This window comes from Chiloscyllium punctatum, chromosome 8 (assembly GCF_047496795.1).
Source record: "Chiloscyllium punctatum isolate Juve2018m chromosome 8, sChiPun1.3, whole genome shotgun sequence".
Taxonomy (NCBI): Eukaryota; Metazoa; Chordata; class Chondrichthyes; order Orectolobiformes; family Hemiscylliidae; genus Chiloscyllium; species Chiloscyllium punctatum.
In genome coordinates this window covers 84,421,466-84,493,554 of record NC_092746.1, presented here as the reverse complement: position 1 = coordinate 84,493,554, position 72,089 = coordinate 84,421,466, and the positions used below count along the sequence as shown (strand labels likewise).

Genomic DNA, 72,089 nt, shown 5'->3' with positions numbered 1-72,089 from the left:
CAGACTGGGATGCCAGTGTGATGCACAGAGCTGGAATATGAACTGCAAATGCTCACACATAATACAGGACATTGTTTCTGACTGCAGATGGCCCATTGTTTGGATGTAGTGGGGGTTCTTAACAAGCAGCCTGAGGGTTCACTCTGATACAGCTAGTATGCTGGCGCACATGACTTCAGCATAAGCAGAAAGGCAAAAACAAGGCAATAACTGTTTCCTTGAAGTGAAAGCAACATACTGAGAAATTGCATTTTGCATGTACACAATTTTAAAGAAATCAGAAAGTAAGATGTTAGAAGGAGTTAATATAACAATATTCATTTGGTAGCATCAGTCTGATTCAAGCTTTAGTGATCTGCTTAATTTGTGGTAACCATGTGTTATTAGTATTTATTAGTAATCACCTGGCTACCAATATATATTCCAGTTCCTTAGTAAATGTCCCCAGTTTTTATGGGTGTCTCTCACACCAGTCTCAATTTTGCCTTGGTGCCCATACTCTCTTTTTGACATACTGCAGGTCTGCGTTTGCACACAAAATGCCAGATCCATCAGCCCTGCTATGGGAGTCCATGCTTGTTATTATTTAGCAGGGCACAGGGGGGAATGTCTGAGACCACATGGAACTAGAGTATATTTAATAGATATGTGTTAATTAAAGGATAATTGGGTGAGAGCTTATGGATTCATAGAGCCATACAGCATGGAAACAAACCCTTCGCTCCAATCAGTCCACGCCAATCATGTTCCAGAACTAAACTAGTCCCATCTGCCTGCATTTGGCCCATATCCCATCAAATCTTTCCTAATCATGAACTTATCCACATGTCTTTTAAAATGTTGTAACTGCATCCACCACTTGCTCTGGCAGTTCATTCCACAAAAAACCACTGTGTAAAAAGGTTGCCCCTCATGTTCTTTTTAAATTTTTCTCCTCTCACCTTAAATATATTTTTGACTCTCCAACCTTAGAGAAAAAGCCCTTGTCATTCACCTTAGCTTTGCCCCTCACAATTTTACAAACCTCAATAATGTCATCCCTTAACCTCTTACACTCCAGTGAAAAACATTCCAGCCTTTTTAGTCTATTTTTATACGTCAAACCCTCCATTCCTGGCAACATTCTGGTAAATCTTTTCTGTATTCTCTTCAGTTTAATAATATCCGCCTTATAATAGGGCGACCAGAACTACACACAGTATTCCAGGAGAGGCCTCACTAATGTCCTGTACGACCTCAACATAATGTCCCAACTCCTATATTCAAAGGTCTGAGCAATGAAGCCTTTTTAACCACCCTGTCTATCTGATGTGCAAATTTCAAAGAATTATGTACTGGAATCCCTCGGTCTTTCTGTCCGCAACACTACCCTGAGCCCTACCATTAATTGTATAAGTCCTGTCCTTGTCTGCATTGCCAAAATGCAATACCTCACATTCATCTAAATTATGTATTTGGAAAGGCAAGGACTGATTAGGAATGATTAGGAATAGTCAACACGGCTTTGTGCATGGGAAATCATGTCTCACAAACTTGATTGAGTTTTTTGAGGAAGTAACAAAGGGGATTGATGAGGTAGATGTGACCTATATGGAGTTCAGTAAGGTATTCGACAAGGTTCCCCATTGGAGACTGATTAGCAAGTTTAGATCTCATGGAATACAGGGAGAACTAGTCATTTGGACACAGAACTGGCTCAAAGTTAGAAGACGAAGGGTGGTGGTGGAGGGTTGTTTTTCAGACTGGAGGCCTGTGACCAGTGGAGTGCCACAAGGATCGGTGCTGGATCTGCTACTTCTTGTCATTTACAGAAATGATTTGGATGCGAGCATAAGAGGTACAGTTAGTAAGTTTGCAGATGACACCAAAATTGGAGGTGTTGTGGACAGTGAAAAGGATTACCTCAGATTACAACAGGATCTGGACCAGATGGGCCAATGGGCTGAGAAGTGGCAGATGGAGTTTAATTCAGATAATTGCGAGGTGCTGCATTTTGGGAAAGCAAATCTTAGCAGGACTTATACACTTAATGGTAATGTCCAAGGGAGTGTTGCTGAACAAAGAGACCTTGGAGTGCAGGTTCATAGCTCCTTGAAAGTGGAGTCAAAGGTAGATAGGATAGTGAAGAGGGCTTTTGGTATGCTTTCTTTTATTGGTCAGAGTATTGAGTACAGGAGTTGGGAGGTCATGTTATGGCTGTATAGGACATTGGTTAGGCCACTGTTGGAATATGAGGGGCATGGATAGGGTAAATAGGCAAAGTCTTTTCCCTGTGATTGGGGAGTCCAGAACTAGAGGGCATAGGTTTAGGGTGAGAGGGGAAAGATATAAAAGAGACTACAGGGCAACCTTTTCACACAAAGGGTGGTATGTGTATGGAATGAGCTGCCAGAGGAAGTGGTGGAAACTGGTACAATTACAACATTTAAGAGGCATTTGGATGGGTATATGAATAGGGAGGGTTTGGAGGGATATGGGCCGGGTGCTGGCAGGTGGGACTAGATTGGGTTGGGATATCTATTCGGCATGGACAGGTTGGACCGTAGAGTCTGTTTCCATGCTGTACATCTCTATGACTCTAAACTCCGTCTGCCACTCCTCAGCCCATTTACCCGATTGCTCCTTGGAGAGCAAATTATCAGGGCATTGGAGTTTTGTCATATGCAGGTTGAATCAAAACTCTGACTAGAACTATACATGTCTCGGCTTGGTCCACCCAACCTTTAACCTGTGTTTAACAATCTTCCCCAACATTCACTCTTCAAAACCAATCACTACCTGTCTGCCAATATTTGAGGCATGCCTCCAACACTCCGTTGCTTCCCAAGAGCAATCTTAAATGCCCAGTTTTCCCCAACCCAAAAATTGCAACAACTGATATGCCAGCTTTGAAATTAAGACAAAGAATACACTTGGAATCCCACACAACATGCAACATTCGGCTGAACTTCAGTGTATCATTGAGACACAGTTTATTTTAGTGATTTTTCTTTTTACTGATCTTGGTCATGCAGCAGAAGAAAGTAAAATAATAACTTTTAATATGTGCAGTTAAATTTTATTCCCTCTACCTGGGTCAAGATGGTAGACATAGAGGAAACAATGAAATTGTGCACTCTATCAAAGTCACTATTCCTGTGGCAATTTTATCAGTGCAGGTGGAGATATTGGGAGACTTACCTGGCTATCACTCAGTTGAAACCCTTAGATCACCAGTTGATGGCCACTTAAGTGTTACCTCTTATCAATGTTGGGATTCAACCATTGACAGGTGAGGCTGGTGCCATTGCCCATCCAGGGAGCTGTAAGTGCTTCACGTTTTCTCTGCTCCCTCATATCTAGCATTGGGTCTAGCCTGATTTTGAATCCCAACCTGATCAGCGGCATCCCACGGAGTCACTTCTACTAAAGAACCATGAAATCCACCCCATCTCCCAGTCACACTATTCATTCTGTCTGTAGGACAAGAAGAGACATACATGGGAGCCCACATTGAAGTGAATTTCTATAAATTAGGTGCAGCAATTGTCCCAATATCAATGCATGAAACGGAACCAGTGTCAAAAAATCGAGTGACAGGCTGAGCACTACGCGGGGTTCTCATGTTGGAAAGAATAGCTGCCGGGGAAGCCTGCTAAAGAGTTAGGATTTCTATCTGACCTTCCAGACATGCTCCCAACGCCATCCTGCTTCTCTGATTTTGGATTTATTCTGACATTAAAGCAGGCTTCCAGTGGGATTTTCATTGCCAAGAAGTTCACAAATATGAGGGCAGAAAGGAACAGAAAAGGAAAGGTTAAGCTTGCACCTCACAGCAGCATTGTGAGGAATGGATAAGTGTCCAAAATTGTCAGTTAAAGTGGTGATTAAAGGCCCAACCAAGACTGAGTCTATTAGCTGGGAACTATATTTGGCCAATTAAAGCAGAGAAGGCTGGTACACAATTTCTTGCTGTGAAAAGGAACTTCAATCTCTTTATTGTCACTCTTACTGTAAAATTTGGGGTTTAATTATAGGCTGATGGTTTCACAAGTTTCATAGAATTTCACAAAGTTTATCAAAGTGAGCATAAAGGAATTGACACTTAATAAGACTGTGGACCTGGTTGATTTGCAATGGCATACTGGCTTTCAAATTCCCGCTGACTAGGTTGCTTTTCTTCTTATTTTCTGTTGATTAAAGTTCTCCTTCTGTCTTCTTTCAACAGTGTCATAATGTAAGACTTGAGAACACAGACAGCACAAAGATCATGAAGCAATGATTCTTATTCTACTGGCCTCAGGCCATTACAAACAGGATGATAAATTAGAATAAACTAGAACTATCTACACGACAGTCATAGCATGAATATCAGGGTTATATTGAGCTGAGGAATTTCTTTTGTCTGTCTCCTCTCACTTCCCATTAACTCCCTCTGTGTTTAGGGCATCTTTTTCTAATGAGAGTCCATTTGTCTTCTCCAGCTGCCCTTCCTCACTGCCATCATGTACTGCCAGAAGTCCCAGAGAATTGCTCAGCTCCTTTCTCAGTGCCCTTCATCACTGTCGCTATGTGCTCCTGGAGGTCCAGTTCCAAATTTCCATGCTTAAAACTTGCCATCTCAGCAACCACAAACAGTACAAGGTGACTGAATGTGAAGTGCTTGTTTGATTAGTATATTCAATTGCACAACAATGACTCGAATGCTCGAGTCCACATTAATGGTAGTGTTCTCTTCTTACACCACTGATCTGGGCAAATGGTAAGTATTGGGTGATGTCCAGGATTTGCTTCAGAATACTTTCTTTGCTTTTTATCTGTACTAGTACCTTTTAGAGCTCCGAGTTCTGTGATGGGTCACCCACTGTCGGATCGAGGTCAGTCAGGGCTCTTGTCATATGATCAATGGCACTTGTTGCTTCAGTTTCTGGTTGCTGCCAGGTCCTGTGCGCCATTTTCCAGGACAGCTGTGGCTTCCCTGCAGTAGATGCACTCCCTAGACACACCAACACACATGTCACTTCAGTATTTCACATTACTGTTCAACTCCATTTCGCTCAAGCCATCACACACCAACCTGTCAAGTTCTGCAATACCACTTAATGAGCTGCTTGCCTCTAGAATCCACCATATTCCTGACTTCAAGCAATTCCCTGCTGAACTGTTTCCTGATATTGCCCTACAGCAACTGATGCAACAACATTGGTATGATGACCCTAGTCCAGCTGCCTGATGACTGGAGGGTTCAGGGTAACACACATCCTGTATATTCCCAACATTAAATTTCTTTATTTGACATTTAAAACAATAAGATGGTAAAAGACAATCTAGTGTAGTAGATCAAGAAATTTTACTTTGGTTATAAATAATACCTATTAAAGGAAGTCAGCTCTTGCACTGTTCCACATGTTCATCTTCCTTCCCACCTATCTGTTCCACCCTCCGCTCTGACCTATCACCATCACCCCCCTGCATCTACCTATCACCTTCCAAGCTATCTACCCCCTCAGCCCCACCCCACCCCACCTTCCCCCTCCTCCCTCCTCCTCCCTCCTCCCTTCTATTTATCCCTCAGCATCTTTGCTCCCCACCCCACCCCCAATTTCTGATGACGGGCTTATGCATGAAACTTTGACTCTCCTGCTCCGCTTTTCTAGCACTGCCCTTTTTGACTCTGATCTCCAGCATCTGCAGTCCTCACTTTCTCCCCGTGACTTTTCTAGTTATACTACTGCTTTTGCTTTCAGATTCAGCTTAGAAAGCAAGTTAACAGTTGGCCTCCGGTCTCTTTCCAATGCTTCAAGGGCCTTCCACTTCCCATTGGATGATTCAACTTTCAAACTTCTCAGGCCATGGTCACTGTAAACTGTCACTTATCTTTGCAGGCCATAGCCCACATCACGATCAATTATATCATTACATTCTAATTGGTTTAGTTTACATGAGACTTTGTGCTAATTATTTTAAGGGACATATGATCAATCTCTAATTGACTTAAGGAATATGGATGCTGACTGATGTCACCTCCCACTGTCTCCTGACTGGATCCTTAAGTTGTAAACTATACATGCATCCCTTCTATTTAATAAGTTTTGTTGTTGTCACTTTATGATTTTTACAATGAAAAAAGTATTGAAACTTTTTTACTTCCTTGCTGAAGAAAAAAGGAGACACATGCCGTTGGAACTCAATGATTGATATTCTTGAGCTCATATTTCAATGTTTGCTTAATTGGTGAAGTTCCCATTTAATCAGACACATATCACTGATCATTTGCTTTTCCTTAGAGTCATCCGAAAGTTTGTTTCTCTTTTGTTTCTGATGTGTTTGAAAGCTTAGAAATAGTTTCTCTTACCCTTTATACTTTAATAACAAAAAAAAAGAAGATCATAAAGTACTAAGAGGACTATAAAATCTATACAGAGCAAACTGAGTGGAATAGTGAAATATTCTTCATTACGCAATCTTGAGTGTAAAGGATCACACAATTATAAACTTTACAAAATTAATTCGAATACATAGCTTTATTTTGTTAAAAGACCTGCCAACAGGCCCTCTATCCGTGTCAGTATACTACCCCCAAACCAGCTGGGATGTAGAGAGAGCCTGCCCTATGGTGGAGACTGTAGCCTTTAGGCTTTTGAGTGGGTGATCTTGGAGCAGTTGTTGACAGAGAGCCCAGGCATGCTGAAATCATCTGGCCAAATGCTGGTTCATCCTTCTCAACCTAAACTCTCACAGGGTTGGGCATTGTAGGCAGGGTGGAAGTGGAGTGTCTGGGCACATTTGGAATGTCCTGAGAAAAGACTTCTGGGGGGCCTGTGTGTGTTTTCTACTCTGACGGGGTACTGATTGGTGCAGTTCAGGTGCACTTCAGGTGAGGTCAAGGTCCCTTGTCCCCCTTTATTGCCTTGCAGTTAGTGCTGAATTAAAAGCTAGAGTATTGATGTGCAGGTCTGTGTACATATCCAGCAGGTACTGAGTATGCTGGACCTGGGTCTCCATGACAATCATCAACTTGTCCATAGAGAAAGCCAACTGTACAGATGCTAGAAACAGCTCTGCACAGATAACATTGGTCGACTACTTCAGAATTTAATCCACTTTACCAAGAGTTTTTGACAAATCTGATTTGCTATTTCTGAGTCTTTCTGATTATATGTTTGAATTAAATTATTAATGGCAAAGACCATGGGATACTCTTCTTCCTGGGGCTGAGCAGTTACCCATGTATTTGGTAGTTTTGTGTGCCAGTGGAGGAAGTGGAACTCTCAGATCTGCAGATGAAGAATTGATAGCTTTTCATCAGATAGTGGTACCTCTAGGATATTGTAAAGAGATATTGTGAATTGAACATGAGATTGCTATGGCAAAATGTATAGGAATATTGAAAAAGCAGGTCTCTACAAACAGGTATTTCACATGGCTAGGACATCATAATGATATGGTGCAGTTCTGTAGACATGGCACACATGTCAAGTGGTAGGAAAACCTCAATATGTAATCAGACCAGCACCTTTGATACTGTTATGAAGTTTTGAAGAACCTCTTAGCCAAATGTTAATAGATTGTGTAGAAACTCTACCAAAAATAAAACATGCCTTCAGTATGTCCTGTCAATATGGACATGATAACTCAATGCCCAGCGGGTATTCCTGTAAGAAGGATCACTTCTAGGATAGTAACAGAAAGGACATGCAGCTATCTAATCATGATGGACTACCAACTGAGATATGGTGTTCTAATCAATGTTCTAACTTCATGTCTAAAATTTTCCAGGAGATCATTAGCAAGTTAGGAATAAAAGTCGACTGGAAACACAGGAAAAGGTAACAATCAGACTCACTAAACCATGCTTAAGGCATACTGTCATAAATATCCACAGGATTGGGATATTGTTTCTTTTATAATTTACTACCAGAGATTCCAAGTGTATTTACTGGATTTAGTCCATTTGAATTGATTTATGGTTATTTGTTTTGAGACGGCTAGAATGCAAGAGTAAGGATGTACTGCTGAGGCTGTATAAGGCTCTGGGCAGACTGCATTTGGAATATTGTGAGCAGTTTCAACCCCATAATAAAGGAAGCATGTGTTGGCCTTGGAGGGAGTACAGAAGATGTTCACAAGAATGATCCCAAGGATGAAAGGCTCATCATGTGAAGAGCTGTTGAGGTCTCTAGATCTGTACTTCACTGAGTTTAGAAGGATGAGGGGGATCTCATTGAAACTTACAGAATATTGAGAGGCCTGCATAGAGAGAATGTGTAGAAGATGTTTCCATTAGTAGGAGCAATTAGGACGTGACAGCACAGCTTTATATTGAAGGAACAATGCTTTAGGACTGAGATGGGAATGTATTTCTTCAGCCAGAGAGTGGTAAATCTGTGTAACTCATTGTGGCAGAATGCTGTGAAAGCCAAGTCATTGAGTGTCTTTAAGTCAGAGATAGATAGGTTCTTAATTAATGAGATCAAGGGTTACGAGGAGAAGGCATGGGAATGGGATTGAGAACCATTTCAGCCATGATCAAATGGCAGAGAGGACCTGATGGGTTGAATGGCCTAATTCTGCTCCTATATCTTATGGCGTTATAGTCATGAGTTTATGGGTCCATTAAAATTGATTAGGGACAAGATTTTGAGTGAGAAAGACGAATCATCCATGTTGGATCATATGTCCATGTTTCTAGAAAGACTTGCAGGAGCATGTAGGATAGCACAGGAACTTTTAAAGTCTCTCAAATGAAATTGAAAGAAGAGGGAGTAGACAGTTCTCAAAGTGAATCACCTGCAATCTGACCAGCTAAAATGGAAATACTGACTGAGTTAGACATTGTATTCTCATATTTAGAGAAAGGACAGTGGAAGATATTGTAAGTCTACTAAGAAAGTCCGAGTTAACCTGTAATGGTACACCTGCATGAGCTAAGCATGATGTAGACATAGGAGAGTCAGGGCCAATAAAAAGGACATCTTTATTGGCTGAGCCCAGAAAATCAAACTCATGAGGAAACAAAGGTTCAGTGTATGCCAAAAAACCAGTTGTTTGAACTTAGACAAAGCAATTTTCACCAATAGTGTAGGTTCCTAAACCAGGTGGATCAACCTGATTTTGTCTTAGTAATAGAAAGGTGAATGTGGCCATTAAAATATATTTGTGCTAATTCCACAAGGAGAAGATTGTGCTGGTTGAATTGGCAGTGCCTCTTTCCTTTCTAAGATTGATCTATTGAAGGGATACTAACAAGCACCATTAACAGCAAAGGTTAAAGAAATTTCTATTTTTGTCATACCAAATGTGTTACACCAATGTTGGATGATGCTGATTAATTAAGGAATGACCCAGCAACATTTCAGAGGCTTATAAATCAGGTCACAGTTAGATTTCAAAATTGAGGTGTGTGAAGAGCATTTAAGACAAGACCTGTTTAAGCAATTATGGTTGACTTGTTTTGGGATAAGTTGAGCAAAAAGTTAATTTTTGAAAGCAAAAGTGACCTACTTAAGACACGTGGTTAGACAAGGACAGGTGTTTGCAAGGTTTTCACAGAATTCCCAGTTCCTAAAACTAAATAAGAAATTGAGAGGTTTTTAGGAATGTGTGGATTTACCAAAAATGTGTGCATAATTTCAGCATGATTGCTGTACAAATCTGTCAAAGAAACAAACAGAAGTAATATGATCAGCAGAATATGAAGCAGCATTTGAGCAGCTGAAGACAAGCTTCGTAAATGAACCAATACTGGCCATCCTTGATTTTTCCAAACCTTACAGAGTGGTAGTTGACTCCAATGATTTGGGGTGGGTATGGTGTTGCCACAGGGATAGAGAGCTAGTGGAGTACTTCTCCAAGAAACTCATCCAATACAAGAAGGAGTACTCTTCCACAGAGAAAAAAAGAATTTGGGATTGTTGTTAGTTCTTCAGCACTTTGACATTTATACCTGACATGGAAACAAAGAAACACAAATTTATATGATCACAATCCACTCATCTTTAAAAATTAGAATGCACAATCATTCATTCAGATGGACACTTTAGTTGCAACCACTAATGTAAAAGTCATTCATATTAATGCAAAGATAATCTAACAGCACATATGAGGGTTCTTGTGGTGCAGTGGGAGAATCCCTACCTCTCAGCTAGGTAGCCTGGGTTCAAGTCCCACCAGATCCAGAGTGTGTAATAATGTCTCTGAATAGGTTGATTAAAAAGTTTCTAGTTGAGAATACGTTATTTCCAAATATGATTTGTTAGAAGAGGCTACAGTTTGAGAAATTCTAGAATTGTATAAAGGGGGAGAAGAATGAATAGATTTAAGTTTACCTTGTTGGAACATTACAGTGCAGAACAGGCCCATTGGCCCACGATATTGCACCACTCTGCAAAACCAATCTGAAGCCCATCTAATCTACACTATTCCATTCTTGTCCATATGCCTATCCAATGACTGTTTAAATGTGTGTAAAGTTGGATAGTCTACAACTGTTGCAGGCAGTGTGTTCCACGCCCCTACTACTCTCTGAGTAAAGAAACTACCTCTGACATCTGTCCTATATCTTTCATCCCTCAATTTAAAGCTATGTCCTCTCGTGCCAGCTATCACTATCCTCGGAAAAAGGCTCTCGCTGTCCACCTGATCTAACTCTCTGATTATCATGTATGCCTCAATTAAGTCACCTCTCAACCATCTTCTAACGAAAACAGCCTCAAGACCCTCAACCTTTTCCTCATAAGACCTTCCCTCCTTACCAGGCTACATCCTAATAAATCTCCTCTGAACCCTTTCCAAAGCTTCCACAGCCTTCCTATAAGTAGAACTGCATGCAGTATTTCAAGTGTGGCTGCACCAGAGTTTTGCCCAGCTGCAGCATGACCTCGTGGTTCCGAAACTCAATCCCTCTACTAATAAAAGCTAACACACCGTATTCCTTCTTAACAACCTTATCAACCTGTGTGGCAACTTTCAAGGATCTATGTACATGAACACAGAGATCTCTCTGCTCATCTACATTGCCAAGAATCTTACCATTCACCCAGTACTCTCCATTCCTTCACCCATTACTCCTTCCAAAGTGAATCACCTCACAGTTTTCTGCATTAAACGCCACTTGCCACCTCTCAGCCCAGCTCTGCAGCTTATCTATTAATGCAAAGATAATCTAACAGCACATATGAGGGTTCTTCTGGTGCAGTGGTAGAATCCCTACCTGTCAGCGAGGTAGCCTGGGTTCAAGTCCTATCAGATACAGAAACTACAACATCCTTCAGCATTATCCACAACTGTACCCACCTTAGTGTCATTGCAAATTTACTAACCCATTCTTCTACGCCCACATCTAGGTCGTTTATAAAAATAACAAATAGCAGTGGACCCAAAACAGATTCTTGTGGTACACCACTAGTAATTGAACTCCAGGATGAACATTTCCCATCAACCATCACCTTTTTTCAGCTAGCCAATTTCTAATCCAAACCACTGAATCACCCTCAATCCCATGTTTCCATATTTTGTTCAGTAGCCTACCATGGGAAACCTTATCAAATGCCTTACTGAAATCCATATATACATCAATGACTTTACCCTCATCCACCTGTTTGGTCACCTTCTCAAAGAACTTAGTAAGGTTTGTGAGGCATGACTATCCTTCATAAAACCATGTTGACTATCCCTAATCAACTTATTCCTTTTGAGATGATTATAAATCCTATCTCTTATAACCTTTTCGAACACATTACCAACAACTGAAGTAAGGCTCTATAATTACCAGGGTTGTCTCTACTCCCCTCCTTGAACAAGGGAACAACATTTGCTGTCCTCCAGTCTTCTGGTACTATTCCTGTAGAAATGATGACATAAAGATCAAAGCCAAAGGCTTGGCAATCTGCACCCTGGCTTCCCAGAGAATCCTAGCATAAATCCCATCCATCCCAGGGGATTTATCTATTTTCACACTTTCCAAATTTCTAGCACCTCCTCCTTGTGAACCTCAATCCCATCTCGTCTAGTAGCCAGTTTCTCAGTATTCTTCTTGACAACACTGTCTTTTTCCAGTGTGAATGCTGATGAAAAATATTCATTTAGTACTTCCCCTATCTTCTTTAACTCCATGCACAATTTCCCCCCACTATCCTTGTTTGGCCCTAATCTTACTCTAGTCATTCTTTTATCCCTTATATACCTATAGAAAGCTTTAGGGTTTTCCCAATCCTATCTGCCAACAACTTCTTATGTCCCCTCCTCGCTCGTTTTAACTCTCTCTTTAGGTCTTTCCTGGCTACCTTGTAACTCCCAATCACCCTAACTGAGCCTTCACATCTCATCCTAACATAAGCCTTCGTTCTCTTGACAAGAGATTCAACTTCCTTAGTAAACCATGGCTCCTGTGTTCGCCAACTTACTCTCTGTCTGACAGGTACATACTTACCAAGGACACACAGTAGCTATTCCTTGAATAAGCTCCACATTTCTAGGTTGTCTTAGATCTCTGCAGTCTCCTTCAACAAGATCTACTGACTACCAGGTCATGACTTATCTGTGATGAAGAAAGTCAATATCCCCTTAATACTTTTGCCATAGGATCATTCCAGGATGCTGTAGAGAATGTTACTCAATATTAGTCTGATAGTTATAAATGCAAATCCCTCTTTGACACGGTCGACAATTCCACAGCCTGCTATCAGAATCATAGAGTCATACTGACGTACAGCATAGAAACAGACCCTTCGGTTCATCTCGTCCATGCTGACCAGATATCCCAACCTAATCTAGTCCCACCTGCCAGCAACCGGCCCATATCCCTCCAAAACTTTCCTATTCATATACCCATCCAAATGCCTCGTAAATATTGCTATTGTACCAGCCTCCACCACTTCCTCTGGCAGCTCATTCCATACACGTACCACCCTCTGTGTGAAAAAGTTGCCCCATAAGTCTATTTCATATCTTTCCCCTCTCACCCTAAACCTACGCCCTCTAGTTCTGGACTCCCTGACTCCAGAGAAAAGACTTTGTCTATTTATCCTATCCATGCCCCTCATAATTTTGTAAACCTCTATGTGGTTACCCCTCAGCTTCCGACGCTCCATGGAAAACAGCCCCAGCCTGTTCAGCCTCTCTCTATAGTTCAAATCCTCCAAAGCTGGCAACATTCTTGTAAATCTTTTCTGAACCCTTTCAAGTTTCACAACATCTTTCCGAAAGGAAGGAGACCAGAATTGTACGCAATATTCCAACCATGGCCTAACCAATGTCCTGTACAGCCACAACATGACCTCCCAACTCTTGCACTCAATACTCTGACCAAGAAAAGAAAGCATACCAGAAAAGAAAGACTTACCATACAAGAAAAGAAAGACTTCTTCACTATCCTATCTACCTGAAACTCCACTTTCAAGAAGTTATGAACCTGCACTCCAAGGTCTCTTTGTTCAGCAACACTTTCTAGGACCTTACCATTAAGTGTATAAGTCCTGCTAAGATTTGCTCCCAAAATGCAGCACCTCGCATTTATCAGAGCTTTGGAGTTCTCTGGCTGGCTTTCCTTACATGCACAAGGGCAAATATGGAGCCAACAGAATCAGACAGGTGCATTTGTTACTGGGAAAATACTTTGTTCAATTGACTGTTCAGTTGTTCAAAGAGACTCCTACAAAATAATCGAATGTTAATGTCAGTTTATCAGCTGGTAGTCAGAACTCCTTCGTTCTATATGAGTCAACCAGTGAGACCTTAAGACCATAAGTCATAGGAGCAGTATTAGGCCATTCAGACCATTGTGTCTGCTCCACCATTCAACCAGAGCTGATACTTTTCCTAGTTCCAATTTCCTGCCCTCTCTCCATAACCCTTACCAACCCAGAACCTACATTTAGAGGAAACTCAATTATCCTGCATTCAATAACTGAATTTCAGATTACCTGACCAAGAATGCAAGATCCCACTGCGTGGCTCACTATGTCATCCAGCATTGATTATCCAGCATTCAATTAACCGAACGAAATACTCCCTGCCTGTGCCCTTTGGATAATTGAGGCTCCTCTGTACTCAAATGTCTTAAATATACTCAATAACTTGGGCCTCTGCATTCTTTTGCAACAATGAGTTCCACAAATTAACCACCCTTTGGCTGAAGATATTCTCCTTATCTCAGTTCTAAAGGGTCCTCCCTTCACTCTGAGGCTGTTCCCTCAGTTCCTAGTCTCTCCTACTAGCAGTAACATCTTCTAGACATCCATTCTATCCAGACCTTTCAGTATTCTGCAAGTTTCAATTGGATCATCCCCCCGGCTAACCACCCCCCCCCAAGCCCCCCATAATTCGAAACTGCATCGAGGACTGACCCAGAGACCTCTCCATTCCTCATATGACAAGCCTTTTATTTCAGGATCATCCTTGTAAGTTTCCTCTAGATCCCATCCAATGTCATCATATCCTTCATTAGACATAGGCCCAAAACTGCTTATAATATTCCAAATGTGGTCTGACCAGAGGCTTATACAACCTCAGCAGTACATCTCTGCTCTTGTATTCTAGCCCTCTTGAAATTAATGCAAAATTGTATTTGCCTTTCTAACTACCAACTGAACCTGTATATTAACTTAAGAGAATCTTGAACTAGGACTCCCAAGTCCACTATTGCTTCCGATTTCTGAAGCCTTTCGGCATTTGGAAAATAGTTTATTTTCACCAAAGCGCATAAGCTCACACTTTCCTATGTTGTACTCTATTTATCACTTCTTTGCCCACTCTCCTAGCCTGTCTAAATCCTTCTGCAGCCACCTGCTTCCTCAACACTACCTGCCCTTTCACCTATCTTTGTGTCATCTTCAAACGTAGCAACAATGCCCTCAGTTCATTCATCCAGATCGTGAACATATAACCTGAATAGCTTTGGTCCCAACTTGTATCCCCATAGAACGCCATTAGTCACTGACTGCCATCCTGAAAAAGACCCCTTTATCTCTACTCCCTTCCTTCTGCAAGTGAACCAATCTTCTATCCATGCCAGTCGCTTGGCACTAACAATATAGACTTTTATCTTATTGAGCAATCTTCTGTGCAGCAGCTTGTCAAAAGACTTCTGGAAATCCAAACAGATAACATCCAATGTCCCTCCTATGTCTAACTTGCTCATTACCTCCTCAAAGAATTCTAACAGATTTGTCAGGCATGACCTCCCTTGATGAAGCCATGCTGACTCAATTCTATTTTACCATGCATTTCCAAATACTCTGCAATCTCATTCTTAATGATGGACACGAAAATCTTAACAATAACCAAGGTCAGGCCTATAGTTTTCCATCTTCTGTCTCCCTCCCTTCTTAAACAGTTTCATTAGCCATTTCCTAGTTCTCTGGGATCCTTCCTGACTCCACTGATTCCTGAAAGATCACAACGCCTCCAAATCTCTTGAGCTACCTCCTTCAGATGTCTGGTGTGCAGTCCATCTGGTCTGGGGGATTAACCCACCTTCGGAATTTTCAGCATCCCTAGCATCTTCTCCTAAGTGACTGCTATTACATTCACCTCTGCCCCCTGACTCTCTTGAAATGCTTATATCCTGCTGGTATCTTCCTCTGTGAAATGCAAAATACTTGTTCAGTTCCTCTGCCATTTTTCTGCTCCCCATTACTACTTCACAATCTCATTTTCCAGTTGTCCAAAGTCCACTCTTGCCTCTCTCCCACCTACTACTCTACTATTCTTTACTAGCTAGTTTACTCACAAATTTCATCTTCTACACCCTTATGTGCTGTACCATAAGCTTCTGCAAAAAAACCATCTCGTAGATATTCCTCTAATTCCATTTCTTGAGAGATCTTTCTTGATTTTCCCAGTCCAACTGCATATCAAAATCCTCATGATTATTATAACAGTTCATTTCTTGCATGCCCTTTCTATCTCCTTATTTTCTGTACTTTCATTAGCACATCCTGACAATTTCCATGAGACCTCTAATCAACTCCCATCAGGGAGTTCCTTTTTGGTTCCTCAACTATACTCACACAGATTCTATGCCTTCCCAACCTATATCACTTCTTTCTATTGATTTAATTTCATTTCTTACTAACAAGGCAATCCTGTTCGCTCTGCTCATTTGCCTGTACTTTCAATACCACAGGTATCCCTAGATATTTAGTACCCAGCACTGATCCCTTTGCAGCCAGTATACGCTGGTTTCAATCTGTGCTACAAGCTCCTTTACCTTGGATCATATACTGCATGCATTTAAGGGCAATACCCTTAGTCCTGCTTTGACTACCCATCTTCTCAAAGTTGTTCCCTCATCTGTTGTGCCTGAAGTTAGATTCCTGACCCTTTTCATACTCTCTGCCCTATTACTTGTTCAGGAAACAGTGGATACTAAAGAACAAGGGATTATGAATCCAACATAACTTCATACCTATGGTAAAACCAGAGCCATAGGGCCATTTGGATAATTGACAAACATATATCTTGAAGCAACAGTTTAATGTCAGGATTGGACGAAGGACTTGCTTCAGTACAACATAGTACAGAAAATTCTGGTGATTTGGTAGCATACTGCATGTTGCCCAATGCTTAAAAGGAAAAGAATAGCATATGGAGGAAGAAGACTCTGATGAATTTTCCCTGTCAGACAAGGAAGCAAAGACAGTGGTAGATTACTGACTGAGCACTCGCACTGTTATCTCTAATTCACCAGAGATACTGTCATCTCTGTCTCCTTAATGCTAAGGGGATTCAACGTTATTGTTTTAAACTCTTGCTTTCTGCCAGTGTACTACAGAAATAGATGACACAACAGGAGATATGTGATGATGAAGAGGATGGCAAAGACCAAACTACCAAGACTCACATCTCTAAAATACAATCATCACTCATAATAGCAACATACGTCAGACCAATTTTTCAAACAAGTAAATCAGAGAATGGTTCTATGATCCACACAAAACCAAGCACTACAAAAATTCAACACTGTTCTTATGCCTCTAAGATGATGAGAATACTAATCTGACTGGTGGGAATTCACTCCAGCTGGCTCATGGAGGTCAATTTACTTAATTGGATTGTTTCCAAAAACAAATATTTCTTTCCATTCTTCACAAAAGATTACTGAAGTCTATGAAACATTTGGTGCAACATTTTAATAGTAGTTATGGCCCATGCAATTTGGGGAAAACTTTACAGTTTCTGTTGGAGTCAATGGCCTATTAGAGAACTAGCAGTGGACTTTGTTTTTAAATGTGGGGTGAGAATGTTTAGGTAGTGATTATCATGCCACCCCCACCAGCAAGATAACTCACCTGACTCACTACCAATCAGCTCATTAATAACTGATAGGCAAGGGACACCAAATTATGTTACTATATTACATATTGCATTGGCAACCTCGGTCATCAGAAACTGCCAACCAATCAGAGGCCAACAGATTCAGCATTCTAAAGTCTGTAAGTCTTGTTCCTGGTCCAGCTGGTAGATTGAGTGATGGAGAGGACATGAGTACTTATTCCTGCAGATTGCCAAAGAGACCACCAGACACAGTCAGCTTGGACCCAGATTAGCAGCCGGGTCAGTGTTGTGTCCTAGATTAAAAGGAATATCCAACAGTGCAGGAAAATGGTCTATGATATTCTGCACTCCACAACAGTTAGTGCCACCATCTTCTCTCTGTTACCTTACACTCAAGCCTGCACTCATCGAACTCTGCAATTGCACACTTATTGCACAAAGGTCAATGCACTGCAACACTAAGTATTGCATATATCATGTCCACTCTACAGCTCTCACCAAGTCATCCTCCAAGAGTAATGTTCCAGCCCTTTATGCTTCCTATTCACTCATGGGGAAATCTCACACTTATCCACAGCTGTGAATACACCAATCAGAATGGTTGGCTACTTTTTCCTGCAATAAGACAAGGGGAGAGATTGAATATGATAGAAGTGGATGGAAGAGCAGTTAGGGGTCAAAATCATCATTGAGCAACAATTCTTGATGAGGAGTGAATCATCTAACCAAATAACCTCATGAATTTGAATGGTGCTCTGTATCTAATTGGGAACAAGTAATAATAGATACACTTTAATAAATGCATAGAGAAGCAAAGCAGAGACAATCTTGAAAACAGTTGCTTTTTATATAGAAGCAAAAAGCATCAAATCCTTTTACCTCCTAGAGTTTGTAAACATCCATTTTTTATTAATGGTCAATCATAAGGGCGATCTGTTAAGTTTTTCATTAAGTGAGTTATGTGCAGATAAATATAATAGGTCATAAGATTTTTGTATGAGAATTATACCGAACAGCACAACTCACAATAAAATGTTTAAGTGTAATGCAATCATTCTTTTGACCGCCAAACTCCTACCATTCCCATGATTCTTTGTTCCACCAGTTCAAAGTATGGAGGTTCAACAGTTGTTTTACTCTCTGCAACTTAATCATGGTAAGCACTAAGATTACATGTAAGTATGTCCTGATGGATATTTGAAAGTGCTTGCTTGCTACCTGTAAAGATTGCGGATCTAAACAAGCTATTAGAATTCTGCTAGCATTGATGGAATTATAACTCAATGAGGAAATGAATGCAGAAGTAGAATTTTTTTAAAAATTCAAATGAGTAATTTGTAAACATTAGTATAATCATGCTAACAAAATACAGAATATATGTAGCCAAAATACACCTAAACAAAGTACATGCAAGTTAATGTGAATTAAAATAGTTTGGCATGTGGGTGTACCTACAATTTTGAACATAAACCAGTCCAAACATTCCTTGTTGAAATAATTTCATTTGCATTTAGGAGACCAGTTCTGTAAACAGATTCATGACAAAAGATTTGCTGTAATCTTCTTCAAAGGATTTTATGTTGCTATCTTAAGAATCTGCCAAAAATCCAAGAAAATTGTACTAGACTGCCTGATTATTCAATAATACTGTTTATATTCAGTGATGCACATTCCCTATGCTTCCCAAAATGTACAGAAGTCTTGTGCAGTAGTGTGAATCAATAATGCTGTGCAGAGCAACTGCATTGTTTGGGTTAATCTCATTAACGGTGGCTATGCTGCTAAAATACTTCTTTGTGTATCTGTTTCCTGATCTGATTTACTTATTATCCATTCTACATGATCAATGGTTATTTAAGCATAAGTTTATGAAGCTGCAATTCACCCAAACATATGCTGAGATATAAATATATATAAATAGGGATGCAACACATATTAACTTCATTTGTTAAAAATATAGCTTTTCCTGCTGGTTTGGTGAATGGCCCTTTAACAGGTAAATTACCAATTCCAGGCGCTGCTCACATTTTATTGTACAAAAACTGCTGAAGCTGCAAACTTAGCAATGTTCAGCTCTCATCCATTATGTTAGATGCTAATCCTATCTGTTTCTCTCTCCCACCCTAATAATTCTGAAGATATATAGATCCTGCAGTCTCTTGGGAATGCACAACAACCTGCCTGTGCTGAGGTGTTCTAACGAAGGGTCACTCAACCCAAAATGTTAACTCTGGTTTCTCTCCATAGATGCTGCCAGACGTGTTGAGATTGACAATTTCTGTTTTTGTTTTTGTGCCCTTGCTTGCTGGACAGGGCCCTGTGTTCCTTCAAAGTGAGTAATCCTTCCATGTTTTAACAAATATTTACAAATTTTGCTGCCATTTATAGCAACTACAAAAAAATATGCTCTGAAGACTGCTGGAAAATTAAGATAACAATTATGCTGTATGGAAACTGACATGCAGAATGACCATGATGGCCAAACATAACTTGCAGACTGAATGAATGGAAGCCTTTCATTGACAAAGGTAACAAGGAGCCATTTGGGTGCCAGCTGCCTTACATTTGGAGTGCTTTGCATTCTCGGAAAGCCAGTTCCAGTTGTATTCTACTTTAAAATACATATAATCCCTGGAGAAATCAGTATCTGCTTGAGAGAAATGAAGTGTTTGCTGGCTGATTTAATATTCATTGCGAGAAGCCTGACACTGGGGTCAGAAAAAGGCCATTAGACGCATACATGTTGTGCCATACTTTTTATCGGACTTATCCTCATATTTGGTGAAAGTGAGGACTGCAGGTGCTGGAGATCAGAGTCGACATTAGAGTGGTGCTGGAAAAGCACAGTAGGTCAGGCAGCATCTGAGATGCAGGAAAATCGATGTTTCGGGCAGGAGCCCTTCCTGGTGAAGGGCTCCCGTCCGACATGTTGATTTTCCTGCTCCTTGGATGTTGCATGACCTACTTTGCTTTTCCAGCACCACTCTAATCTTATCCTCATATTTGCCTTTCCATCTTTTTCCTCCAAAATGATCACATTCTCAGTTTTGCATCATGAGATTGCCGAGTCATCACTCATAACTGACAACTCAATAATGTACTAGAACCTAGTATGCATTTCTGCCTATGAATGTCGGACTTGCTTTTTATGATTGACAACAATATATTAGTCCTCAATTTAACCAGGAGATGTTCTTTATTTCCCAACTGTCAGGCAACTTAAGTATGTCACAAAACTCAGTTGGATGCTACCTAATTCAAGTTGATACTATACTCAATATCAAGATTGACATGAAATCAGCAAGGTTACTTTAAATTAGACAATATATAGCTGAGAAATTTGCAGATTTAAATAGCTATTCTATTGAATAGATTATATTTTTAGTTCAGTTTATTGGTATGTTTGCAGCTTTAATCAAGATTTCAGGAACATAAGAAAACTTTCTGAGTCAGTGACGTGGTGAAGCAATTTAAGGAGGACTTCAAGAGCAGAACAGCACCTGGGCTGGAGTGAAAGGATTGTGATGGACAGGACTGGTGACACACTCTTTCTGCACATTGTGCTGGTTGTGACTAGAGGGTCTAAGTTTTAGTAAGTAGTATGGGAGATGGTTTTAATTGGAATGCTCAGGTCTGGCTCTGCGATCCAGCATAATAAATCTCTGTCAGGTATCTTAACAACCTTCCATCTTCCAATACTAGTTCTTTTGCCAAACAAAAATGTTTTAGAAACATAGAAAATAGGAGTAGGAATATGCTATTTGGTCCTCTGAGCCTACACTATCATTCAAAATGATCATGAGTGAGCCTACACTATCATTCAAAATGATCATGGCTGATCAACCAGCTGTTTCCACTTTCTCGTCATACTCTTTGAGACCTTTAGCCCCCAATGTTATATTCAACTCCTTCTGGAAATCATATCTTGCTTTGGCATCGGCTATCTTTTGTGGGAGTCGATTCCATAGTTTTACCACTGTCTGGGTGAAGAAATTGCTCGTCATCTCAGTCTTAAATGGTTTGCCTCCTATCCTTAGAGCACGACCCCTGCTTCTGGATTCATCCACCATTGGGAATATCCTTCCTGCATCCACCTTGTTGGTAGTTAGAATTTTATAGGTTTCTATGAATATCCCTCTCCATAACCCTTACATTCTCCTAACCTCAGCAACTATAATCCTAACCTTCAACTTCTCCTTAAATGTCAGTCCTGCCATCCTAGGAATCAGTCCGGTAAACTTGTATTGAACTCCCTCCATAGCCAGAACATCCTTCCTCAGATAAGGAGACTAAAACTGCACACAATATTCCAGTGTGGTTGCACTCAGTCCCTGCAGAATTACAACAAATCTCTGTTCCTACATCCAAATCCTCTCACTGTGAAGGCCAATTTGTCTTCTTCACAACCCGCTGCACCTATATGCTTATTTTTGAGGACATCCAGCTTCTCACTTTCCCCTTTCCCAAACCATCGTAATTTAGATAATAACCTGCCTTTTTATTTTTGCTATCAAAGTGAATAATCTCACATTTATCCACATTATACATCATTGGCCATGAATTTTCCCACACAGTCAGCTTTTCCAAATCACACCAAAGCATCTCTGCATCCTCTTCATCATTCACCCTCCCATCTAGCTTTGTGTCCTCTGCAAACGTGGAGATATTATTGTGAATAAATAATGTTCAAGCACTGATCCCTGTGCTACCCCATTAGTCATTCCCTGCCATTCGGAAAAAGACCTGTTTATTCCTACTCTATGTTTTCTGTCCGTCAACTGGTTCTCTATCCATGTCAGGGAACTGGCCTCTTTGTCTCTGGAAAGATGTTCTGGCTAAGCAGGGAGAGCAATGAATGTTTACCAGACTAATTCTTTGGAGGGAAGGACTGATATATGAAGAGAGACTGAATCCAGTTTGACTGATTCGGGATAGTCAACATGGCTTTGTGCATGGAAAATCATGTCTCACAAACTTGATTGAGTTTTTTGAAGAAGTAACAAAGAAGATTGATAAGGGCAAAGCAGTAGATATGATCTATATGGACTTCAGTAAGGCATTCGATAAGGTTCCCCATGGAAGACTGATTAGAAGGTTAGATCTCATGGAATACAGGGAGAACTAGCCATTTAGCCACCAAAGGTGGTGGTGGAGGGTTGTTTTTCAGAGTGCCACAAGGATCGGTGCTGGGTCGTCTACTTTTTGTCATTTACATAAATGATTTGGATGCGAGCATAAGAGGTACAGTTGGTAAGTTTGCAGATGACACCAAAATTGGAGGTGTAGTGGACAGCGAAGAGGGTTACCTCAGATTACAACAGGATCTGGACCAGATGAACAAATGGGCTGAGAAGTGGCAAATGGAGTTTAATTCAGATAAATGCGAGGTGCTGCATTTTGGGAAAGCAAATCTTAGCAGGACTTATACACTTAATGGTAAGGTCCTAGAGAGTGTTGCTGAACAAAGAGACCTTGGAGTTCAAGTTCATAGCTCCTTGAAAGTGGAGTTTAAGGTAGATAGGATAGTGAAGAAGGCGTTTGTTATGCTTTCCTTTATTGGTAAGAGTATTGAGTACAGGAGTTAGGAGGTCATGTTGCGGCTGTACAGGACATTGATTCGGCCACTGTTGGAATATTGCGTGCAATTCTGGTCTCCTTCCTATCGGAAAGATGTTGTGAAACTTGAAAAGTTCAGAAAAGATTTACAAGGATGTTGCCAGGGTTGGAGGATCTGAGCTACAGGGAAAGGCTGAACAGGCTGGGGCTGTTTTTCCTGGAGCGACGGATGCTAAGGGGTGACCTTATAGTGGTTTATAAAATTATGAGGGGCATGGATAGGGTAAATAGACAAGGTCTTTTCCCTGGGGTCAGTGAGTCCAGAACTAGAGGGCATAGATTGAGGGCGAGAGGGGAAAGATAAAAGAGACCTAAGGGGCAATTTTTTCACGCAAAGGATGGTACGTGTATGGAATGAGCTGCCAGAGGATGTGGTGGAGGCTGGTACAATTGCAACATCTAAGAGGCATTTGGATGGGTATATGAATAGGAAGGGTTTGGGGGGATATGGGCCGGGTGCTGGCAGGTGGGACTAGATTGGGTTGAGATAACTGGTCGGCATGGACAGATTGGACCGAAGGGTCTGTTTCCATGCTGTCCATCTCCATGACTATGACTATATTAGAAGTCATAATTTTTATATACATGTGACATATTAAAGTCATCCATGATTGTTGTACTACCTTTGTTATTTGCCCTCATTACCTCCTGTTATATCTAGGACTTCTGATGAAGGGTCACTGGAGTTGAAACATTACTCTGCATTCTCTCCACAGATGCTGCCAGACCTGTCGAGTGTCTCCAGCAATTTATATTTTTTCTTCAGATTTTCAGCATCTGCAGTTTTTTTTTAATGGATTATCAGATCAGCTACAATTTCCTTGAATGGCAAAGCAGACTCACTAAGCTGAATGGCCTACTTCTGTTCCTACGTTTTATGGTCTTATTCAGATGGTTGTATACCTTGAAATTCTCTACAACGGAAGGCTACAGAAGCTCAATCACAGAGTATATTTAAGGTAGACACTGATATATTATTGATTACCAGCATGCACAGTACAAGTGTGTAAAAGGCATTTACAGTTTGATCAGCCATAACCAGAATGAATGGTGGAGCAGGCTTTATGGGAAGAATGGCCTACTCCTGTTCCAAAGCACCAAGGATTGTGTAGTGGTCACTTAAACCAACACTGCCAAGGATAGTTACATTTGCATCAAGTCAGTTGGTGAAATGAGCAGATTTTTCCCTCATTTTGATTCACTTATCACCTGCTGCAGGTCTGTGGCAGACATGTCCCTCAGGGCTTGCAACTCAACCAGTAACAGTTCCATTCAAGCACTCTCTGATGGACTTTGAAATCCCCTATACAAAAGGGATTATGTGCCCTTGCTCGATTCAAATATTCTTCCAAATGGTGTTTAACATGGAGGATCAGTGATTCATCAGTTGAGGGAGGATCATAAAATCAAGAAGAGGTTGCCTCTTAGTCATCAAATCGTAGAACTGTACAGTATGGAAACAGACCCTTCGGTTCAACTCATCCATGCTGACTAGATATCCTAAATTAATCTAATCCCATTTTTTAGCACTTGGCCCATATCCCTCCAAAGCCTTCCAATTCATATACACATCCAGATGACTTTTAAATGTTGTAATTGTATCAGCCTCCAGCACTTCCTCTGGCATACATGCACCATTGTCTGCTGCAAAAAGTTGTCCCTTTTAAATCTTTCCCCTCTCACCCTAAACCTATACCATCTGGTTCTGGATTCCCCGATCCCAGGGAAAAGACTTGCCTATTTATCTAATCCATGCTCCTCACAATTTTATAAACCTCTATAATATCACCCCTCAGCCTCTGACGCTTCAGGAATAACTGTCACTCCCTATTCAGCCTCTCTCTATAGCTCAAGCCCTTCAACCTTGGCATCATCCCTGTAAATCTTTCAGAACCCTTTCAAATTTCACAACATCCTTCCAATAGGAAAGAGACCAGAATTGCTCGCAGTATTCCAAAAATGGTCTGTCCTGTACAGCCGCAACATGACCACCCAATTCCTACACTCAATGCACTGACCAACAAAGGCAAGCATACCAAACACCTTCTTCACTATCCTCTCTACCTGTGACTCCACTTTCAAGGAAATATGAACCTGCACTCCAAAGCCTCTTTGTTCAGCAACACTCCTCAGGACTTTACTATTAAGTGCACAAGTCCTGCCCTAATTTGCATTTCCAAAATGCATCACCTCACAATTATCTAAATTAAACTCCAGCTGCCACTCCTCGGCCCGATGACCACCTGATCAAGGTCCCGTTGTACTCTGAGATAACCATTTTTGCAGTCTATTACACCTCCAATTTTGGTGCCATCTGCAAACTTACTAACTGTACCTCTATGTTCACATCCAAATCATTTACATAAATGACAAAAAGTAGTGGACCCAGCACCGATTCTTGCTGGGCACAGGCCTCCAGTCTGAAAACAACCCCTCCACCACTACCTTCTACCTTCAAGCCAGTTCTGTATCTAAATGGCTACTTCTCCCTGTATTCTATATGATATAACCTTACTAATCAGTCCAACATGAGGAACCTTGTCAAATGCTTTCCTGAAGTCCATGTAGATCATATCCACTGCTCTGCCATCATCAATCCTCTCCGTTACTTCCTCAAAAAACACAATCAAATTAGCGAGACACTATTTCCCAAGCATATAGTCATGTTGACTATCCCTAATCAGTCCTTGCCTTTCCAAAAATATGCAAATTTCGTCCATCAGAATTCCTTCCAATAACCTGCCCACCACCGATGTCAGGCTCACTGCTTTATAGTTCCCTGGCTTTTCCTTAGAACGTTTTTAAAATAGTGGCACCATGTTTGCCAGCCTCCAATCTTCTGGTACCTCACATGTGGCTATCGATGATACAAATATTTCAGCAAGGGGCCTGGCAATCACTTCCCTAGCTTCCCACAGAGTTCTCGGGTATACCTGATCATGTTCTGGGGAATTATCCACTTTTATGCATTTCAAGACATCCAGCACCACCTCTCCTGTAATATGGAGATTTTCAAGATGTTGCTATTTATTTTCCCATGTTCTCTATCTTCCATGTCCTTCTCCACTGTAAACACTGATTCAAAATACTCATTTATTATCTCCTCCATCTCCTGTTGTTCAAATTAGTGGATTATTATTTCAGAAACCTGGACTAATGCTTGTGAGGTATAAATTCAAGTCTCACAACAGCAGTTGGTGAATTTAAATTCATTTTGGGAAAGCAAATCTTAGTAGGACTTATACACTTAATGGTAAGGTCCTAGGGAGTGTTGCTGAACAAAGAGACCTTGGAGTGCAGGTTCATAGCTCCTTGAAAGTGGAGTCACAGGTAGATAGGATAGTGAAGATGGCTTTTGGTATGATTTCCTTTATTGGTCAGAGTTTTGAGTACAGGAGTTGGGAGGTCATGTTGTGGCTGTACAGGACATTGGTTAGGCCACTGTTGGAATATTGCGTGCAATTCTGGTCTCCTTCCTGTCGGAAAGATGTTGTGAAACTTGAAAGGGTTCAGAAAATATTTACAAGGATGTTGCCAGGGTTGGAAGATTTGAGCTATAGGGAGAGGCTGAACAGGCTGAGGATGTTTTCCCTGGAGCGTCGGAGGCTGAGGGGTGACCTTATAGAGGTTTACAAAATTATGAGGGGCATGGATAGGATAAATAGACAAAGTCTTTTCCCTGGGATCGGGGAGTCCAGAACTAGAGGGCATAGGTTTAGGGTGAGAGGGGAAAGATATAAAAGAGACCTAAGGGGCAATTTTTTCACGCAAAGGGTGGTACGGGTATGGAATGAGCTGCCAGAGAAAGTGGTGGAGGCTGGTACAATTGCACCATTTTAGAGGCATTTGGATGGGTATATGAATAGGAAGGGTTTAGAGGGATATAGGCGGGGTGCTGGCAGGTGGGACTAGATTGGGATGGCATACCTGGTCGGCGTGGACAGGTTGGACCGAAGGGTCTGTTTCCATGCTATACATCTCTATGATTCTATGACTCTAAATACATTATATGATCACGTCCTGTAGATACGGTGTTTAGAAAATCAGTTTCACAGACGATAAAAATGTATAGTTTTGATTGCGCAAGCAGACCTTAATATCTTGAATAGTTTCAAATTTCAAAGTATGTTGTTTTTAATTGACTGTAAGAGACCATAAGATACAGGAGCAGAGTTAGGCTATTTGGCCCATCAGATCTGTTTTGCCATTTGATCATGGCTGATATGCTTCTCAACTCCATTCTCCTGCCTGCTCTCGGTAACCCTGATTCCTTTATCAAACAAGAACGTATCTATCTCAGTGTTAAATAAACTCATTGATTTAGCCTCCACAGCCTTCTGCGGTAACAAATTTCACAGATTAACCTTTCCGGCTGAAGAAATTCCTCCTCATCTCAGCTCTAAAGGCATATACCTTCACTCTGAAGTGGTACCTTCGAGTTCTCATCTCTCCTATTATTGAAACCATAGAAATTTAGAAAATAGGTACAGAAGTAGCCCTTTTAACCCTTTCAGCCTGCACCACCGTTCAATATGATAATGGCTGATTATGCAATCTCACTGTCCCAGTCCCACTTTCTCTCCATACCCCTTGATCCCTTTAGCTGCGAGGGCCATGTCCAACTCCCGCTTGAATGTATCTAATGAACTGACCACAACAACATTCTGTAGTAGTGAATTTCACAGGTTCACAACTCTGCGAGTGAAGAAACTCTTTCTCATCTCAGTCCTGAACGGCTTACCCTTATTCTTAGACTGTGACCCCTAGTTCAGAACTTCTCCAACATCGGGAACATGCTTCCCGCATCTAGCCTGTCCAGATTTTATGTTTCTATAAGATCCCCCCTCCCCCCACCATCCTTCTACGTTCCAGTGAGTACAAGCCCAGTCAATGCAGTATTTCTTCAAATGTCAATTATGCCATCCTGGGGAATCAGTTTGGTGAATGATAGCAGGACTCCCTCAATAGCAAGAACGTCCTTCCTCAGACTAGGAGACCAAAACTGCACACAATACTCAAGGTTTGTGGCCTCACCAAGGTGATGTAAACTGCAGCAAGACATCCCTACTCCTATATTGAAATCCTCCCACTGTGAAGGCTAGCATGCCATTAGCTATTCTCACTGCCTGCTACACCTGCATGCCAACCTTCAGTGACTGTTCCACCATGACAGTCAGGTCTCATTGCACCTCACCTTTCTCTAAACTGGCACCATTCTGGTAATATTCTGCCTTCCTATTTTTGCCACCAAAATTTATAACCTCACATTTATTCACATTATATTGCCTTTACCAAGTATTTGCCCACTCACTCAGCCTGTCCAAGTTACTCCTCCTCATAGAACACACTGTCACCCGGCTTAGTGTCATCTGCAAATTTGGAAATATTGCATTTAGTTGTGAACAACTGGGGTCCCAGCACTGAATCCTACTCATCCCTGCCTATTGCTCTGAAAGGGACCTGTTTATTCCAACTCCCTGCTTCCTATCTGCCAACCAAATCTCTATCCATGTTAATACAATACCTCCGATACCATGAGCTTTCATTTTGTATGTGACCTTTTTATGTAAAAGCCTTTTGAAACTCCAGATATACAACATCCCCCATTTCACCCTTGTCCACTCTCTGGTCACATCATCAAAATGTTGCAGTAGCTTTGTCAAGCATGATTTTTCTGTAGTGAATCCATGCTGACTTGGACCGATCCTATCACTGCTTTCTAAATGCTCAGTTATTTCATTCATTATAATTGGCTCCAGTATTTTCCCCACCACTGATGTCAGGCTAACTGGCCTATAATTCCCCATCTTCTCTCTCTTTTAAAAAGTGGAATTACATTAGCTACCCTCCAGTCCATTAGAACTCTTCCAGAGTCTACAGAATGCTGGAAATTGATCATCAATGTGTCTGCTATTTACAAGTCCACATCCTCAATTACTGTGGGATGCAAGGCATCAGGCCCTGGGGATTTCTCAGGTTTTAATGCCATCAAAATCCCCAATACCATTTCTTGACTAATAAGGATTTCCTTCAGTTCCTCCTACATGTTTGATCCTCTGTCCCCTAGCATTCCCCCTACATCCTCCTTAGTGAAGACAGATCCGAAGTAATTCAACTAGTCTGCCAGCTCTTTGTTGTTTTTATGAATTCACCTGATTCTAACCTCTGTAAGGGATCTATATTTGTCTTCATCAGTCATTTTCTTTTTACATATCTATTGAAGATTTTGCAGTCAGTTTTTATATTTTCTATAAGCTCACTCTTGTATTCGATTTTCCCCTTCCAAATTAAACCAGATGTCCTCCTATGCTGAATTTTAAATTTCTTCCAGTCCTCAGATTTTCTGGCCAATTTATATGCCTTCTCTTTGGCTTTTACATCATACCTTATTTCTCTTGTTAGCCATCATTGTACCACCTTCCCTGTTTTACTCTTACGCCAGACAGAGATATACAGTGTACATCCACTCTATCAAAGCCACTCAGTAATCTGTAAGTTTCATTTAAATTGCCCCCTCATTATTCTAAACTCCATCAAGTACAGACAGAGAGTCCTCAAATGCTCATGTGACAAGCCCTTCATCCCTGGGATAATTCTTGTGAACTTCCTCTGAACCCCCTCCAATGCCAGCACATCCTTATTTAGATTTGGGGCACAAAGGTGTTCCAAATTCCAAACACAGTCTGACCAGAGCCTTGTACAGCCACAGCTGTACATTATTTCTCTTGTCTTCCAACCCACTTGAAATGAATGTGAAACTGCTTGTGCCTTCCTGCCACCTGAACCTGCGTACTAACCTTGAAGAGAATCTTGAACTAGAACTCCCAAGTCCCTTTGTGCTTCATATTTCCGAAGTCTTTCCCCGTTCAGAAAACAGTCTGTGTCTCTATTCTTTCTATCAAAGTGCACAACCTCACACTTTCCCACACTGTATTCCATCTGCCACTTATTTGCCCCTCATTCCCCTGGCCTGTCCAAATCTTTTTGTAGTACCCCCAGTTTCCTCACCATTACCTGCCCCTCCAACTTTCTTTTGTCATCTGCAAACATAGCAACAATGCCCTCAGTTCCTTTGTCCAGATTGTAAATATATAATCTGAAGAGATGTGCTCATGACATGGACTCCTGCAAAACTGAAAAAGCCACCTTTATCCCTACTCCCTGACTTCTGCCAGTCAGCCAATCCTGTATCCATGCCATTATCTTGCCCCTAAAATCTTGGGCTCTTATCTTGTTTAGCAGTCTTCTGTGCAGCATCGTCAAAGGTCTTTAAAAATATGAATAAATTACGTCCACTGACTCTCAGTTCTGTAACTGACTCGATACCTCCTCAGAGAATTCTGGCAGATTTGTCAGGCATGACCTTCCATTAATGAAGCCACGCTGACTCAGATCTATTTTAGCAAGGACTTCCAAGCACTCTGCAATCTCATCCATAATAGTGAATTTGAAAATCTTACCAGTTACCAAGATCAGGCTAACCGGCCGAGTTTCCCTTCTGTCTCCCTCCATTCTTAAATAGGAGTGTTACATTAGCCGTGTTCCAATCCTCTGGGACCCTCTCTGATTCCAGTCATTCCTGCAAGATCATCACCAACATCTCTAAATCTTCTCAGCCTTGAGTTTCAGAACTCTTTGGAGGATTGGGGATGGGGGTAGAAAGTATTCCATATGATCCATATTATCCACTTTCAGACCTTTCAGCATCGCCAAAATCTCCTTATTGATGACCACTACACTCACCTCTGCCTCTCTTCAAGTTCTGGTATGCTGCTGGTATCTTCCATTGTGAAAACTGATGCAAAATACTCATTCAATTTCTCATTCATTTCTATGTTCCTCATTACTTGTTCTCCTGCCTAATTTTCCAGCATTCCAATGTCCGCTCTTGCCTCTCCCACCTTTTATATATCTAAAAAACTCTTTTATATAACTGGCTGGCTCTCAACTTTCATCTTCTCCAACCTTATTTCTTTTTTTAAAATTATTTGCTGGTTTTTAAAGGCTTCCCATTAATCTTCACCACTTTGTATGCTTTCTTTTGTTTTTATGCTGTCTCTGACTTCCCTTGTCACCCATGGTTACCTCATGCTCCACTTTGTATAATTCTGCTTGCTTCGGATGAATTTCTGTTGTGCAATTTGTTCAAATAACCCTCAGACACTCTTGCCAATGCTGCTTCACTGTTTTCCCTCTTCGGCTCCCCATCCAATCAACCCAGGACAGCTCCTCCCTCACATCTTTGTAGTTATCTTTGCTCAGTTGTAATGATGTTATAGCTAATTCCAGCTTGTCCTTTTCAAATTGCAGGGTGAACTCATATGGTCTCTGCCCTCTAGGGGTTCCTTCACCTTAAACTCCCTAATCAAGTCTGCCTCTTTACACACCACCAAATCCAAAATACGTTCCCTAGTGGACTGTACCACAAGCTGCTTCAAAATCCATTTTGTCAGCATTTCAAAAATTTATTTTCTTGAGATCCACTACCGACCTGATTTTCAGTCACACTGCACACCAAGACCCCATGATTATGGAAATGATGTTCTTACATACTTTTTCTATTCCAGATTTATTTACTTCCTCACATCCTGATTTCTCTAAGAGTCTTGTACTCAATTTCCATCATGTTTTCCTTTACAGATTCCCTTTCAGCAACATTGGACCTACCGATTTGAATCTGCATTACAAATTTAATTAGCTTTTATCATATACTTATTGCATTTAAATACAACACCCTCAGTTCTGCATTGACTGCCCTTTTCTCACAGTTGTTCCCTTATTCATTGTGGCTGAAGTTAGTATGGAAAGGGTCAGGAATCTGTGTCCTATTACTTGTTCTTGGTCCTCCCCATTTAACTTTTGCCATAAATTTCCATGCAACCAAATCCTCCCTCCCACTCCAAAATTATTATAGCCCATGCAGGGAGAAGAGATAGACTGATTTGTACTTCTCTTCAAGTAAGGCTTCCTTTATTTAAAAAAACATATTATTTCCTAAGTGAAATACAGATCATAATCATTAAATGTTTCATACATGAGTATATACTTCCCTCCCATTAATAGACATACATTTGCCTTATCTCAACTTGTAATAAAGGATGATATATGAAAAGGAGAAAGTGAGGACTGCAGATGCTGGAGATCAGAGCTGAAAATACATTGCTGGAAAAGCGCAGCAGGCCAGGCAGCATCCAAGGAACAGGAGAATCGACGTTTCGGGCATAAGCCCTTCTTCAGGAATGAGGAAAGTGTGTCCAGCAGGCTAAGATAAAAGGTAGGGAGGAGGGACTTGGGGGAGGGGCATTGGAAATGCGATACGTGGAAGGAGGTCAAGGTGAGGGTGATAGGCCGGAGTGGGGTGGGGGCGGAGAGGTTAGGAAGAAGATTGCAGGTTCGGTGCTGAGTTAGAGGGATTTGACTGAGACAAGGTGAGGAGAGGGGAAATGAGGAAACTGAAGAAATCTGAGTTCATCCCTTGTGATTGGAGGGTTCCTAGGCAGAATATGAGGCGCTCTTCCTCCAACCGTCGTGTTGCTATGGTCTGGCGATGGAGGAGTCAAAGGACTTGCATGTCCTTGGTAGAGTGGGAGGGGGAGTTGAAGTGTTGAGCTACGGGGTGGTTGGGTTGCTTGGTCCGGGTGTCCCAGAGGTGTTCTCTGAAACGTTCCGCAAGTAGGCAGCCTATCTCCCCAATATAGAGGCCACATCGGGTGCAGCGGATGCAATAGATGATGTGTGTGGAGGTGCAGGTCAATTTGTGGCGGATATGGAAGTATCCCTTGGGACCTTGGAGGGAAGTAAGGGGGGAGGTGTGGGCGCAAGTTTTGCATTTCTTGCGGTTGTAGGGAAAGGTGCCGGGAGTGGAGGTTGGGTTGGTGGGGGGGTGTGGACCTGACGAGGGAGTCACGGAGGGAGTGGTCTTTTCGGAACACTGATGGGGGAGGGAAGGGAAATATATCCCTGGTGATGGGGTCTGTTTGGAGGTGGCGGAAATGACAGTGGATGATACACTGTACATGGAGGTTGGTGGGGTGGTAGGTGAGGACAAGTGGGGTTTTGTCCTGGTGGCGGTTGGAGGGGCAGGGTTCAAGGGCAGAGGAGCGGGAAGTGGAGGAGATGCAGTGGAGGAAAACCCTATTTATATAACTTAAGTGTGGATTTTGAAAAAGTAACATATAGCCATTTGTGTGGCTGAAGAAAGAAATAGCTAACGAGAGGTTCTGAAGGACTGCTGATCTTTTTAAGCTTGCAAGGGCTGGTTTTCATAACTTTATTTGCCTTTGACATTTTGTTACTTCAATTTGTTCTTAATGCATGAGTGAGAGACCCTTGAGAGAGATCACATGATATTCACGGACTTCAATAGTCAGTAGCCTCAGAAATTCACCTTAGGCTGTAATTACCATTTAACAAACATTTGTGGGATCACTTGTATCATTTTAGTGGTACCTGCCTTGCACTGAGAAGAAGAGTTGAGCTATTCTGCTTGAATTGGTTTTATGGCTAATAACCCTACACAAAGCAATACAGAGCCACTACTATATTACTCATGACAGTTTTATCCCTTTGGCCAGAGACTCCAGTCTTTATTACAAGATTGATCAGCGTTTCAATGGAGTACATGTTGTCCAGATAGAAGTGTTACTGTTTTACCATCCCCAAAAGGTGGCTAACAGCTACTTGACAAATGAGTCACAAGCACTACATCATAACTAACCAGTTTTTGGTGTAATCGCCTTGAAGAATTAAAGAAAAATCTTTGGAAGATGAAAACATAACTAATACACTTGCATATGATGGGGAAACCTCTACCAGCATAAAATATTTACATTAATTCATTTCAATTATTTTGAAAAAAGATATAATTAGATTACTTACAGTGTGGAAACAGGCCCTTTGGCCCAACAAGTCCACACCACCCTGCCGAAGTGCAACCCACCCATACCCCTTCATTTACCCCTTACCTAACACTACAGGCAATTTAGCATGGCCAATTCACCTGACCTGCACATCTTTGGACTGTGGGAGGAAACCGGAGCAGACACGGGGAGAACGTGCAAACTCCACACAGTCAGTCGCCTGAGGTGGGAATTGAACCCGGGTCTCTGGTGCTGTGAGGCAGCAGTGCTAACCACTGTGCCACCGTGCCGCAATGACTTGAAATCAACTCTTGAAAAGCTATCCAATGAATTTCATTTGCCTGCACTTTCTCCTAGCTTGCAACACACTGCTTTACAAGCATGCATCCATTTCCCATTTATACGTACAACTGAACCTGCTTCCATATGCTTTCAGGGAGTGCCTTTAAAATCATAACGAGCTACATCTAAATGCTATTTATTGCAAGTCACTCTTTTAGTTAATGACAAAGTATGTGATATTCAGAGTGTAGTATATTTGCTAAACATTTATAGAGGTTATCATTGTACTCTGTACAAAATACCAGACTGATAGCTGAATCATTCATTTAAATAGCTTCATATTATGTAGCATGTACAGAAAAATTACTCCAATTTTAAAATAGTTGCTCCATATAGTATAGATCCACATATAAGCTGAACATTTTTCGTCCATTCTTTAGGTTTACTAAATACTGAACTGTTCAAAAATCAGTAATCAATCACCCAATATAGAACAGAAAACAATTTAACATTACTGAAGGTCTTCTGGTTTGAATAATCTAACACTTTTACCAGTGTTGAAATTAGAAACTTAAATTGGAGATTTTAATTCATATTTTTCCACAAAGTTCAATCTATATTAAAATGAAGTTTTAGTGGAGTGTCATAGCAAAAGCCCTCTGTTTCTAGTTAGTGTGAAATATTTATTCTCTCACACTGCTTGGGAAATGTTACATAACTTTTATTCATTCCATGTTGATTAATAACTTTACAATCAATACAAATACAGTAATTGCAAACTGGTTACAAGTTTGACCCTGCAAACCACTTTAGGAAGTCAATACATCTTGGACAGTATATAAAAAAGTCAGTGAAATGGCAAGAAACAGATGGTAACAAATGTTAGTAATGATAGCTAAACTATAAAGATCAGAAATTTCTAATCTAACCAATTATAAAATCAAGGTGGCAATTTAGTGGCAACCAGCCACCTGCCTGAATACCAAATACAGAACGTAATGAAGGAAGTATGACAGTAACAAACCAGCAATTGCAAAAAAATTGCAATAAAAAGTCTCTTAAAAAAAAGCATTCTTCAGAAAAAAACTCTCCAAAGCAGAGATTAAACATCAGTTGTTTTCCAAACATCAGAAGTTTAAATTTTTAAAAAAACTTGCCTAATGAGGCAATGCAGTCCCATTCAATCCTATGGTTTCTTATTTCCAATAAACCTGATTAAAAATTCAGGTGCCCCGCAACCTTCATTAGTTTGAGCTCAAACATTTGGTAAAACATTTAGGAATTCACACATTTAATTAAGGCGTTACTTAGAGTTGATTTTATGATCCGTTTTAAAGTGCTGTTAGCCCAATCAATGTGTAAGCATATAAATATAAATAAGAACCATATTAACAACCTTTACATTTCTACTTCTTACTAGGCTTGCTCATATCAGTTTCATCAGCTTATGCAAAAAGTCTTAGGTCCTGAACGGAACCTTTTATCAATAGTATTAGGGAGGAAAAATCACTTAAAAACATCCATTTTGCTCAATGTACATTTTTGAAAGAGAAGCTGCCATGGACTTCGCTAACTCCTCGTCTCGTTTCCTCTGAACATGTGTTTGCGTGCACCAGGTTTCATACTCTGGGTTGGGTAGAGACTGACCAAACACAGCGTCGTAGTGTCCATTGCTTAGCCAACTCAACCATATGCTGGATTTTGATTGATCTTCTGGGCCGAGGCAGTGCACCATGGTGGAAACCGTTGGGCTTTCCAGGCTACCTCCTGTGGTCAAGTATATATTAACGTTCAGCATTTGACTCATAGTAAGTAGCTCTGGGTAACCAGCCCAGGCCCCATCCTGGGCAGCGTTGATTAAAAACTCCCCAACGTCCCCCTCGATGATGGGGTTAAACTCGTCCAAGTGATCTGCGATGTGATGGACTGTCTGCTCTCTCAGCTCCTTGTGCATGTTCTGGTCGCCGTACACCGCTTTACTGACGGCCCTGTACAAACAGTTGCCGTCTGGAATAATATGGAACCTGTACTTCTGTCGCTCCCTCAGGTAACTGTTCTGCTTCTCCACCTCTGCCAGGTAACGCGCCACCTTGTCGTTTTTCTCCGCCCTATTCTCCACCACCAGGTCCACCGTCCTGAAGCCACCGTCCAGTTGCCAGGGGCGGCTACTCTGCTGTTCATCGGCCTCCGGAGCCCGGCACTCAGGCCCAGTCCCAGGCCCAGGCCCAGGCCCGACCCAGTCCTGGTACCCCCGCTCGGTGCTCTCACCGTCCGACAGGTCGAAGGCGGTCTCCGGCCCTTCCGAGGCCGCCTGCAAGTCCGTCTCTGCCCGCCGCTGCAGGCTGTCGCCCGGGATTCGATCCTCGGGCCAGGCCGAAACTTTCCGCGATCCTTCCGCCAGGATGTCCTCCGCCCAGGCGCCCCGTCCCTGATGGGCTGGAGCCGGGAGCTCGGCTTGCGCTCTCTCGCTCAGGACCTGGATCGGCACCATCCTCTCGAGCGGCCGCAGGGGGATCCTGGCGGTGGAAGTGTAGATGAGGGAGGCCGGGGATGGAGATGATGGAGCCGGGCCCGGGGGCAGCAGTTCGCATGACGAGAAGGCGGGCATGGCGGCGGCGGCAGCAGAGGAGGAGGAGGCGGCGGCGGCGGAGGCGGGCTCAGTCTTCACTCCGACACTCGGGCTCTCGGCAGGCGCTTTCTCTCCCCCTGCAGTGGGCACTTTGAAGGCGGCGCCGGGATAGTGCGTTAACACGCTGCTGTAAAGGTGCATGTCGCAGCTGCGGCCCCTTTTATAGCTGCCTCCGGCTGACGATGGCGGTTAAAAATAGCCGCTGTCATCACCAGCTCCAGGAACAGCCCGAACCGGTGGATATGAGAAGATGGCGATGGGATCCGATCTGATCCCTCTCGTTCACTCACTCCCGCCTGCTCGCTCTAATTCCAACTGCGACACTCGGGCCTAACTTTATCCCCATTACGTCAGCACCGCTCCACTGAAGAACAGAGGTTTCTCCGCATCAAAGGTACATCGTCTCGGCCGAGACCGTTCTGGAAAACACTCGGCCCCTGCTCCGGTTCCCCGCCCCGGTCCTCCCCTTTTGGGCGGCTTCACCTTGTTTACTGCCACCGTTTTGGAATGTGAGCTCCGCACCCCCAGTGCTTTTGGTAAAACCGTCCTCAGCCTCACTAACTACCTGCCCACACCCCAACACCACCAAACCCAAATCTCTTTTCCCCCCTCGCTGCCACCCTCCAGTCTCTTCCTCACCTCCACCTCCGAGTCTCTTCTCCTCTCCAGGTGTCTTCACTGCTACTTCTCTTCCCCTTCAATACTCCCTTTCTTAATCTTTCCCTTCCTCCCCCATTTCCACGCCTTTTTCTGCCCTCTAAGCCCCTCCCTGACTCTTTTTGGAGTCGCTAAGTCCCTCCATTCCTATCCCTTTTCCAGCCTCTAACATCCACCTTTACTGCCTCTTGCCTCTAAAGCCCACCCTTCTCCCCATGCCCTATCCCTAGTCTCCCTCTTCCTCTATTGATTACCACCCATTTGTCCAGTCTGCCTCACCTTTTTTGCAGTCTCCTCCGCATTCACCCCTTATCCAGCTTCCTGACCTGATTCTTTTGCATCCCACCAAATGTTGTCACCTCCCCGTTCTCACACTACCCCAGCACTGGTCTCTCCACTAATACCTCCTCCTCAACTCCGTCTCATCCCTAATTCCCTCTCCTCTCTCCTTTCCCAAAAGATCTCTCCAGCCCAGCACCCAATGCATTTTTGCAATGTCTCCACACCTTTTCCAGCATTCTACCTCACCTGTTCTCCACCTTATCCCTGATCATTCTCCCATTTTCCTCCAGAGCCCCCCACACACAATCCCTGAAGTGCTCAGACTTAGGCACATTTGTTTCATTTTTGTCTGGAAATTATTCAGTTCACAGCAGAGGCAATGGGTAATGTGGGATTTTGATGAATGAGGGACCAATAATGTATCACCATAACCAACAGGATTAAAGGATTGAGAAACAAACAGGAAGGACTGAACCTAGGTGAATTCAGTGTCAATTCAGATACAGAAAGAGAAATCCATGCACCACGTGGGATACAGTGCTTTATATCCTCCAATTCCATTTGAATGTAATCCCTCTTCCTCTCCCTAAACCCCTTTCACTTTTTGATGTTAGCATTGCCTTTAACTGGCTTTACTTCTAAATATTCAATTGGCCACATTGGTGTTTTGTGGACAAAAAATGTAGTGCTCCTATATAAAAAGAAAAATCCAGTAGAATAAAACTGAACGGACAGTGAGGTGCCCTGGGAGCAGGTAGCAAAGAGTACAATAGGTGAATGTAGATGGGGATGGAGGTGATAGGTCAGAGAGGAGGGTGGGGGAAGGTAGCAAAGAGTACAGTGGATGGATGGAGGTGGGGATGGGGATGAAGGTGATAGATCAGGGGGGAGGGTGGAGTGGATAGGTGGGAAGGGAGATTGGCAGGTAGGACAGGTCATGAGGACAGTGCTGAGCTGGAAGATTGGAACTAAGGTAAGGTGGGGGAAGGGGAAATGAGGAAACTGGTGAAGTCCACATTGATGCCCTGGGGTTGAAGTGTTCAGAGTGTTGCCTACCCTGAAATGCAGGCGTACTAGTCAGAGATAGAGATGTATCACTGCACACAAGAATCCTCCCCCCATTTCTCAGTGTAACGTAGTTCCCAACCATCTTCATTTGCTTCATCAATGACCTTTGTCTTTTATAAAGTCAAAAGTGAAAACACCTGCTGATTGCACAACATGCAGCACCATTCACAATCTGGTATATATTGAAAGTCGATACCCAAATGCACAAGACCTGAACACTTGCACCATTCCAAGTGCCTGATCAACTGATTTCAAAGTTCTGTCTTCTTTTGAAATTAATCCATGGGCTTGCATTTACCTATTTCTGTAATCTCTTAAATCCCACAATCCTGTGAGATATCTGTGCCTCTTATGCATGCCCAATCTTAATTGCACTGTCATTTGTGGCAATAGTTCCTTGGCCTAGTGGTCTGAAATTTCTCTCTATCTCCCCTCATTCTTGCATTTCCTCTGCTCAAACTCACCAGCACTATTTTTTGTTTTTATTTTAGATTTCCACATTATTTTTACAAAGTTTAGTAATGTGAGCCAATAGATATTCATGTGGCTCATGGTCATGCTTTGATTTATAATGCTCCTCTGAAGTGCCTTGAAACAGTTAAATGTGCTATATTCATGTTAGTTGTTGCTGTAGTGAACGCACCAACAAACAAGGTGAGCAGCAAGCAAAAATGTGTTGTCATAGGAATACAGAATGATATAGCAATTACATAAGAACATAAGAACTAGTAGCAGGAGTAGGCCGCCTGGCCCTTTGAGCCTGCTCTGCCACTTAATGAGATCATTGCTGATCTTTTTGTGGACTTAGATCTACTTACCCGCGCTCTCATCGTATCCGTTAATTCCTTTATTGTTCAAAAAAAAAGCTACCTTAGCTTTAAAACATTTACTGATGTAGCATCAACTCCTTCACCTGAGCAAGGAATTCCATAGATTAACAGCCCTCTCATTTCAGTCCTAAATCTGCTCCCTCTAACCTTGAGGCTATGCACTCTTGTCTGAGCTTCATCTGCCAGTGGAAACATCCTCTCTATCTTTGTCTTATCTATTCCCTTCAGAATTTTATGTTTCTATAAGATCCCCCCTCAATCTTCTGAATTCCAATGAATATAATCCCAATCTACTTAGTCTCTCCTCATAAGCCAACTCTGGAATCAACCAAGTGACCCTCTTCTGTACCCCCTCCAGTGCCCGTACATCCTTTCTCAAGTAAGGAGACCAGAGCTGCACACAGTACTCCAGCTGTGGCCTCACCAGCACCTTGTATAGCTTCAACATGACCTCTCTGCTTTTATACTCCATCCTTTTAGAAATGAAGGACAATTTGCCTTCCTAATTACTTGTTGTACCTGCAGACCATTCTTTTATGATTCATGCACAAGGACGCCCAGGTCCCTCTACATAGCAGCATGCTGCAACTTTTTACCATTCAGGTAATAATCCTTTTTGACTATTACTCCTACCAAAATGAATGACTTCACATTTATTAACACTGTATTCCACCTGCCAGACCTTGGCCCACTCACTTAATGTATCGGTGTTCCTCTGCAAAGTTTCACAGTCCTGTGCACATTTGCTCTGGCACTCGTGTTAATGTCATCTGCAAACTTTGATACCCTACATGTAGTCCCCAACTCCATATCATCTAAGCAATATGGAAACAGACCATATATCCTAACAGATTTCAATTCATATTTGTTCTTCATGTGAGTCGTAGTCTTAAACCCATGTGGCCATACACCTTTTTCCCTTTTCCCTCAAAGCTAACATCTTACAATGAACAGGAAACCTGCCAACAAGTCAATTACTTAGTGGAGTGGTAGTAGCAGTAATTACTATAATTAGAGACACAGCAACAAATCAATAAACTGTTCAACTGAACAGAACATACCAGGCAATAGATGAATTGTGCATTAAACTATTAATCAATGTCTATTATTGCCATCAGAGCTATTATGTGGAACTTACACTGATATTTCAAGACAATGCTGACCTTTGAGTTATTAGTCCAATAATATTACTACTATACAATCATTCCCAATTAGATAATGCTTTTACATCCACTTGAGAGAAGATGGAGGCTTACTTCATGTTGGAGGAATGTTTCATTTCCAATAAACCTTGTACGCAGACCTTGTGAAATTGACACATTTATTTCACAATATTGTGGGAAGAGGTCAATGACCACTCAGTTTGGAGTGACCACTCAGCACTGCTGAGTCATAACCTCTCTGCTCAGCTACAGGCATAAACAGCTTATAAAGGGTTACAAGTGGCTAATTGTTGATTACAGAACAATACAGGTCTATCTTGGAGTTAGGAGAAAGTGAGGACTGCTAGATAGTTTAACAATATTAAAAATCTAACAATACTACTGGTCTAACAACATTGATAAATTGAACAACGGTAGCAGGAGGCTGGCAATATTACTGGTCTAAGAACGTTAATTAGTTGAACAATTGAAACTGAATGAGTAGCATCCTGTCACAGCCAGTTCCTGTGAATGGCTTCAGTAATTTAGCTAGCACGTCTGCTCTAAGCAGGAAAATGGATTCCAGAGCCAAAATTGTTTCCCTTCTCCCACAATCACCTCTCTATTTTTTTTCACCATCAAAGGAGCAGGAAGGGATCTTCGGCAAAAAGGGGAATGTAGCCCAAGCTGTGGGGTTGTCTGGTTGGGGAGGCTTGGAATCAGATGGGTAGTCCTCAGAATTGGAGTGGTCAGACTCAATGAGTTCTGGGTCTGGAGGTTCTGCATCATTGCAGGAGCTTTCAGTGAAGTGAATTTTTGTCAACTGGATCATCAGTGGTGCAGGAGGCAGCAGTTGTGAACACAAGTGCACACAACACCACTTAATGAACATAATGAGGAACGTGAGAAGGACAAAGGTAACAAGGACAATAAACACTTGTAGCAGGGCACTGCCTCAGGATTTGAGCCAGGAGCCCATCCAACTACACAAGTCCTACTGGGAACGCAGAGGCTGCCTGTTGAATGTGTTGGGCGAGGTTGGTAATGTGCTCACTGGGGTCAGGGATGTAGGCACAGTAGTTGGAGCCTGATGAGTGTGCATGTGCCCCCTTTTTTGGCTAGCAAATAATTGAAGGCCAGCCTGTTTTGCAAGGCAACAGTGCGAATGGCAACCGCTTCTATGTTAAGCTGGCCCAGGGCTGTTTCTGTGGTGTTTGCCACTTCCTCCAGGGTAGTGGTCTTCCGCCGGCTCTCTATCTCCTTCCGGACAGCCGCATAAGAGTGGAGGAAGATAGGAAGAACCTGGTCAAGAATAGTAATTGCTCTCTTGCTGCGAGCCCATGGCTTCTTGAAGGGAGTATGAATGGGAACCAAACAGGACCACATCCCCCAGACAGCAGTTCCCAGTCCAAGGGAGCAGCAGCCAGGGGTAGGCCTTGTGGCCGCAAATGAAGTCAGTGCCATGATAGGTTCTCAAACGGTCAGTCTTAGTCCAGTCCAAAAGGGAGTGAATGTGGTGTTTTTGGCGGTTTTTTTGAGTATGCTCCCATCTGGTTTGGACTGAATAACTGCCGCAGTGAGAAGCAGGGAATGAGCAAACCTGCTGATGCCAGTACCCCATCCTGATGAATGGTTGCTTCTCAAGCAGATGGACCCTATGGGTGTACCTCCTCTAGTAGTGTCAGTAAGGGGCAAGGCCGGGGGTTCATGAGAGAGATTGTACCGAGGCACTGATTTCCAGCATATCAGGTTCTCTCTGGGTCCCATGCATCCAGTTGGGCCTTCCTTCTACCTTCACAGCCTTTCAGGTTGTCAGGAGTACGAGGAACTGGCCTTGTCACCTTGGAGAGGAAGAATTAGTTTCAAACTATTTTATCATGACATAGTCCCCAGGTTTGAAAGGATGCAGTGGCCCACTTTTAGGTGTGGGAATGGCTTCTTTTACTAAATCGTGATTGCAAGTAATCATTTTGTTGAGTGTTTGGACATAGTCCAGCAGGGTCAAGAGTAAAGTGGTGCTGGAAAAGCACAGCAGGTCAGGCAGCATCTGAGGAGCAGGAAAATTGACGTTTCGGGCAAAAGCCCTTCATCAGGAATGAAGGTGGGGGGCTGGGGAGAAGGTAGTCAAGAGCACAATAGGTGGATGGAGGTAGGAATGGAGGTGATAGGTCAGAGAGGGTGGAGCAGATAGGTGGAAAGGAAGATTGGCAGGTAGGACAGGTCATGAAGATAGTGCTGAGCTGGAAGGTTGAAACTGGGGGGAGGGGAAATGAGGAAACTGGTGAAGTCCACATTGGTGCCCTGGAATTGAAGCGTTTCGAGGTGGAAGATGAGGCATTCTTCCTCCAGGCGTCGGGTGGTGAGTGAGTGGCAGTGGAGGAGGCCCAGGACCTGCATGTCCTCAGAGAGTGGGAGGGGGGAGTTGAAATGTTGGGCCACGGGGCAGTAGGGTTGATTGGTGCGGGTGTCCCAGAGATGCTCCCTAAAGCGCTCTGTGAGAAGGCGTTAATTCACAAGGGTCTAACCTGCTAACTTATTCTCTGACAAAGAGATGCCCACTGAGAACTCCCAAATGTCTTTGAAGTGGGCAATGAAATCAAGGCTGGGCTTATTAGCTTTTTGCAGGCAATGGGTAACTTCCCTAAAGTTGGCATCTTTAATGCTATTCCCAAGCCAGGTGGAGGCTGCACTTGCATTAATCCATGGCTCGGCAGGGAATTCAGTAGAAGTCTTCAGAGTGGCCCAGTGAGTCCCGTATACTAACCACAGTAAAGCCTGGACATCCTGCGGTAAGCAGTAGTAGTTATCACATATTTGTCATGATTTGGAGATGCCGGTGTTGGACTGGGGTGTACAAAGTTAAAAATCACACAACACCAGGTTGTAGTCCAACAGGTTTAATTGGAACCATGCTAGCTTTCGGACTACCACCTGATGAAGGAGCAACACTCCGAAAGCTAGTGTCTTTCCAGTTAAACCTGTTGGACTATAACCTGGTCACATATATGTAGTAGCCAATGGAGGTATGGTACCGGGCACTTTAGCGGCTGGGGACATCCTGGAGCATGCTTCGGACCTCAGCCCGAGTCCAGGGCTTGTCGAGAGCGTAGTGCCTAACATAATGCGGCTGTGCTGGTTATCAGGGGGTCTGGGGCTTCAAGGCTGTGGCCGCACTGTGAGTAAGTCTGGTGTTGGAGGCGGGATTGGTTTCTGCTTGATCTCAGTGTCCTGTCCCTGAAATGCCTCTTGAGACCCCTTGATTTGCAGTAGTGGGTGGGTGTGTGTGTGGGTGGTGTGGTGTGTCAACAAATGCAGCAACCTTGCTTACTAGTGAGTTTGGCTCCAGAGTTGGGAAAGGAACTTTAGGATATTGAGGGGTATAGAGTAGTGGGGGCAGTTGGCGCGGAAACAGAAGATGCAGGCATGTCTGAAAGTTAACAGCAACCTTTATTTTTAGGGAGCTGGTGCCCTTCCGTGACTTTCTTCCACTTTTCTAGGCATTGAATCCTACAGTCAGTGTCCCAAGAGCGGACTCCCTGTCCACCCTCAATATGGGTTTTCCAATACTCTATTTTCTCCAATTTAAACGAGCCTCCAAATGGCCAATTTCCATGGGACCACCCATGGAAATCTGAGGTAAAGGGAATGACAGATCTATTGTCACTCATTTCCTTCCATACCGGACCAGCCGGTGACCCTGGTGTTACCAGAGGATCTCCTACCTTGTTCTTATAGCAAACATATTTACCGTGGCACTTCTGTGTTCCTTGTGGGCGCGGACCATCCTGTGTCAGCGGGACGAGGTAGCCTCGTCCCCGGGAGTCAGTCCTTCTCCCGAAGATTTCGAGTTCTGCAACCCCATTTACCTGTGAACGGTTGTACGGTAAGCAAAGAACAGACAACAATATGAACGAACACTGACAGGACAAGCCGGTAAGGCTAACGAACAAGACAAACACAGGCCGCCCTGGTCAATTTCAAGGTTTCCCTATTTGAACTTGAATTATTGCTCGACAGTCGTCTTTCCCGGGTCCCATCTTGCCTTAGCGTCTCTCCCCAACTTATGATAAGCCTCTTGGCTCAGGATGGGATCACGTAGTCAGCTGAATTTTAGGCAAAAAATGTTAGAAATTTAGAGAGGCGATCTTTCTGTTCTTCCATCTGTCCCTACTTTAGGATCAGCCCCCCCACCCCCGCTCAGGTCAAGATCATGCGATTGGCCGAATTTTAAAAACTTTGGTTCGCTTTGGAGCCCCATTGTAAGCAAGGGGTCCTGACGACTTACGCCAAACTGTCGGAGAAATGTCTTGTTTCCAATTAATCTTCTCTGCAGACCTTGTGAAATTTGCACATTTGTTTATTTCCCGATATCATGGGAAGAGGTCAATGACCACTCAGCTCAGAATGACTGCTCAGCACAGATGAGTCATAACCGCTCCGCTCAGCTTCAGGTGTACTGTATACAGTTTATAAAGGGTTACAAACGGCTGATTATTTATTGAGAACAATACAGGTTAACTACGATAGTTTAACAATATCAAAAGGCTAACAATACTACTGGTCTAACAACATTGATTAATTGAACAATGGTAATAGGTCGCTGGCAATATTACTGTTAATTAGTTGAACAATTGAAACTGATCGAGTAGCATCCTGTTCATAGTGGCAAAGGTCAGTAGCTATCAATATTAAATAGTTTGGTGACATCTTGTCTGCATGGGTATTGTTTCAGCTGGAGCTCCCATGGAGAGAGAGACCCCTCAGGGGACTCATCAGTGGGTGCAGAGGTACAACAGCATTGTCAGTGAGAGAATCCAATTTCTGGGTCACTTAACTAACGTGTTTCCTCTGTTCAGGGAAATGGCTGTCACAGCCAGTTCCTGTGAATGGCTTCAGTAATTTAGCTAGGGGAAATGGCTTCTAGAGTCAAAATGGTTTTCCTTTTTCCAACACTTCACTATCTTATCCAAAACGACAACATTGCATTGGAATGTAGGCTTGATTTTTGTGCTCCATTCCTATTGGGAATGTTAAACTTTCAAAAACTGTTCCCAGCAAGCTGCAACTGACACCACCATGATCAGATAGTTGAGACACAAGATGGATGCTGAAAATATGTTGCTGGAAAAGTGCAGCAGGTCAGGCAGCATCCAAGGAACAGGAGAATTGACGTTTCGGGCATAAGCCCTTCAATAATGAGGAAAATGTGTCCAGCAGGCTAAGATAAAAGGTAGGGAGGAGGGACTTAGGGGAGGGGCATTGGAAATGCGATAGGTGGAAGGAGGTCAAGGTGAGGGTGATAGGCCGGAGTGGGGTGGGGGCGGAGAGGTCAGGAAGAAGATTGCAGGTTAGGAAGGCGGTGCTGAGTTCTAGGGATTTGACTGAGACAAGGTGGGGGGAAGGGGAAATGAGGAAACTGGAGAAATCTGAGTTCATCCCTTGTGGTTGAGGGTTCCTAGGCGGAAGAGGAGGCGCTCCTCCTCCAACCGTCGTGTTGCTATGGTCTGGCGATGGAGGAGTCCAAGGACCTGCATGTCCTTGGTGGAGTGGGAGGGGGGAGTTGAAGTGTTGAGCTACAGGGTGGACAGGTTATTTGAAGAAATAAATATCTCAACCATTGAAATCACATAGTGCCCACTAAAACCACTGAGGCCTTATTGACCAGTAGGGGCAGGAGTACATTATCTCCGCGCATTTTAATTTAAATTTTGTCATTTGAACATTTCACTTTTGTTACAGTGGGTCTTCAAAAGAGTACATCATACAATCCAAAGCATGTAATGGCCACCAGAATACTTGAGGCCTTCTGCAGTCAGTTGGCACTGTGAGGGATTGAGTGTGACCCTCCATCTAAAATTTAAGTAATTTTTTTTTTAGTTTAACTTGAACATTTGATTTTTGTTACAGTGTTCCTGGGCTGTTATCCTTGAATTTGATTCCAATCAGTTTAATTTGTTTCAATTAATTTCATCCAATTCTGAGTTGATTTCATGAAGTACTGAAAATAGACAATAGATGCAGGAGTAGGCCATTCTGCCTGTCGAGCCAGCACCACCATTCATTATTATCATGGCTGATCATCCTCAATCAGTATCCTGTAACTGCCTTATCCCCATAACCCTTGATTCCACTATCCTTAAGAGCTCTATCCAACTCTTTCTTGAAAGTATCCAGAGACTGGGCCTCCACTGCCCTCTGGGGCAGAGCATTCCACACACCCACCACTCTCTGGGTGAAGAAGTTTCTCCTCAACTCTTATCTAAGTGGCCTATCCCTTATTTTTAAACTGTGTTATCTGGTTCTGGACTTACCCATCAGCGGAAACATGCTTCCTGCCTCCAGAGTGTCCAATCCTTTAAGAATCTTATACGTCTCAATCAGATCCCCTCTCAGCCTTCTAAACTCAAGCGTATACAAGCCCAGTCGCTCCAATCTTTCAGCGTAAGATAGTCCCGCCATTCCGGGAATTGACCTTGTGAACCTACGCTGCACTCCCTCAATAGCCAGAATGTCTTTCCTCAAATTTGGAGACCAAAACTGCACACAATATTCCAGGTGCAGTCTCACCAGGGCCCTGTACAGCTACAGAAGGACCTCTTTGCTTCTATACTCAATCCCTCTTGTTATGAAGGCCAGCATGCTATTAGCTTTCTTTACTGCCTGCTGTACCTGTATGCTTGCTTTCATTGACTGATGTACAAGAACACCTCAATCTTGTTGTACTGCCCCTTTACCTAACTTGACTCCATTTAGGTAGTAATCTGCCTTCCTGTTCTTGCCACCAAAGTGGATAATCACACATTTATCCGTCCACTCACCCTGCCTGTCCAGGTCACCCTTCTCCTAACATCCTACTCACATTTCACCCTGCCACCCAGCTTTGTGTCATCAGCAAATTTGCTAATATTACTTTTACTACCTTCATCTATATCATTAATGTACATTGTAAAAAGCTGCCGTCCCAGCACTGATCCCTGCGGCACACCACTGGTCACCGTCTGCCATTCTGAAAGGGAACTGTTTATCACTACTACTCTTTGAAAATTGGTTGACTGACAAGAAACAATCTATGTCAGTATTTTGCCCCTAATACCATGTGCCCTAATTTTGCTCACTAACCTCCTATGTGGGACTTTATCAAAGGCCTTCTGAAAGTCCAGGTATACTACATCCACTGGATATCCCTTGTCCATCTTCAGAGTTACATCCTCAAATAATTCCAGAAGATTAGTCAAGCATGATTTCCCCTTCATAAATCCATGCTGACTCTGACCTATCCTGTTACTGCTATCCAGATGTGTCATAATTTCGTCCTTTATAATTGGCTCAAATCATTTTTCCCACCACTGAGGTCAGACTAACTGGTCTATAATTCTCTGTTTTCTCTCTCCCTCATTTCTTAAAAAGTGGGACAACATTATCCACCCTCCAATCCACAGAAACGGATCCTTAAATCTATAGAATATTGGAAAATGATCACCAATGCATCCACGATTTCTAGAGCCACCTCCTTCAGTACCCTGGGATGCAGACCATCAGGGTTCGGGGACTTATCAGCCTTCAGACCTAACAGTCTCTCCAACACCATTTCCTGCCTAATATAAATTCCCTTCAGTTCAGGTCCTTCAGCCACTATTACATCTGGGGGATTGCTCGTGTCTTTCCCAGTGAAGACAGATCTAAAGTACCAATTCAACTCTTCTGTCATTTCTTTGTTCCCCATAATAAGTTCACCCGTTTCTGTCTTCAAGGGCCCAATTTTAGTCTTAACCATTTTTTTTCTTTTCACATACCTAAAAAAGCCTTTACTATCCTCCTTTATATTTTTGGCCAGTTTACCTTCGTACCTTGTTTTCTCTTTGCGTATTTCCTTTTTAGTTATCCTCTGTTGTTCTTTAAAAGTTTCCCAATCCTCTGATTTCCCATTCGTCTTTGCTATGTTATACTTTTTCCCTTTTTCTCTTTATCTCTTTATATGGTCATTTCCCAGGCCCTGTCCACTTGAAGCCACATCTCAGTTATCCCCACAACATCATAACTGCCAATTTCCAAATGAGCATCAAGCTCATCCACCTTATTTCTAATGCTTCGTGCATTCATTTATAATATTTTTAATTTGCTACTCCCCTCACCCTTCCTATCAATCCCTATTTCACTTGACCATATAGCATGATCCTTTTTTGAGTTTTCTGCTCCATTGATTCCATTGTCTTTCTTGACTTCTCTTGTTCTAACTTGCCTTTTAACTTCCTTCTTAAACTTCCAGTTTGTCCCCTCCTCCCCCCTGCTATTTAGTTTAAACGCAACAGTGTTGCAGTGGCAAACCTACCTGCCAAAATGCTGGTCCCCCACCTATTAAGGTGCACCCTGTCCCTCTTGTACAATTTATCCTTACCGCTAAACATACCCCAGTGATCCAAGAATTTAAATCCTTGCTTCCTGCACCAGTTCCCCAGCCATACATTCAAGTTCATTATCTCCCTGTTCCTGTCCTCTCCAGCCCGAGGAACTGGAAGCAAACTGGAGATAACCATCTGGATGTCCTGCTTTTCAGCCTTCTTCCGAGTTCTCCAAAGTCCTGTTGTAGAATGTCCCTCCTCTTCTTCCTGATGTCATTTGTGCCGACATGCACCACCACGTCTGGCTCTTCACCTTCGCCCTTGTGGATTTCCTGCACTCTGTCTGCGATGTCCTTAATCCTGGCACCAGGAAGGCAACACACCATCCTCAAGTCCCGCCTGTTGCTGCAGGAACCCCTTTCAGTCTCTCTCACTATGGAGTCCCCTATTACCATGGCCGTGTGTGATGGCTGACTCCTCGGCTCTGCCTCCACACCAATTTCTGATTGGCAGACCTGACTGCCTCTCAGACTGGCAGTGACGTCTGTCTCTACGGTTTCCAAGTACCACCTGACAGGTACTTCCCCCGGAGTCTCGCACTTGTCTCATCTCTGCCTTCCTCATCATCTTCTCCCTTCTACTCTCTTCTGGTATGCTCGGTGTAATAACATCGCTGAAGGTCCTGTCCACACCTACTTAAATAACACTCACCCACCTTCCCAACAGCCTCTGCACTCCGACTTCACTTCCACCCAGCTCCCGCCGCTCTCTGCTGCAAAACAAAATTATATTATGGCCTGATTGGGATCTTCTAATCTCTCAGATCAATAAGAGTCAATGAAGCAAGAAGCATCACTCAAAACCTCACCTTCTCCATGAGTGATGCCCTAGTTATTTGCACTACACCATCACACTGCAATTGCATACCTTCATTCAAAAGACAAAGGGTGCTAGAAGAAGTCTTTGATGGTTAGGTTTGGTTGGGGGCAATGGGGTGAAGTTGCCAGGGCATTTCTGGCAGTTGCTTCATGTCAAGTCACACTGACACTTCCTTGGGCCATCTTAGATGAAATTAGGATTACGATTTTGCACATAAACAGGTATTGTGTATTGTACAGCTAGTAGGTATTACATCAATAGTAGATGCCTCCAAGCTCTTGTAATAATGATGGCAAGGAGTTGGCCTCTTAAGTCACACAGCAATGCAGAATCACATTTCTTGGCTGGGGCCTTGGCCAAGTGCGAGAGCAAGTTCAGTGAGAGCATAATCTGGATTTTCTCAAGAAAATAATGTCAGAGCTAAAACTCTTCTTCACTAAGACTATGTGCTTTCACTTACTGTTGACAGAGTTCACTATTCACTGAAAGTGAAAAGTCAGGGCAGAGATGATCCAGTTCTTCTTGCATTCCCTCAACTGGAAAGGAACAGCAGCAGCAAACAGCAACAAGCACAAGCTGCTCTACAACCTGCAGAGGGAGAAGCAACAGGACATTAACCATCACATAAAACTCTTGAGTGAAACAGAATCTATAGGCTTATGTACAAATATCTGCAGGTGAGTGACAGCCATTGCTGAAGATGACTCAGAATGTCCCCAGCCACACCAATGCCAGCTGCTGGACAATGAGCTGAGGTTCCAAGGCTGGGGTAGCAATCACCTCTGAGCAGCCCTGATATTAAAGCCGTTTTTAATTTCTTTGTCAACAGATCACTTCAGCAAGCCACTGGGAACTTTTGTCACATTTCATAGTCCTCAACTCATTAGTGCATTCAGGATGTCACTGATCTTCACAAGAGTTCAGCAATGCATGTCTTTGCTTCTTGATGGAAGGAAATTCTAAAGCTAAGGACTCTAGGCCATCACCAATTTCCCACAGTTTCAGGGTGCAATCGATTGCATCGGCATAACAGTCATAGCACCCAATAATGAAGCAGCAACTCTCATCAATAGAAAAGAATGATGCACTATGCATGTTCAACTAATTTGTGATCAAAATAGCCAGATATTGTAGGTCTGAGCTAGATATCCAGGTACCTGCCATGGCTATTACATCCTGGGCCATTCAAAGGCGCGAGGTCTTTCAGAGGCTCTTAGCACATGCAAGGATATTCCTAGGTGACAAGGGATAGCCCTGCACACCTAGGAAATGATTCTTGTAAGGAATCCTTAGATTACTGTCAGGAGAGATACAATGCTGCCCAGGTTTTGACCAGGACCATTATAGAACAAACCATAAATCTTCTGAAAATGTTGTGCTGTTGCCTGGACAGATCAGGTAATACCATACAGTAAAGGAATAAGTTGGTTAGAGATAGTCAACACAATTTTGTGGAGGGTAGGTCGTGCCTCACAAACCTTATTGAATTCCTTGAGAAGGTGACCAAACAGATGGATGAGGGTAAAGTGGTTCCTGTGGTGTATATGGATTTCAGTAAGGCATTTGATAAGGTTCCCACAGTAGGCTATTGCACAAAATATGTGGGATTGAGGGTCATTCAGCGTTTTGGATCAGAAAATGGCTAGCTGAAAGAAGACAGAGGCTGATGGTTGATGGGAAATATTCATGCTGGATTTCAGTTACAAGTGGTGTACCACAAGGATTTGTTTTGGGGCCACTGCTGTTTGTCATCTTTATAAATGACCTGGATGAGGGCATAGAAGGATGGGTTAGTAAATTTGCGGATGACACTGAGGTCAGTAATGTTATGGATAGTAACAAAGGATGTTGCGGGTTATAGCGGGACATAGATAAGCTGCAAAGCTGGGCTGAGAGGTGGCAAATGGAGTTTAATGCGGAAAAGTGTGAGGTGATTCACTTTGGAAGGAGTAACAGCAATGCAGAGTACTGGGCTAATGGTAACATTCTTGGTAGTGTAGATGAGCAGAGAGATCTCTGTGTCCAGGTACATAGATCCTGGTAAGTTGCCAACCAGGTTGATAGAGTTGTTAAGAAGTCATATGGTATGTTAGCTTTTACTGGTAGAGAGATTAAGTTTTGAAACCATGAGATCATGCTGCAGTTGTACAAACTCTGTGGCCACACTTGGAGTATTGCATACAGTTCTGGTCACCGCATTATAGGAAGGATGTGGAAGCTTTGGAAAGGGTTCAGAGGAGATTTGCTTGGATGTTGCCTGGTATGGAGGGAAGGTCTTACGAGGAAAGGCTGAGGGATTTAGGCTGTTTTCGTTAGAGAGAAGAAGGTTGAGAGGTGACTTAATTGAGACATATAAGATTATCAGAGGATTAGATAGGTTGGATAGTGAGAGCCTTTTTCCTTGGATGGTGATGGCTGGCACGTAGGGACATGGCTTTAAATTGATGGATGATAGATATAGGACAGATGTCAGAGATAGTTTCTTTACTTAGAGAGTAGGAGGGGTGTGGAACACACTGCTTGCAACAGTAGCAGACGTGCCAACTTTAAGGAAAAAGTGATTTCATTCCTGATGAAGGGCCCCTGTCCAAAATGTCGATTCTCCTGCTCCTCAGATGCTGCATAACCTGCTGTGCTTTTCCAGCACCACACACTCTTGACTTGCCAACTTTAAGGGCATTTAAGTGGTCATTGGATAGGCGTATGGATGAGAATGGAAGTGTAGGTTAGATAGGCTTCAGATTGGGTTCACAGCTTGGCGCAACATCGAGGGCCGAAGGGCTTGTACTGCGATGTAATATTCTATATTCTAAACTTCAAAGGGATTGTCCTGCATTACAGTGGTGTGCTGCGCCCTCCACTACTGAAGTTGCCAAGGGGAGATTGTGTCACTGATGAGGTGAAGTGGGAGTGAATAGAAACATCAAAAGGAGAAAGATAAGGGTCAGAATCCTGGGATGGGCCAGGATTACCATTAAAAAGATGGCAAAGGAGACCACTGTCGAGGAACACTTCAGCGGTCAGGGACATTCAGCTTCAGATCTTCGGGTGACCATCCTTGAAGGCGAACTTCGGGATACGCAACAACGCAGAGTGGCTGAGCAGAGGCTGGTAATCAAATTCGGTCCTCAACTGGGACCTTGAGTTCATGTCACACTACAGGTGACCCTACTACACTATACACTCTCCCATACACACTCACGCAGACCCTCTCTACTACACACGTGCGCGCTCTCTCTCTCTCTCTCATACACTCCACACACACACACGCTCTCACTCTTATACTCCATCACATGCGCACACACACACACACACACTTTAGCAATCATGCGCACACACACACACTCTCTCACACACACTCATACTCAAACGCACACAAGTCACATGCTCACACTCACACTCTCATGCATGCACACACACATAAAAGTCTATGGAGTGAATTTGCATTTGCAGAATTATATTTGCAGATAAATTCTATTTTGCTCAAAAAGTGCACAACCTGCAGACAGTCAATCCATGTCTGACTGAAGATTGTGATACAGACAGACGCTAACCTCACATCTTTAATGCATTGTCTGAGCTGAGATGATATATTTTATTATAAAACCTTAAGTTATCTTGAGAATGTGACTTCAAAGAAGTTCTAGAATTTACATATTAATGAACTGAAACCTGCAACCCATTCTAAAAGATGAAAGACTTAACAGCAATCCAGGTTTATTCAATATATCATTTCAGTTGCATTACACTGTAATCTTTTGCTATAAATTCTATGTCTTAGGACCCTGTTCCACAGGTACCAGATGAAGGAGTAGCGCTTCAAAAGCTAGTGCTTCCAAATAAACCTGTTGGACTATAACCTGGTGTTGTGTGATTTTTAACTTTGTCCATCCCAGTTCAACACCCGCTCCTTAGATCAAAAGGTGACCAAGCCAGAGAAAGTCTTGTAGTAGCCCACTTCCAGTGTGGCTGAGGTGGCTAGAAACTTTCTGTTCATGTGAGAATTTCACTTGCACAGTTGGCTGTCAGCCCACTGCATGATGTAAGACATATTCCTTAAAGTTTTTTTTCCATTTAACTACAACATAAAGTGTTGACATTCCTTTCACCTGTAGTGCTGATCTCTTCACCTCTGTGACAGCAAAAGAAAATATGCAACTATGCCCTGGATTAATGGTAGCTCTAAAATAACTGTGATATATTGAGCACTTCTTTGATCATGCATCTCTTGACTGCACTAAAATGTTCCTTGCACTAAAGACTTTTGTGTCATATTAATTTTACTCCTTTGTAAATACTACGGTGTCATGCCACATCCTGTTACTGCTCCCTATGTGCCTTATACCTTCTCTATCCCTTCAATGCTGCACAATGCAATTCCCTGTACCCTTGCCATGTCTCAGCATCATCACTAACAACACTAATTACTTTCGGCTACAAATTTTGGATCTGTTCCCTACATTTGGCTGCAGTACATATTATTTGGCCTTTGCTCATCTCACAGCCTTATATGTTTTAGTGTAGCTTTGAGAACATCATACTTGGGGCAAATCTTCCTCTCCTGGAGCATATAGCTATATGACAGACACTGGCATCACTCCGATAAGGTGTATGTGTGGTCATACCTGGTCCTGGTTCCTCCTCTAGATGTTATTGTCACCCTGAGTGCAACCAAGAGTAATCCCCAAATTGAAGATGTGTGATTCCCTAATGAATAAGGCAATCTTGAGTCACCCATTTTGCTGATGATACCAAGGTGTGGTGATTATGTTATGGACCAGGCCAGATCCCCTCAAAACATTTCAAGAAAGTAGCCCAGACCCCAACTTTGCTAGTGGTTTTAAACAGGTGTACAATGGATATTCCCAGGAGAGAAGCAGCTGGTCGAACCACTTAGTTTTAAACAAAATAGTATTTATTTACAAGATTACTGAATGAAACAGAAACAAAACAGAACAGAATACTGAATAACTTAACCTATCCAAAATCCCAACAGATCATCCCAACTTAGTGATGCTGTTCCAAATACTTGCAACAATCCTCATGAACATCCCTTAGCACAAAAGGTAAAATCAAACACACACGTTCTTAAAGGAGAGAGGTCAGAGAGAGAGGGGGTCAGCATGGGCCCAGATGCTTCTCTTGGGTCCAGCAGCTTCACAACTGCCTGACTCCTTTCAATGAATAGCCAAACTGTCAAAAGACAAATCAAAGCAAAGCAGAGAAAAGCTAAGCTGGGAGAACTGGCCACTCCCCTTTCATTGTATAAGTTTTTTTTAAACTCAAAAGCCTTTTGCCTAAGGCAGTATCTGTTCACTATAATCAATCTGGCCCCAAAACCCTTTAAACTTAGACTTTTCAAAGTCTGTGTCTTTTAAGACCTCTCTGAAAACAACCCAAGGACAACATAACTTTGTTAAAGAAATAGCACTACCACAATTGAAATGCAACACATCCTCTTGTTAGGGGAAGATGCTTCACATTTTTAATTTAAGAGAATCTTTTTATCTCTTACTGGTAAAATTAGATTAGAACAGATATTAGCAGAGTGCATGTAAATATATATTTTCAAAGGTGCTGATTATAAACAATGATTGAACCACTATGCCAATGATGTGTCCTCAAACAGTTTTTCTCCTCTTCCTCCCACTACATCTAGGTGCAGACGCACCTTTCACATCTCCATAGGAAGCCTGCTGACAGGTACACTGTTGACTTTGAAATGTACCTAACAGCCTATTGAATGTATCCTGCACAGGTGCAGGTACATCTCCTTGGCTTCAGCTGCTGGAGACAATAGGGTCACTGGTCAAGGGGAGGTGATGGGGGAGGGAACATGTGGAATGTCCTTAGAGGAATCTATGGTGTTCTTGCCCATATTTTCTCCTCCCTGCTAGCTTGAGAAGAAGGGGCACCTGAGTGAGGTCAAAGTTTCTTGTCTCCCTCTCACCTTGCCATTGCTACTGAGCATCTGCCTAGAGTAACTGAGCGCAGGTCTGGGCAGGAAATGAGCATTCTGTTGGATCTCAATTTCACGGTGGCTGCTATACTTTCCAAGAGGCAGCCAAGTGCTTGTATGCTGCAGCCTCCACAGTAGTGAACGTGTGGATGGAATCCTCTATTTTTCACACTAATCCTCTGAGTATCTCTGGCATACTTACCAATGTTCCCCTGCTTATCTTTGCAGATTGAGCAATGCAGTTACAGTCAAGTAGAGGGGCATTTCTTCTGGGGCTCAGCAGGTGTCAGCTCTCCAGAAGTTCTCAGTTTCAGTGACCTCAGGTGTTTCTTACCTCACCAGTTGCAAACACATGCCAGTGATGTGCTCATCAGATTGTGTCCTAGAATCTACTCAGGCTACTTTGGCCAGTGAGCTGACTTTCTCCATGCTAATGGAGAGGGCAAGTGTATGCCTTGTCTGTGAGTCCATGGGATTCAAAGGTTTCCTCCACAGATATGTGCTGGTGCAAAGGGGTTCAAGCTGTGGTCTCTTGGCTGGGCCTAATACTGTGCTGGTTGTGCCTGCAGAATTGAAGAGAAAAAATACTTTGTGTAGAAGCTGATTAGCTTAAGCAGACCAGTGTTTATCTTTATGCACATCCAAGAAGAGCAGAGCGCAATATTGCTGACTGGGTCCTGGCACATTTATTTCTCCCAATCACTATAGGTACAGTTCTGATCTTCCTCAGCCAACTACATCGGCTATTCCTTGAATCAGATGAAGATCCTAGTGTTTGACACTCTGCTGATCTTGGCCCTCTACCTACGACAAAGGTATGGCTACGTATCCTGCATGGAGATAAAAAGATTGAGTGCAGAATAACTTTGTAAGTATGTATATCTATTCACAGGCATCCCCGTTAGTGTGTAAGAACTGCAGTACCCAGGAAGGGGGTAATAGTTTGAGAGCATGAGTGAGAGTGAAACGTGATTGCATGTCTTGTCTGTGATGTTGAGGTTAGCCTTAGTTAGGCGCCTGTACATTGACACAGTTGGACTGAGTTTAATTACTTTTAGGTGAATGAATCTATCATCTGTCATTTCCAGAAAACTGCTGGAATATACTATTAAGTCTTAGCAGGACATTGAAGAATTGTAATGCAAGATAATCAGGTCAAGTCAACTTGGTTTTCTGAAAAGGAAATTGTGTTTGACAAATTCATTTCAATTCTTTCAATAAGCAAGGTGAATTTAATATAACATGTGCTAATTTATGTGCTTGAATTTCCAAAAGACATTCAATAGGGTGTGATACAAAATAGTTACTGCACAAGATAGATGTCCATGCTGTTGGGACTGATATAATAAACAACAACAGAGAATTGGGTAACCAATATGAAACAGAGACTAAGAATAAATGGCTCATTTTCAGTTTTGCAAACTGTAACTAGTGAAGTGTTGCAGGAATCAATGCTACATTTTGATTTATTTATTATCTCTATTAGTGACTTTGATGAAGGGGCAGAGTTTATTGTAGCCAAATGTGTTAATGGTGCAAAGATTGGTAGGAAAGCAAATTTTAAGGAGAATAAAAAGACGTGCAAAAGGATTTAGATAGGTAATTCGGTGGGCAAACTTGTTGCCATTTGGAGTATAATATGAGAAAACATGATATTGTCCACTTTTGCAGGAAGAATAGTACAGCAGAATGTTTTTAAATGAAGAGAGAACACAGAATGCTGCAGTACACTTTAATCTGTGTATCCTGAACCACAAGAAGTTAGCATACAGGTACAGCAAGTATTTAGGAAGGCAAATGGAATGTTGGCTTTTTTGCAAAGGCAATGGACTGTAAGCATAGTTGCTTCTCGCTACAAACGTACATGGGCATTGGCAACATCACATGCCAAGTATTTTATACATTTTTGGTCTCCTTACTTAGGAAGGGATATACTTCCATTGGAAACAGTTCAGATATGGTTCACCAAGCTGATTCCAGAGATGAAGGGTGACTTATGAGAAAACGTTCCGAGTCTATATTGATTGGATGAGGGGTGCTCTTATTGAAACATAAGGCGAACTTCTGAGTGGGCTTGGCAGCTGGATGTTTCCTACCCAGGGGAACCTAGAACTAGTGGGGTACAATTTAAAGTGAAGATGAGGTAGAATATCTTGGTCATAGTTGTTCAGTGGTCAGCACTGCTACCTCACAGTGCCAGGGACCCAGGTTCAATTCCACCCTCAGCTGACTGTATGGAGTTTGCGTGGGTGTCAGCATGGATTTCATCTGGGTGCCCCAGTTTCCTCTTACAGTCCAAAAATACACAATTAGAGGGATTCGCTATGTTAAAGTGTCCAGGGATGCAGGCTAGGTGGGTTAGCTACGGGAAATGCAAGGCTAAAGGGTAGGGATTGGGTCTGGCTGGGATGCTCTTTGGAGGGTCAGTGTGGACTTGATGGGCTGAATGGCCTGCTTCCACACTGTAGGGATTCTATGATCCATGTTTAGAGAACCCTTAGTGTTTGGGATCCTCTTCCCCAGCCAGCAGTGGAGGCTGGGTCATTGAATATACTGAAGAATGAGTTAGACATACTTTTTTTAAAATCAACACTGGTCCAAAGGTTATAGGGGACAGGTAGCAAAGTGAAGTTAAAGCCACAATCAGATCAGCCACGATTTGGGGAGAGGCTCGATTGTTTGAATGACCTATTTCTGAACCATTTCATATTATTGTTTTAACTGTTATGCTTTTGTTAAATGACAATGAATACCCCCACATTGTGCCTAATACCAATTTCGGTGTCTTTTCTGAATCACATGTTTGCTTGAAGAAAATAACAATTCGACGACTGGATCCATTGGGATCTCTGACTAAATTGAGACCCCAGCAAATCATATCCAGTATACCATCCCTGCTGAAAGGAAGTCTGCTTGAGGGGTCTAGGAGCTGATGCCGCTGCAAACTACCCTCCAAGCATCGTCTCACACACAAAAAAAAGAACTTCATATGACGTGAATTTCATTATATTCATTGACCATACTTGTTATTAATACTATGCCTAACCCTGGTGCTTCCCTGTGTTATGATGAAAAATACAGGTATACTGATGCTCACAGTCTACGTTTGAATATGACGCTTACCTAACATCCTTTTAAGAATCCAGCCTTTCTGATTTAGTCACGGGATATGACTTTAGCCCTCGCTTCCGAATGTCAGCTCCTATTTTTACTTTTCCAATATCGCGGTGTTAATGAATGAAGGAATGACAAACATATAGATCGAGAGCAATTGTCAATGGGAGAAGATTACTGGATCGTAAGTTAAAAATCACACAACAGCAGGTTATAGTCCAACAGGTTTAATTGGAAGCACACTAGCTTTCAGAGCGACGCTCCTTCATCAGGTGATCAGAAAGCTAGTGTGCTTCCAATTAAACCTGTTGGACTATAACCTGCTGTTGTGTGATTTTTAACTTTGTACACCCCAGTCCAACACCGGCATCTCTGAATCATGACTGGATCGTAAATCAGCCTTGCAGTTCAAGAAGAGGCAACAATCATTTTTCCACACAACGTGTCACGTTCCTAGCAGATCTCTGGCCCCAACCCCCAAATGGGCTGTTGTTCCTTTTCCTAAACAAATACGAAATATTTCATTGAATGATCTGAAGTGTTGTTTCGAATAACATCGATCATGGTTGTACTGGACGCTAGTGAGAGAATGACAATGAGGAAAGTAAAATGCCGGCTTCGAAGGCACTTGACAAAAAACTTCTCCATTATGAATTTCAGTCTCCTCTAAAAAGCAGATTCTATTGTATTCAAATATTGGGCTTGGATATACAGTAGCTACCCAGTGTTTGATTTTAATTTCTGTTCAGCTAGTTTGTCGAAAGATGTACCGATGTTGTACCCTTGTTTATAAAAAAATTGACGGAAATGCCGCTGGGTTCTTCTATTTGCCAGCAGCGCCGCTCTTCCCGGGATCAGGCTATTACAGCAGCAGAGGAAATAATTTCCTTCTATTTGTCTAAATGTGAATCCAGATAATATTACACTTCAGAATTACAAAAATCGGAGTTATAATTGTTATTCCGTCAAGTCAGTTTGTTTGAATACGTGTTTTGACAGGAAAAAGTTGTCCTTAAGTCTGTGAAACTTTTTTCTCTCTGGCAGCTTCCTGCAATGTTTAAAATTAGGCTTGTTTTGCAAACGATCGGGAACCGATTTTAGAAAAGGTTCTGAAATATATCTTCAGCTCACAAGTTGCTGGTCTGAAGCTATTTTTTAAATATTTTCTAAGCAACCTATTCAGAGATGTCATTGTACCTCTCGGGAGCACGTGGGACTTAAACTCCGGCCTCGTCGTTCGGTGTTAGGGACATTACCAGAATAACTCTCTAATGCCAACTTCAGACATGATTTGGAGATACCGGTGTTGGACTGGTGTGGACAAAGTTAAAAATCACATAACACCAGGTTATAGTCCAACAGGTTTATTTGAAGCACACGCTTTCCAGGCGCTGCCTCTTCATCAGGCGGTTATGGAGCAGGACCAGTAGATACAGAATTTACAGCAAAAGGGTTACCGTGTCACAGAGTTGTAATTATATATTAAACAAACTTAGATTACGTCTCGCATCTTTTAGGATGGGATATGCTGGTTTAGGTTCTTTAATATGTAAATTCGAGAACTCCTTTTAAATTACATGATGCCCTCTGGTTTTGGACTCCCCTACCTCGGGGGAAAGACCTTGCTATTTACCCTATCCAAGATTTGGAGATGCCGGTGTTGGACTGGGGTGTACAAAGTTAAAAATCACACCACCAGGTTGTAGTCCAACAGGTTTAATTGGAAGCACACTAGCTTTCGGAGCGACGCTCCTTCATCAGGTGATATCCTAACAGAATTTATAGCAAAAATTTACAGTGTGATGTAACTGAAATTATACATTGAAAAATTGATTGTTAAGCCTTTCATCTGTTAGAATATAGTGATAGTTTCACTTCTTTCATGTGTAAATCACAAAACCTTTTTTTAATTAAAAATTTGTATTCTCAGGTTAGCTGTTAACAATGGTGATAGCTAGACAATATGTTGAAGGTGTTGGCCCCTTGTGTTCTCTGTCTATGCCATGATGTTTAGATTGATTCTAATCTAAAAAGTGAGATAACGGAGTTTTACATAAATTCATGCAGTTTTTGAGCTCAGAGTTCTACATGAATGTATGCAGTGTTTGAGCAAAGTACAATGTAACCCTGTAAGCACAAATTCACCCCACAAAATATATGTGTGCATGTGGGTCTTTGTCTGTGTGTGTGTGTGTGTGTGTCTGTCTGGGTTGGGGGTTGTGAGTGTGTGTAGTGAGTGCAGAGTGTCTTAAGTCTGTGAGGGGGTGTATGTGTGAGTGTGGGAGTGTGTGTGTCTGTAAGGGTGTGTGTGGATGTCTGTGTGCGTGTCTGTGTGTGTCTGTGTGTATAGGAGTGCCTGTGTGTGTGAGAGAGTGTGTGTGTGTGTAGGAGTATCTGTTTGTGTGTATAGTGCAATGGTGGTCACCTGTAATGTGACATGAAGCCAGGGTCCCAGTTGAGGTCCTCCCTATGGGTACCGAACTTAGCTAACAGTCTCTGCTCGGCACTTTTCTCTGCTGCCTGTCCCGAAGTCCACCTTGGAGGATGGTCACCCAAAGGTCCGAGGCTGAATGTCCTAGCCCACTGAAGTGTTCCCCAACTGGGAGGGAACCCTCCTGTCTGTTGATTGTTGTGCGGTGCCCATTCATCAGTGGTTGTAGCCTTTGCTCGGTTTCCCCAATGTACCATGCCTCCGGGCATCTTTGCCTGCAACATATAAGATAGACAACGTTGGCTGAGTCATATGAGTACCTGCCATGTACAAGGTAGGAGGTGTCCCCACGCGTAATGGTGGTATCTATGTCCACATTCTGACACGTCTTGCAGCATCTACCATGACAGGGTTGTATGGAGTTGTCCTGAGAGCCGGGCAGCTTGCTACGAACAACGATCTGTTTGAGGTTTGGCAGTTGTTTAAAGGTAAGTAGTGAAGGTATGAGAAGGTCTTGGTGAGGTGCTCGTCCTCATTGATAATGTGTTGCAGGTCACGAAGAACATGGCGTAATTTTTCAGCTCCTGGGAAATACTGAACAATGAAGGGTACACTGTCGGTTGCAGCACATGTCTGTCTCCTGAGGAGGTCATTACGGTTCCTTGCTGTGGCACGTCGGAACTGGCAGTCGATGAGTTGAGCATCGTAACCCGTTCATGTGAGGGCATCCTTGAGTACTTCCAGGTGTCCATCACGTTCCTCCTCATCTGAACACACAGACGCGCACACAGACACCCACACACACCCTTACAGACACACACACTCCCACACTCACATATGCACCCCCTCACAGACTTAAGACACTCTGCACTCATTACACACACACATACACTTTCTCACGCTCACAACCCCCAACTCAGACAGACATACACACACACAGACAGACAAAGACCCTCATGCACACATATATTTTGTGGGGTAAATTTGTACTTGCAGGGTTACATTGTACTTTGCTCAAAAACTGCATACAATCATGTAGAACTCTGAGCTCAAAAACTGCATGAATTTATTTAAAACTCCGTTATCTCACTTTTTAGATTAGAATCAATCTAAACATCATGGCATGGACAGAGAACACAGGGGGCCAACACCTTCAACATATTGTCTAGCTATCACCATTGTTAACAGCTAACCCGAGAATTCTACTTTTTTAAAAAAAGGTTTTGTGATTTATACATGAAAGAAGTGAAACTATCACTGTATTCTAACAGATGAAAGGCTTAACAGACAATCAATTTTTCAATGCATAATTTTAGTTACATCACACTGTAAATTTTTGCGATAAATTCTATGTTAGGATTGAGCCCTCCACTATCACCTGATGAAGGAGCGTTGCTCCGAAAGCTAGTGTGCTTCCAATTAAACCTGTTGGACTATAACCTGGTGTTGTGTGATTTTTAACTTTGTATACCCTACCCAATCCCTTCATGATTTTCGAAAGTCATCCCTCAGCCTACGACGCTCCAAGGAAAATAGCCCTAGCCTATTCAGCCTCTCCCTGTACCTCAAATCCTCCAAGCCTGGTAATATCCTTGTAATTCTTTTCTGAACCCTTTCAAGTTTCACAACATTCTTCTTATAGCAGGGAGACCAGAATCGAACACAGTATTCCAAAAGTGGCCTAACCATTGTCCTGTACAGCCACGACATGACCTCCCAATACTCAATGCACTGACCAATAAAGGTAAGTATACCAAACATCATCTTTGTACTACAATGTTAAGGTTCCTTACTGAGGAAAGTATTGGGAAGACCATAGCAAAGGTCTCACATTACAGACAATCAAAATTACTCTCTCCAGAGACATTTTTGTCTTAATAAATGTATGGTGATATTCTGGTCCCTGTACACATTTTTCTATTTTATCTGTTTTCTATATTTTTAAAACTCTTCTGTGAAAATCCATGTCAAATTATCAGCTAAGTTGCAAACTGAAATGAACATGGTATTGTGATAAGTAGCAGGATGATCTGCAAAATGGCTAAAGATTTTCTCACCTCACTATCTCATTAAACGACAAGGAAACCAATCATATTGTTTCCTTTCCTTACTAGCTTACCACACATTATATACTCTTTTGACATATAAGTACACAATTATATTAATGAACAGATGAAGTAGAAAACTATAACTGAATCAACTAAGTAATGCAGCAATTAGAAGATTAATACTGCAAGTTCCTATCTCAAGACTGACTTTTGATGCAGATTTACTAAATAATCCATGACTAGTTTATCTTTTGCTGACTTCACCTGTGAAAATATATTTGAACAGAAACAATTTCAATTATTAACTTGCTTTCAATATGTAGAAAATTTTGCCATTATAATAATATAATTCAAAATATCAAGCACAACCTCAACTATATCATTGCATATTTGCAGTTTAAAAAGGTATTCTGCAAAATTTCTTCTCAAGATAATTGTGGTATAAATAATTGTCAATTTTCAATATTATGCAACCGTTATTCTTTTCATAAGGTTTTGATGATAGAATCAGAAATGCTGAGAGCTTCAAATAGATCCAAATTCCTGGGTTTGCACTATTTTGTTATAGAGGGATCAACCTCAGCTTTTATCTTTTGTTATTTTTCCATCTTGCTGTTGTGCCTCCTTCGCATTGCCCAATTTAATGCAAACAGCTCTGTGTGGGTAGAGTTGAGGAACCGAACAGAGAAAAAAGGACCCTGATGAGTTGTGTACAGGTCTCTTTGCAGTAGTTAGGATGTGGGGCAGAAAGTAAATCAGGAGATAGAAAAAGCATGCAAGAAAGGCACTATTACATTAGTCATGGGGACTTCAATATCCTAGTGAACTAGTAAAACCAGGTTGATAGTGGATCTCAATAAAAGGAATTTGTGAAATGTCTCTGAGATGGTTTTTTGAAGTAGCTTGTAGTCGAGCCCACTGGAGAACACATAATTCTGGAATTGCTGATATGTAATGAGGCAGACTTGATTAGGGAGTTTAAGGTGCAGTGACATGACAGAATTCACCCTGTATTTCAATTGAGTAATGGTAATGACAAAGATGTGAGGAATAAGCTGGCCAGAGTTGATTGGAAAGGGAGCCTAGCAAGGAAGACATTGAAGCAGCAATGGAAGTGGTTTCTAGGGGTAGTTCAGGAGGCAGAAATTCATTCCAAGGAATAAGAAACATATTGAGGGGAGGATGAGACAACCATGGGTGACAAGGGAAGTTAGGGCCAGCATTAAAGCAAAAGAAAGAGGATACAATGCAGTTAAGATTAATTGGAAGCCAGAGGATTGGGAAGCCTATAATAACTAGCAAAGGATAATTTAAAAAGGCAATGTGAAGGTGGTGGTGGTGGAGGGGGAGTGGATGAAATATGAGGGTAGTCTAGCTAGTAATATAAGAATATTGAAAGACTATTTTTAGATATCAAATGATAGAAGAGGGGCAAGATCAGACACTGGATTGCTGGAAAATTAGGCTGGAGAAAGAGTAATAGGAACAAGGAAATGATCGAGGAACTGAAAAGCACTTTGTATCAAATTTCATGGTGTAAGACACCAGGGGCATACCAGAACTTGAACAGAGTCAGGGGAAAGAGGTGAGTGCAATAGCCATCACTAAGGAGAAGGTGCCAAGGAAGCTGAAAGGTGGAGAAATAATCTGAACCAGATGGACTACAGCACAGTTTCCAAAGGAGATTGCTGAGGAAATTGTGGAAGCATTGGCTGTGATATTTCAGAAATCAATCGAGTCAGGGAGAGTCCAAAAGGGCTAGAACATGGCTAATATAACACATCTGTTTAAGAAGAGAGGGTCACAGTATATAGGAAACTATAGGCCAATTAGTCCCACCTTGGTCATTGATAAGATTTTAGAGTCTATTATTAAGGATGAGTTTGCGGATTACTTGAAATTGCATGGTAAAAAAGGGCCAAGTTACTATGGCTTTGTTAAATCCATTATAATTGTTTGAGGAGGCAAGAAGTCAGTTTGACAGCAGAGAACCAGTGGACTTAATCTATTTGAATTTCCAGAAGGACTTTGACAAGCTGCCACATAACAGGCTGCTAAATAAGACAAGAGTCCATGATGTTCGATGCAAGAACTAGCTAAAGGATTGACTATCTGGCAGAAGAGAGAGAGTGGGGATAAATGGGTCTTTATCAGGATGGCAGCTAGTGACTAGTGGAGTTCTGCAGCAGTCCATGTTGGGACAATTACCATTCATGTTATACATTTATGATCTGGACGATAGAACTGAGGGAATTGTTGCTAAGTTTGTAGATGACTTAATGAAAGTGGAAGGAAAGACAGCATTGAGGAAGCGGGAAGGCTGCAGAAGGACTTGGACAGGCTAGGAGAGTGGGCTAAAAACTGGCAATACAAGATGGGAAAGTATGAGGTTACTCATTTTGGGAGGAAGAATAGAGGCGTAAACTATATTCTAAACAGGGAAAGGCGTCAGAAATCTGAAGCATAAGGGGTCATAGGAATTCTAGTTCAGGATTCACTTATGGTTAAAATGCAGATGGCAGTTAGGGATCTCCCACCCACAGCTTCCAACCTCATAGTCCGGGAACCCCGCACTGCCTGGTTCTACCTCATTCCCAAGATCCACAAGCCTGACCACCCTGGCCAACCCATTGTCTCAGCATGCTCCTGCCCCACTGAACTCATCTCTACTACCTCGACACTGTCCTATCCACCCTAGCCCAGAAACTCCCCACATACATTCGAGACACCACCCACGCCCTCCACCTCCTCCGAGACTTCCGTTTCCCCGGCCCCCAACGCCTCATCTTCACCATGGATATCCAATCCCTCTACACCTCCATCCGCCATGACCAGGGCCTCCAAGCCCTCCGTTTTTTCCTCTCCAGACGTCCCCAACAGTACCCTTCCACTGACACTCTCATTCGTTTGGCCGAACTGGTCCTCACCCTTAACAATTTCTCCTTTGAATCCTCCCACTTCCTCCAGACCAAAGGCGTAGCCATGGGCACACATATGGGCCCCAGCTATGCCTGTCTCTTTGTTGGCTATGTAGAACAGTTGATCTTCCGTAATTACACCAGCACCACTCCCCACCTCTTCCTCCACTACATTGATGACTGCATTGGCACCACCTCGTGCTCCCGCGAGGAGGTTGAGCAATTCATCAACTTCACCAAAACATTCCACCCTGACCTTAAATTTACCTGGACCATCTCTGACACCTCACTCCCCTTCCTGGACCTCTTCATCTCCATTAGTGACGACCGGCTTGACACTGACATTTTTTACAAACCCACTGACTCCCATAGCTACCTGGATTACACCTCTTCCCACCCTATCTCTTGCAAAAATGCCATCCCGTATTCCCAATTTCTCCGCCTCCACCGTATCTGCTCCCAGAAGGACCAGTTCCACCATAGAACACACTAGATGGCCTCCTTCTTTAGAGACCGCAATTTCCCTTCCCACGTGGTTAAAGATGCCCTCCAACACATCTCATCCACATCCCACACCTCCGCCCTCAGACCCCACCCCTCCAACCGTAATAAGGACAGAACGCCCCTGGTGCTCACCTTCCACCCTACAAACCTTCACATAAACCAAATCATCCGCCGACATTTCCGCCACCTCCAAAAAAGACCCCACCACCAGGGATATATTTCCCTCCCCACCCCTTTCCGCCTTCCGCAAAGACCGTTCCCTTCATGACTACCTGGTCAGGTCCACACCCCCCTACGACCCACCCTCCCATTCTGGCACTTTCCCCTGCCACCGCAGGAACTGTAAAACCTGTGCCCACACCTCCTCCCTCACCTCTATCCAAGGCCCTAAAGGAGTCTTCCACATCCATCAAAGTTTTACCTGCACATCCACTAATATCATTTATTGTATCCGTTGCTCCCGATGTGGTCTCCTCTACATTGGGGAGACTGGGCGCCTCCTAGCACAGCGCTTTAGGGAACATCTCCGAGACACCCGCACTAATCAACCAAACCGCCCTGTGGCCCAACATTTCAACTCCCCCTCCCACTCTGCAGAGGACATGGAGGTCCTGGGCCTCCTTCACTGCCACTCCCTCACCACCAGACGCCTGGAGGAAGAACGCCTCATCTTCCGCCTCGGAACACTTCAACCCCAGGGCATCAATGTGGACTTCAACAGCTTCCTCATTTCCCCTTCCCCCACCTCATCCTAGTTTCAAACTTCCAGCTCAGCACTGTCTCCTTGACTTGTCCGGACTTGTCCGACCTGCCTATCTCCTTTTCCACCTATCCACTCCACCCTCTCCTCCTTGACCTACCACCTTCATCTCCTCCCCCACTCACCCATTGTACTCTATGCTACTCTCTCCCCACCCCCACCCTCGTCTAGCTTATCTCTCCACGCTTCAGGCTCACTGCCTTTATTCCTGATGAAGGGCTTTTGCCCAAAACGTCGATTTCGCTGCTCGTTGGATGCTGCCTGAACTGCTGTGCTCTTCCAGCACCACTAATCCAGTATTTGGTTTCCAGCATCTGCAGTCATTGTTTTTACCTGGCAGTTAGGGAGGCAAGTGCAATTTTGCATTCATTTTGAAAGGGCTAGAATACAAGAGAAGGGATATACTGCTGAGGCTGTATAAGGTTCTGGTCAGACCACATTTAGAGTTTTGTGAGTAGTTTTGGGCTTCTGATCTAAGGAAAGTTGTGCTGGCCTTGGAGGGGGACCAAAGGAGATTTACAAGAATGATCTGACGACGAAGGGATGAACAGCAGTTAAAGATTCTGGGTCTCCATGGAGTTTTGAAGGATAAGGGGGGATCTCATTGAAACATTACAAAATACTGAGAGGTCTGGATAGAGGGACCATGGAGAAGATGTTTCCACTCATAGGACAGACTCGGGCCAGAGTGTACAGCACTAGAGTGGAACAACTCTTTAGAACTGAAATGGGAAAGAATATTTTCAGCCAGAATGGTGGTGAATTTGTGAAACTCAATGCCACAGAAGCCTGTGGGGGTCACGTCATTAACTTTATTCAAGACAGAGATATATATGTTACTGTTTAAGAAGAGCATCAACGTTTACAGAGAGCTGGCAGGAGAAATGGGTTGAGAAATGTATTGAGCATGATCAAATGGTGGAGCAGACTTGATGTGCCGAATGGATTAATTTGGCTCCTATATCTTATGCCCTTATTAAAAAGTATTGTAACTTGCTGTTGATGTTTGCCCAATTATTTGGAATTTTGTGTTGTGGCACGATAATGACTAAGAAATGGATTGAGATTTTATAGCTACCAAATAAAATGTTACTTGTTTTGCCTTTTTTTTTCTGATTCAAGGTGCAAGGAAACTGTGGAGATAATGTAAAATTAGAACCAAGACATTTCCTTTCCAAAGCTTGTCTTCTCACATTTTTGCCATATTTTAAAAATTGTAGAAATTACTATGTGAATACTTATTTCATAATAGTAATACTTCATTCTAGAAGTTTTCTCTATAATACATGATGTAACTGAGAGTAACATGCACCAGAGGTGCAATTCATTCCCTGCACTAAAAAAACCTGGAAACACTGAGCTGCAATTTATCTGATAAACAGAAAAATATTTTGTTACAGATCATTATAAAGGCTCAATTTGATGATTAAAAAGAAATATACGTACAAACTATTGAAACCAGCATATGATATGGCACATTTTGGTGATTGAACCTGGTTCTGACAATTTAAATCATTCACAGGTATCAAAATAGAATTTTTTTTTACTTATCAGAATCCTATAAATTGAGATGTTTGATAAGATTCTTCTGTGAGCACACTGCATACCCATCCAGTCACAAAGTTCTGCCTTGCCATAATCAGCTGGAACTATGGTGAAACTGAATGATCTAACTGAACGAATAAGGCAAAACACAGCAATTATTATAACTGGAGTGATAGTTTCCTGCATGTGAGATCAAAAAAGTCCTTTCTCAACAGGCAGACAGACATGTTTTCAATCAATTATGCCTTTCAGCAATGTAATGCTTGAAATGCCAGCTTTTGACAAGTGAATAAGTTTTGAAACTTCAAATATTTAAAAGGCATCACAAATAATCTGATTGTAAGTAATCATTGTGCATCACCTTTCACAGTGGAAATCTTGCATGTATTAATGTTTTATAATCGTGCCAAATTTGACTAGACTATCTAAGCCTGACTAAAGACCTTTTATTGGCAGTGACATAATAGAGACTCATCATCCTATTTGAATATTAAGGTCAAACTCGGATAGCATACATTATTCCCTTGCCTTCCACCAGTTCCTGGCCCATACTTCAAGAAAAACAACAGAGAAAATCTCATCAGACATAGCAGTCCAACTTTCATTACAAACAGCTCAGTACCTAGAGATACCTAAGATCCTAATGTAAAATAAAATGTACAATGCATAATAATACAATACTTAATTTGATGAACATCATAGTTTAAAATATTAATTATGGATTTCAGAACAATTAGATAGTAGTGTTTAACTAAATTGTTAACTTCTTGAACAATAAAATGAAATATGTATATATTTATAGTGTAATCAGATGGTTTAGTATTAAAATATTGAATAATTTCATTCAGTGAACAAACCCTATTTTAAGGTTAATTATTTTAACTTTTCCTCTTTAAAAGGAAGGATGCTTTTATAACTGGAGGTCTGTTTCCATTGGGGTTCCACAGGGCTTGGTGCTGGGACCCTTGCTATTTGGTGTACATTAATGATTTAGACTTAAATGTAGGGACTAGGAAATATGATCAAGATGTTTGCAGATGAAATTAAAAATGGGAGTGAATAATAAAGAGAATAGCTGTAAAATGCAGGAGAATATTAACAGGGCAGAACTGTCCTGAACAGTGTGAGGCAATGCACTTGGGGAGTACTAACAAGACAAGGTTTTAGGCTCTGAATGATAGGACCTTAGAAAGTACTGAAGATCAGAGGGACCTTGGTGTGTATACCTACAGATCCCTGAAGATGGTCATACAGTTAGATAAAAAAATCAAGAAAGCATATTGGATATTTGCCTTTATTAGCTTAAACAGAAATTACAAGAACAGGGTGGTTATACTGAAACTATGTAAAATGCAAGTTTGGCCACAACTGGAGCACTGTGTGCAGTTCTGCTCATTATATCATGATGCACTAAAGAGGATGCAGAGAAAATTTACCAAGGTGCTCCAAGGGCTGTTGGTTCTGAGCTCTGAGAAATGATTGGATCGGCTGTTTTTGTTTCTTTAGAGCAGCAAAGGCTCAGGACCTGATAGAGGTGTATAAGATTATAAGGGGCATAGATAGAGTAAAAGGAAGGCACTTTTTCCAATCATTAAGTGGTCAATAGCTAGGGGGATTTAAGGTATGAGGTAGAAGGCCAGGAGGACAGTTGAGGAGAATTTCCTTTCACCCAGAATATGGTGGGAGTTTGGACCTTATTGCCAGAAAGTGTGATTGAGTCATTAAGACTTGCAACATTTAAGAAGTATTTAGATATTCACTTGCATTGCTGTTGCTTCAAGAGCTATGGGCCAAGAGTTGGAAAATTGGATTTGTGTACTTAGATACTTGTTGACCATCACAGATATAATGGGCGGAATGTCCTCTTTCTGTGCTGCAAGCATCTAAGTGTCTACAAAAAAACAATTTGCTGAATTTTACGCAATTTCTGTACCTATCATATTCAGCAGAAATAGGTTTTCACTCTATTTGGACTTCATCCTGAAATGCTTTGAGTACCAGGACAGTATTACATATATAATAAAAGAGAAAGTAATGGAAATATTCAACAGATTAAGCAGCATCTTTGATGAGGGAAATAATAGACATTTCAAGTGCATGACCTTTTCTTAAAGATGTAACAAGCTTTAAGCAAGTGAAAAGGGGTAAAAGTTATATTTATTTTTGTTTTCTGTAATCTTGAATGTCAACCCAGAAGTTATTGATTATTTATTTGTTCATGGGATGTGGGCATTGTTGGCAAGTCTAAAATTTATACCCATTCCTAATTGTCCACGGCAATTAAGGCTGTAGGTCTGGAGTCAAATGTAAGTCAGACTAGTTGAGGATGGCAGATTTCCTTCTCTAAATGACATAATTGAACCAGATGGGCTTTTAAGGACAATAGATAATGATTAGAAATTTGTTAGGCTAGCTTTTTAATGCCATAATTCTATTGATTTCAAATTTCACCATCTGCTATAGTTGGATCTGAACTCATGTTCCCAAAACATTAGGCTGGAGTTCTGGATTGTTCATCCAGTGATATTAGTACACCACCAGAAGCTCCCTTGAAAGGAACAAATACATTTATGTATAGAAGGTGAGGACTGCAGATGCTGGAGATCAGAGTCGAGAGTGGGGTGCTGGAAAAGCACAGCAGGTCAGGGAGTGTCCGAGGAGCAGGAGAATCGATGTTTCGGGCAAGATCCCTTCATCAGGATTGAGCTCATTCAGCTCCAACAGTGCACAAGAAGCCCAAGACCATCTAAACAAAACAACAAATCCACACATGGATTGACATGAAGGTTTTAGGGAGTTTGTGAATATGGTTTTGAGAATGGGTCCAGGCTTGTGGGAAAAGCTGAGACTGTTATCCTTAAAGGAGAAGTTTAAGAGGAAATCTAAGCCTGAAATTCAAAATCAAGAAGAGACTAGACAGAAGAGGTAGGGAAAATCTGATCCCCTTGGTAGAATGTCAATAAGAACACCT

The 72,089-nt window shown here is 42.4% G+C and overlaps 1 protein-coding gene across 1 annotated transcript; it reads right to left on the bottom strand.

Annotated features, from left to right (window-relative positions):
• Positions 1–34,717: 34,717 nt before the first annotated feature.
• Positions 34,718–37,412, bottom strand: LOC140480711 (OTU domain-containing protein 1). Its single transcript, XM_072575974.1, has one exon. It carries the CDS (start codon positions 36,781–36,783, stop codon positions 35,524–35,526), a length of 1,260 nt encoding a protein of 419 aa, XP_072432075.1. The 5' UTR covers positions 36,784–37,412; the 3' UTR covers positions 34,718–35,523.
• Positions 37,413–72,089: the final 34,677 nt, after the last annotated feature.

Excerpts from the sequence above, each read along its gene's own strand:
- LOC140480711 (XM_072575974.1), bottom strand. The coding sequence starts at position 36,783 with ATGCACCTTTACAGCAGCGTGTTAACGCACTATCCCGGCGCCGCCTTC.